This window comes from Furipterus horrens, unplaced genomic scaffold (genome assembly GCF_987537825.1).
Source record: "Furipterus horrens unplaced genomic scaffold, mFurHor1.1.pri manual_scaffold_1, whole genome shotgun sequence".
In the NCBI taxonomy this organism is placed as follows: domain Eukaryota; kingdom Metazoa; phylum Chordata; class Mammalia; order Chiroptera; family Furipteridae; genus Furipterus; species Furipterus horrens.
Genome location: NW_028327171.1, coordinates 110487631 through 110557935, shown reverse-complemented (window position 1 = coordinate 110557935; position 70305 = coordinate 110487631). Strand labels below are relative to the sequence as shown.

General features: G+C 49.1%; 1 protein-coding gene and 1 pseudogene across 3 annotated transcripts; both read left to right on the top strand.

Moving 5' to 3' along the window:
* Positions 1-12890: 12890 nt before the first annotated feature.
* LOC150021708 (ubiquitin-ribosomal protein eS31 fusion protein pseudogene) lies at positions 12891-13661 on the top strand (annotated as a pseudogene).
* Positions 13662-24109: 10448 nt separating this feature from the next.
* TNK2 (tyrosine kinase non receptor 2) lies at positions 24110-47722 on the top strand. Of its 3 annotated transcripts, XM_090278104.1 has the most exons (15): positions 24110-24474; positions 28543-28723; positions 29755-29825; positions 31721-31942; positions 32881-33033; positions 33520-33797; positions 35088-35214; positions 35621-35767; positions 35853-35947; positions 40877-41071; positions 42470-42561; positions 43103-43147; positions 43832-45177; positions 45278-45373; positions 45513-45644. In XM_090278104.1, exons 1-15 carry the CDS (start codon positions 24397-24399, stop codon positions 45642-45644), a joined length of 3258 nt encoding a protein of 1085 aa, XP_090134230.1. In that variant the 5' UTR covers positions 24110-24396. The 3 variants fall into 3 exon arrangements, with proteins under 3 accessions (XP_090134230.1, XP_090134213.1, XP_090134220.1); XM_090278087.1 differs by lacking the exons at positions 24110-24474; positions 28543-28723; positions 29755-29825; positions 31721-31942 and adding an exon at positions 46951-47722 and having other exon boundaries at positions 32876-33033; positions 45513-45640; XM_090278094.1 differs by lacking the exons at positions 24110-24474; positions 28543-28723; positions 29755-29825; positions 31721-31942; positions 43103-43147 and adding an exon at positions 46951-47722 and having other exon boundaries at positions 32876-33033; positions 45513-45640.
* Positions 47723-70305: the final 22583 nt, after the last annotated feature.

Genomic DNA, 70305 nt, shown 5'->3' with positions numbered 1-70305 from the left:
CAGTTGTTTGGACTTCGTCCTGTGCACCAAAGCAAGGTTGCCAGTTTGATCCCTGGTCAGGGCACATACCTAGGTTTCTGTTCAATCCTTAGTCAGGGTGTGTATGGAGGCAACCAATCGATGTTTCTCTTTCTCTTAGCTTCTCTCAAGTCGGTAAAAACATATCTTCAAGTGAGGATTAAGAACAACAAAAACGGACAGGAAGGTTTAAACAAACAAACAAAAAAAGAATAGGAGGGACATACAAAAGTGAAAAAAAATACCTCACTGTTTAATGGTGAGCCCTGACTGCTTCTCATTTCTAAATTTACTACAGGGAGCTCCAGGGAAAGCCCAATATCGTGGACATAAAGGAATAGGTGAATAAAAGGAACCAGTCCTTCATATGTTTAGTCTTGTCTTTCCCACTACAGTTTCTTGATTATGCATACTGGTCCATGTCGTATATGATTGTACCTGACTCTGGACTCAATCCCTGGTTCGTTTATTGGTCACCAGCTTCAATTCTAGGTGTCCATCAGGGGGCGTCAGAACCCAGGACTACAGCGCTCCTTTCGAAATAGCCCATGCTGATCCAGCGTTTGTAATCTCTTGGCTCAGTTGGCCCTTTCTCTAGCTGGGCAGAGGGGTCAGACATGTGGGAGCAGTTGGCAGCGCTCCTCCCAATACCCTAGTAAGGTTTTGAAACTGAATTGCTTGGGGGCATGTGAGCCTGGTTTCCCTAAGCAGCTCGGGGGAGTTATGACTTGCTGGACAGGGTGAAGGCACAGTCTGTTTTTGGTCCTGGGAGGACATGGCCTGGGTTAGCAAATACCCGCAAGCCTAAGAATTCCTTCAGATATCCCTCCCTTCACTTCCACTAAGAGGCAAACAGTCCCTTCCTAAGAAATCTTCTGCCCTTGGTCAAATCAGATTGTCTGCTCGTATACCAGTCCTGCTACACACCTTACTTTTCTCTGGCCTCAACTTGGGCATTTTCTAGGCATTGGGGGACATGAGAGAACCAAGTACCTGGCACTCTGATTGCACGTTGGAATCACCTGGGAAGCTTTTAAAAACTACGGATACTAAACCCCACCCAAGATTCCAATTTAATTGTTCTGGGGTGGGACACAGGGCATCAGTGATTTTAAAAGCTTCCTATATGATTTTTATGTGCAGCACTATTGAGACTCTTTGGGTCCAAGGCCTTGCTACTCCAAGTGCAGATAGAAATGCAGAAATCTCAGCATCCCCTTCTCTACTTGCTGAATCAAGATCTGCATTTTGACAAGATCCCCGGGTCATTCAGTTGCACAATGACATTTGAGAAGCATGGATCTCAGTATATCATTCTGCTTCACCCATGCCAGTGGCCCTGGCTTGAATCACAGCCTTCACAAGTTTCTCAAGCTGGAGCAGCGGCTTTCAGAAACTTTTGACTGTGACCTACAGAAATAGATTTCATATCAAGACGTAGAGTGCACAGTGAAACAAATGTCACAATACCTTTACTCCTTGCGATGCACTCTCATTCATTCAGTAGATATGTTGGCACCTACTGCGTGCTAGGCATTGTTCTAGTGCCTGTGCCAGTCTGTTTGTTCCCAGACAAAAACCCCTGTCTTTGTGGAGTTTAGATTCGGGGGTAGTGGGGGTAGGGAGAGTTTTTAGAAAGTTAAAAATCATTAATATGGCTGTGGGGGTTCAGAACTGGCCACCCCCAAGATGTGCCTCAGTTATTTGCAGATTATTTCGAGCTATTTAGCCTCAGCCTCAGAGAAACTTCAGCAGACCAAACTTCTATTTACTAAACAGTCTGTTCTTGTCATCCTGCAATGACCCTTAGAAGCCACTAAGTGCATTACCTCATTCCTAAGTGCATTACCTCATTCCTAGCTTAGGATGTCTATTTTTTTTTTTTTTTTAAGATTTTATTTATTTTTACAGAATGGAGAAGGGAGCGAATCAGAGGGAGAGCGATTGGTTGTCTCTCGCATGCTCCTACCTAGGGACCTGGCCCCTGACTAGGAATCGAATGCATGACCTTTTGGTTCGCAGACCAGCACTCAACCCATCAAGCCAGACCAGCCAGGGCTCAGGATGTCTTATATATCAATCTCCCTTTCTGTCTCTGAGCTTCTCCTCCATGTGGGATCTCTGAATCTCACATATGTAGGGTTTCCATACATATGTGTGTATTAAATTTGGTTATTTTCTCTTGCTAATCTGTCTCATTTCTATTTGATTATTAGAGCAGCCAAAAGAACCTTGGGGGTAGAAGAAACTTTGTTCCTCCCCAACAAAGGACATAATAAAATCTGGATGGGGTGGTACTTTCAGATGCTGGTTCTGGTTTTTTATTTGGGTGCTGGGTATATTTACTTTGTAAAATTTGCATGCTTTTTGCATGTCTCCGGATCTATGTTATACTTCAATAAAAAGTTCAAAACAATACATTTTGATATTTTCTATTCTTTTGTCCTCTTTCATTAAAAAATAAGCCAGTCAAAACCCACTAAATTCAGTTCACCTCCCACTAATATGTTGCAACAGTAGTACAAAAACATGGTTCTATTTTAGAAAACAAAACAGAACAAAAGTACCTTCAGCCCAAGCACTCGGCAGCATCCACCATTCTTGGCTGAGCACCTGCCTCAGGTGTGAGTCAGGCTGCTGTCACCACCCTAAGTTGCACTCCCTGCCTGTGCAACCATCTCACGGTGGAAATTCTTAAGGGCACCATCACAGGCCTCCACTTAGAACTAGATCTGACAAGCCCTTCTCCCTGCAGAGTCATGCTGCTGTGGGCAGCTCTCCTTAAATTCCAAACCTGGAAGGAGATTGGCACAGGCATGGTAGAGGGTTGGAGTTATTCCTACAGCCACCTCCTGAATCTTCTGAGTCTTATGCTTCTAGACTGTCTCATTTCCTCCCTTATGCTGTCAGCTCCCTGAGAGCTAGTACCGAAGTCACACAACAATGCAGAGAAGGATACAGCCCCAGAGACATCTCGCAGCAAAGCTCCAGTGCTCAGTGTGGTGGTTGGTGGGGACAGTCCAGGAACCGAGACTAGGCAGGATGGGGGAACAAAGCAGGAGGCCTCTTTTCTGTGAGCCTAAAGCTCAAGATAAGCCTACATTAAGGATGTAAGAGGCATGCATCTGGCTCTTGGGAGTAACTGGAGGAGAGGTGGCAGAACAGGAAGCTGGGCTCCTCTAATGAATCACCTCTAGCAGGACCGACCAGGATGCAGGTGCTTTGATCCCTTATTTGATTTGGAGCTTGATTTACCTGCAGAGAGCTTGCTCCAAATCAGTTGTTTGCATCTGTTTACTCCTAAAAATTAGAACTAATGCTTCCCAAAGTGAGGTTCCTGGGTTTGGTGTTGCTTTGTTGTGTCCTAGTAGTTCAGAGCAGACTTTGGAGTCAGAAAACTGGATTTGAATCCTGGCGTCACTACTACCAGCTGAATAACCCTGAGCAAGTTACTTCCCCATGTAGTCTCAGTTCTGCCATCTGTAAAATGGGCATGATAATGTATACCTCGTTGGGTTGTGGTGGAGGTTGGATGTGAATAAACGCCAAGTGCAGGGCCTTACCCATAGGCTCCAAGAGTCTTAGTAACTGTCATTACTGAGGTAGTGTGAGGGAAGCTGAGCAGAGAACTCTCAGATTCCTTCCCCCTGACTTTCCCCTGAGGTCAGGCAACAACGGGGAAGACCTTAGCCTGGCTATGCCCATAGGTGGGGTCAGGAGTCCTGCCTACCCTAGACCCTCTCTTGGCCAAGGTAGGGTACATTCACCTCCTGCTCAGCAGCGGTGACTCCATGGGAAATTGCAGCTGTTGTACACACTGCTATGAAATGATTTAGGAGAACCAAAGAGATAGAGCACGGGGGAGGAGTAAGCGGCACCTGGCCCTTTAAGAAGGCGGGCTGGGCTCCGCCTTCCCGCCCCCCTTCCGGCAGCGCAGGCGCAGGTGGGCTCCAGGAACTCAGGCAGGAGGGCGGGCACTCCTGGCTCGCGGGCCGGCGCGTGGGGCCGCAGCACCTGCGGGGGCTGGCGTAGGGCGCGGCGCCCATTGGGCGGACGGCGGCGGCGGAGGAGAGGGCGGGGAGCCGTGCCGGGGAAGTGGAGTGGGTCAGGGAGTCGGAGGGACGTGAGCCAGCAGCCTCTTCCCCGGGAGGACGGGTCGGTAGGAGCTGGGCTAGGGGTGGTGTGAGCGAACGCTGAGGGCAACACCATCTGGAGAGGCGGGACCGCGCGTCCTCTGGGGGGCAAGCGAGTGCGCTGGGAAGTGCGGGCGGGGGACCCCCAGTGGTGCGCGGAGGAGGAGCGCGGCGGACTGAGCCCTTCGCTGTCTGAGCAGCAGCCGCACCGGGTCGGGGTTCTCAGCTGGGGCCCGCAGCAGCTCCGCGGGCTGAAGCTCGGCGTGGAGGAGCAGGGGGGCGTGGGTCCGGCAGTACAGGAGGAGGGTGGGGTGGGCCCCGGGGTGCAGGAGCGGGGCGGCCGCGGCCACGAGCCCAGCCTGGGGGTAGTGTGGGGGACGCCGGACGGCGTGGACTGGAGGCGCCCGCCTCCTTGGACTGGCTCGGGGAGCTGGCCTGTGGTGCAGGAGGAGGGGTTGGTGGGCCGCAAGCAGCACCAGGAGAAGGGGGGAGGCAGCCCCGCAGTGCAGGAGCGTGGGGAGGTCCTTGCCGGGGTGCAGGAACGGGGGGAAGGGAGCCCACGCCGGCTGCTGCAGCAGTCTGAATTCGAGGATCCCTCCTGGGAGCGCGGGAAGGGGCTCGAAAGTTACGGGGAGCAGGGCTGGCTGTACTGGGAGAGCTGCGGGCACCTCAGACGAGAGGCGGTGGTTCTAGGAGAGGCCCCGGCTCGCCGAGAGAGACTGGAGCTGGTGGGGAGGGCACGGCCTGTCGGGCCCCAGGGGCCTGAGGGGGAGGGGCGCCTGGGGGTGCAGGAAGCAAATTGGCTGCCCGGGGTGCAGGAGGGGCAGGTGGTCCGGGCCGTCCAAGAAACTTTCCTGGACGGGAAGGGGTCCCAGGAGGGAGAGAGGCCCCTTGAGGGGCACAGGGTCCGGAGGCGCCGGCGGCGCAGGAGGTGGTAACCCCACAGGCTGGCAGCTCAGCACCGGGATCGCTCCAGGGCTGAAGTGAGCGCAAGATGTAGGGATTTGGGAAGTGGAGAACAGAAGATCGCTGTGAACCTGGGAGCATTGGAAGCCACGGCCTGAGAGTAGGCTGTGTCCTGCTGGATCCTCCTTTGCCACCTCAGCCTGGACATCCTCGAAACTGTCTGCAGAAAGACAGCAGAAGGTAAGGAAAGCCATTTCTGCTCTCAGCTGGAACTGGTGTGTTTGAAGCAGAGGGGGTGCAGTTATCTGAGGTGAGGCTGCTCCAGACTGCCCTGTTCCCTCCCTTGTGTTTCAGCCTGGCGAGGGAGGAAGCAGTGCAGTTTTCAACTGCGAGGCAGGACTCCTCCCCACTTCCCCCCAGTACTGCATATGCCAACTAGAGTGATGGGGCATTTCCTTAAGAGTCTAGACTGGAGGTGAGACTGGGTGGCTGCCAGGCCTGCGCAGGAGGAGAGGGGTAGCCCCAGGCTGGGGCTGCGGAGGAGGTAGTCATCCCTCTCTACCTGTGGAGATTGGGGTGCCTCCATGCCATAGCTGGGATGGTGCAATCAGCATAGGTTGTTGCCTCAAGTCGTTACAACACGTTCCAGAATGGGAAGGGGGCACCGTTGTGCTAACAGAACCTTACCTTGCAGCGCCATTGCCCCTGTGAGCTGAGGCGTGAGTGTGGCAGCCAGTGACTCCGGCAGGAGCCCGACCTGCTCCCACCACACCTTCTGGCCACAACTGATTAATATTGAGGGCCTAGAGCCAAGGATGAATAGTGGGCAGAAGGGGAGAGAGTGACTGGTTGGGCTTCCTGTCTCTGTTCAGGCTCTCAGGACCCTAGTCTGAAGGGGGTGGGAGAGGACACCGTTGGACTCTGGGCATCCTTTGTGGCCCAGACCTCAGCCCCACCCTGTGGAGGTGGACAGATGGGCAGCAGTGGCTGCGTGGGTCTGTAGCAGCTGGAGCCAGCTCCTAGGCCAGCCTAGAGGTGCGGTATGCAGGGGTGGGGGCTAGATTGGCTTCCTGTTGACTCCTTCATGGCCTGGGTGCCAGACCTACTTATTCCTGGGACAGAGTGGCTTAGTTGGCCAGCTTATGGTCCTCATCCTCCTCGGGCTGCTCACTTCTTATCTGGTACTGTCTGCATTTTGCTTCTCTAGTCCTTGGGGGCTGGGGGAAGGTGTGCAGAATTGTTGCCTGCCTCAGGACCTTAACTGGGACTTATCTCTGCCCCAGCCCAAGGCATGGCTCTGTGTCACATGGCTCCTAGACCCTTGTCTGAAGCAGGCAGGGCAGAGGTTGTTGGGATGGGGAGTGGTGGTGGCTCCCTAAGCAGACAGCTGCTGGGGCTGTGCTGGAGGAGCCTGTTAGCTTGCCCATCAGTCAAACCCAGACCCGTCGGTCAGCTTCATCCCCTGCCTGCCTGTCTCACCGCCACCTGAAACACTCATGCACGTGAAGTTCACATGCTGTGTCCACTGTGCCTAGCTCTTCTGGGATGGCCAGACTGGTTCCTTCTCTCTGGCTTCAATGCAGAAAAAATGGTCTGTTCTAAACACGTATGCACAAGCATAGATCTTTACCCTATTTCAAGGCAACATGTTTGAATGTGTGGTTGATGAAGATGAGGAGAAAGATTTTGCCAAATCTAGGTTTAGAGTACTAACTAGCTGTATAACCTCCTGGGGTGAGAAAACATCTCTTGGCTTCAGTCTCCTTGTCTGTGCAGTGTCCTGAGTGCAGAGAGCTCAGACCCTTTGCCACTCTGGTGCCTACCTCCCCAGGAGCCCTGGCTGGCAGATGTTGGGGAAGAAGAGCCAGTGCTCCCACATGTTTTACTCTGGCCTCTAAGCCCACATTATCCCGCTGCCCTATGCTTTATTCTGTAATACGAAGTGCCTTTTAGTTTGTTTTTAATAATAGTTTTTGAGATATAATGGCATTAGGTAAATGGAACATATTTAAAACATAATTTAATGTTTTCATATATGTGTCTACCTGTGAAACCACCACCACAATCAAGATAATGAACATATCCATATTCCCAAACCCCCAAAAGATTTTTGGGCCCCTTTGTAATCCCTCCATCTTACTCCTCCTTCCCTCCTTCCCGAGGTAACAGCCTGGTTTGCTTTCTGTCACTATATGTTAGTTCACACTACCTAGAATTTTATGTAAGTGGAACCGTACAGCATGTGCTTTCTTTGCTGGGCTTTTTTTCACTCACTGTAATTATTTTGAGATTTATCCATGTTGCAAATATTAACAGCTTGTTCCTTTTTATTGCTGAGTAATATTCCATTGTGTGTATATATCACAGTCTGTTTATTCATTCACCTTTTGATTGGTTGTTTTCAGTTTTGGGTTATTACCGATAAAACTACGAACATTTGTTGAAGTCTTTGTAGGACAAATGCTTTTTATTTCTCTTGGATAAATCCTTAGGACTGGAATGGTTGGATCATATAGTAGGTGTACATTTAACTTTTAAGAAACTGCCATACTGTTTTCCAAAGTGGTTGTACCATTTTATATACTTGCCAGCTGTGTATGAAAGTTCTAGTTTGTCCACTTCTCTTTGTCAACATTTGTTGTGATTGGTCTCTAATTTGAAACATTCATACACACACACACACACACATATATATATGTGTGTGTGTGTGTGTATGCATTGTGCTTTTAGTGTCATGTCAAAGAAATCTTTGCCTAATCCAAAGCACTGTGGTTTTCTCCTATGTTTTCTTGTACAAGTTTGATAGTTACAGGTTTTACATTTAGGTCTCCCATCCTTTTGGGGTTAATTCTTGTATAGAGTGCAAGGTACGAATTGCAGTTCAGTTTTTTTATGTAGAGATCCAGTTGTTTGGGTACCATTTGTTGAAAAGACTTGTCTCTCTATGGAATTGCCTTTGCACTTTTGTCAAAAATAAATTGTATATATGTAGATTTAATTCTGGACTTTGTTTTGTTCCATTGATCTGTTTTCCTGTCATTATCCCATTATCTTGATCACTGTAGATTTATAGTAAGTCTTGAAATCATTGTAAGATCTTGAATTTTTCTTCATTTTCAAAATTGTTTTGGTTATTCTAGGTTCTTTGCATTTCCATATGCATTTGAGAATCAATTTATCAATTTCTACAAAAAACCCTGCTAAGATTTTGATTGGGACTGCATTGAGTCTATAGGTCAGTTAGGAGAGAATTGACATCTCAGTAGCATTGAAACTTCTGACCCATGAACAACAAAGATCTCTGTATTTATTTAGATTTTTAAGAATTTCACCAGTGGGTTTATAGTATATAGATCTTTCACATCTGTTGTCGGATATATCCTTAAGCATTAACATATTTTTTTATGCTATTGTAAAGATATTTTTATTTTTTTAATCTTAATTGTGGTGAAATATACAGTATTGTGAGGTACATTTATATTATTGTACAACAATTATTACCCTCCATCTTTAGAACTTTTTTATCTTGCAAAACTGAAACTCTGTACCTCTTTAAACAGTAACTCTTCATTCCTCCCTCCACCTCAGCTCCTGGCAGCCATCAATCTACTTTCTGGCTCTGAATTTGACTGCTCTAAATATCTCATAGATGTAAAATCATACACTATTTATTCTTTTGTCATCTTTTTTCACTTACTGTGATATACTTAAGCTTCATCCATGTTGTTGCATATGCCAGAATTTACTTCTTTTTAAAGGTTGAATAATGTAAGGATATACTACATTTTGTTGATTTGCTCATGGACAGTTGCTTTTATCTTTTGGCTGTTTTCAATGATGCTGCTGTAAGGTGGTGTTACTTTCTAAAATTTCAGTTTCCAATTGTTTGTTGCTAGTATATATAAATATAGTTTATTTTTCTATGGAGGTGGCTCCCCCCAAAATGGAATTATCTTCTGGAGGGTGGGCCACTTGTAATACAGGCTACTCCCTCAGGTGAGGGTTCTAGGAGCCCATCTGTATCAGTGTACCAGCTGGCTTTGTTGTGAGAGGCTGCGTTTTTGGCTTCAGTGAATTTTTTTTTAAGACTTTCAAGGTCTTTGTCCGTTTCATGATGGGTGATTTACAAGCACACCTGTCCACACTGTGCTGAATGTTCAGCAGTTTTTTACCAAAAAGGGCATGACCCGTGCCCCACCATCCCTATTCACCCGATCTCACCCCAAGTGACCTTTTCCTTTGTTCCCATGATAAAAAAAAATTCCTCAAAGGGAAACGTTTTGCCGATGTGGAAGAGGTGAAACAAAAAACTTGCAGAAGCACTAAGAGGCATCAAAATTTATTAGTTCAAGCCCTGGCTGGTGTGGCTCAGTGGACTGAGTGCCGGCCTGCGAACCAAAGGGTCGCTGGTTTGATTCCTAGTTAGGGCACATGCCTGGGTTGTCAGCTGGGTCTCCAGTTGGGGGCATGGGAGAGACAACCACACATTGATGTTTCTCTCCCTCTCTTTCTCCTTCCCTTTCAACTCCCTCTAAAAATAAATAAATAAATAAATAAATAACCTAAAAAAAAGAAGCAGCAATAGCAGCAGTAGATGTGGGAGAAGGAGTCCAGTGAGTATAGGAGCCTCCTGAGGTCACAGTTTGCATCGTTTATTTAAAAAAAAAAAAAAAAAAAAAGATGAGTTCAGAAACTGTTTTGAGCCATGGAAAAAAGTATTGCATCAAATGGAGAGTACTTTGAGGGTGGCTGAAGTTTAAGCATGTAAGAATAAATATACAATTTTTTATAAATAAATTCGGAGGGTTTTTTTGTTTCCTCCTTGTATATTGACATTGAATTCTGCCACCTTGCTAAACTGACTTATTCTCATAGTTGTTTTGTAGCTTCCATTGAATTTTATACATAGATTGTCATGTCATCTGCTAATAAAGATAGTTTTATTTCTTTCTTTCTAATCTTTATGCCTGTTATTTCTTTTCCTTGCCTGATTGAACTGGCTATATGTGGTATAATGCTGAATAGAACATTAGATTCCTTGTTTCTGACTTTCAGGGGGAAGCATTCAATCTTTAACTGTTATGCATGATGTCAGCTGTCATTTTTTTCATATGTGAGCTTGATTAGGTGAGGAAGCTCTCTTCTATTCCTACTGAGAATTTTAATAGGAATGGATGTTGGTTTCTGTTTATCAAAATGATAAAATTTTATATTTTAGTTTTTTGATGTGTGGAATTACATTGATGGATTTTTAAATGTTAAGGCAATCTCACATTCCTGAAACAAATTCCACTTGGACGTGATGTATTAACTTTATATAGTTGAATTCTATTTGCTGAAGATTTAGTTAAAATTTTTAAAATGTTTAATAGATTAATACTTTTTTAAAAGTGTATTTTATTGATTATGCTATTAGGATTGTCCCATTTTTCCTCTTATGCCCCCGTCTGCCCAGTCCACCCCTTCCTCCTCTTAGTTCATGTCCATGGGTTATGCGTATAAGTTCTTTGGCTTCTTCATTTCCTATTGTATACTTAACATCCTCCTATCAGTTTTGTACCTACCAATTATGCTTCTTAATTCCTGTATCATTTCCCCCGTTCCCTCTCCCAGCTGGTAACCCTCCAAATGATCTTCATTTCTATGATTCTGCTCCTCTTCTGGTTGTTTGCCTAGTTTTTATTTTTTATTTTTTAATTTTTTTAAGAATCAGTTGTTGATAGTTGTGAATTTGTTGCCTTTTTAATGTTCATAGTTTTGATCTTCTCTTTCTTAGATAAGTCCCCTTTCATGTAATAGTGGCTTGGTGATGATGAATTCCTTTAGCTTTACCTTGTCTGGGAACACTTTATCTGCCCTTCTATTCTAAATGATAGCTTTGCTGGATAGAGTAATCTTGGTTTTGGGTCCTTGCTTTTCATCACATTGAATACTTATTGCCAGTCCCTTCTTGCCTGTAAAGTTTCTTTTGAGGAATCCGCTGATAGTCTTATGGGAACTCCTTTGTAGGTAACTCTTCTTTTATTTTGCTGCTTTTAAGATTGTCTCTTTATCTTTAACCTTTGGCATTTTAATTATGATGTGTCTTGGTGTGGTCCTCTTTGGAACTAGCTTGTTTGGGACTCTGTGCTTCCTGGACTCGTATGTCTGTTTTCTTCACCAAATTAGGGAAGTGTTCCTTCATTATATTTTCAACTAAGTTTTCAATTTCTTGCTCTTCCTCTTTTCCTTCTGGCATCCTTATTATTTGGATATTGGCACGTATGAAGATGTCGCAGAGACTTCTTACACTACCCTTGTTTTTTTTTTTAAATTCTTGTTTTTTCTTTCTGTTCTGGTTGAATGTTTATTTCTTCCTTATGTTCCTAATCATTGATTTGAATCCCAAGTTCCTTCCCTTCACTGTTGGTTCCCTGTAGATTTTTTCTTCATTTCATTTAGTGTAACCTTCATTTCTTCCTTTATGTTGTTGCCATGTTCAATGAGTTCTTTGAGCATTGTTGTCAGCCATGTTTTGAACTCTGCATCTGATAGGTTGGCTATATCTATTTCATTTGGTTGTTTTTCTGGGCTTTTGTTCTGTTCTTTAATTTGGGCCATATTTCCTTGTCCCCTCAATTTGGCAGCCTCCCTGTGTTTGTTTCTGTGCATTAGGTGAAGCCTTAGGTAATTGCCAGGGTGAGGCAACCCGCTTCACTGCTTTGTGGCTCTGTGTGGAGTGAGGGCTCAGAGAGGGGACAGTATTGCTTCCTGGCTTCTGGAGGTTTTCTCATCACTTGCCTCCTTTCCAGTCACTTCACTCACTCCCCATATGCTACTGGCTCCCCTTCCAGCTGTTGCCTGGCTCTGAATCCCAGATTGGGTGATTTGCATATGCTCTAACACCATGTGGGCCCTTTAAGAGGAGTTTCCTGAAAACCTGGAAGTTTTTTCTGCTGCCCCAACTCCCACTAGTTTTTAGAGCTGGAGGTTATAGGGATTTATCTTCCTGGCACTGGAACCCTGAGCTGTGTGGTCTGGCCTGTGACTGGGATCGCTGGCCTGTGGCTGGGATTGCTCACTCCCAATGTATCTTTCCCTATTCTTTTTTAAAAAGATTTTATTTATTTTTAGAGAGAAAAAAGGAAAAAGAGAAGGAAACATCGATGTATCACATCAGTTGGTTGCCTCTCACATGCCCCCAACTGGGGAACCTGGCCCCCAACCAAGGCATGTACCCTGACTGGGAATCGGACTAGCAACATTTCAGTTTACTGGTCAGCACTCAATCCACTGAGCTGCACCAGCCAGGGGTTTCCTCCCTATTTTTATCCACCACACGTGAATGTGGAATTGCCTGTGCCCATTCTGCTGCTGCCTCTCTGCACCACACTGCGGCTTCTTGCCTCTCTGCTCATCTGCCCCTCCTACCTGTCTTGATGAATGTGGCTTCTTTAAATCCTTGTTTGTTGGACTTCCATACAGTTTGATTTTCTGACAGTTCTGGGTGTAGTAATTTGTTTTGAGATTTAGTTGTAATTCTTTTTGTGGTTGTGTGAGGAGACAAAGCGTGTCTACCTACACCTCCATCTTGACCAGAAGTCTGTTAAGAATTTTTGCATCTGTTTATGAGGATAGTTTTCCTTTTTTTAATGTCTACAGGGTATGATATATATCTTTACATTATCAAAGTCTGCCTCCAAGTGATATTAGTATAAGAGCCTTAAAATACAAATAGTATATTTTTATTTCTCTCATCCCTTTGTGCTATTATTGTCAAAAATTGTACATGTTGTAAGCACCGTACTACGTTTGTATTATTTTTGTTTAAACAGTTAATTTCTCTTTTAAAGTAATTTAAACAATAAGAAAAATGTCTTAACTATTAGTTATGTAGTTGCTATTTCCAGTGCTCATTTTTTTGCAGAGATCAATATTTCTATATGGTATTATCTTCCTCCCATTTGAAGGACTTTTAACATTTATTATAGCTTAGATCTGTCTGCTGATGATGAATTTTTTCAACTTTTATATGTTTAAAAAGTTTATTTAGCCTTTATTTGAAAAGATATTTTCACTTTCTGATCCGCCATCTATGGTGGAACCAATGCCAAGATGCAGATTTTCATGAAAACACTTACAGAGAAGACCAGCACTGTCGAGGCTGAACCCTTGTATACATAAGAAATTGTCAAGGCCAAGATCCAGGGTAAGGAATTCCTCCTGATCAGCAAAGACTGATCTTTGCTGGCAACCAACTGGAAGATGGATGTACTTTGTCTGACTGCAAATTCCAAAGAAGTCCACTCTTCATCCTGTGTTGAGACTTGGTGGTGGTGCTAAGAAAAGGAAGAGGAAGTCTTTAAACACCACCCCCAGAAGAATAAGCATAAGAGAAAAAAGGTTATTAAGCTGACTGTACTGAAATACTACAAGGTGATGAGAATGGCAAAATCAGTCGCTTTTGTTGGGAGTGGCCTTCGGGTGAATGTGGTGCTGGAGTTTTTATGGCTAGCCACTTTGACAGATATTATTGTGGCAAATATTGTCTGACCTATTGCTTTAACAAACAAGAAGATAAGTAACTGTGTATGAGTTAATAAAAGACATGAACTAACAGCCAAAAAAAAAAAAAAGGACATGAATTAACAATAAAGATACTTCCATTGGAAAAGAATTCTAGTTTTTTCTTTTAGATCATTAATGATGTTGTGCCATTGTCTTCTCATTTCTACTGTTTTTGCAAGAATTTTCTATCATCTTTATCTTTGTTTCTCTATATGTAACATGTATCTCTCTTCCCCTCCCCAGCTACTTTTTTTTTTTTTTTTATAATTTCATGTGATGCTTTTAAACTTCTAATTGGAATATATGCTTTAAGAGTTTGAAATTTCCCTCTTCCTAGGAATTTCACTTCCCCAGCTACTTTTTAATATTTTCTCTTTATCACAGATTTTGGTCAGAATGATTATAATGTATGTTGATGTAGTTTCCTTCATGTGCCTTGTACTTGGAGGTTAGTGAACTTCTTGATCCTGTTCGCTTATAGTTGTTGTTTTCTAATTTAATTTAATTTTTCTATTACAGTTGTCCCATTTTTCCCCCCATTGCCCCCCCCAGCCCATTCCTTCTCCCACAGTCAACCCTTACCCCGTTGTCCATGTCCATGGGTTATTTATACTAGTTCCTTTACTAAACCCTTCTCCTACTTACCCCCCTTCTCTCCCTCTCCCCCTCCCCCCTGATAACTTACTCTGTTCCTTGTTCAGTTTTGTTCATTTATTTGTGTTGTTCATTAGTCGCCTATATTAGGTGATATCATATGGTATTTTTCTTTCGTTGCCTGGCTTATTTCACTAAGCATAATTCTCTCTAGTTCCATCCATGTTGTCGCAAATGGCAGGAGTTCCTTCTTTCTGCTGCATAGTATTCCATTGTGTAAATTAGCTTACAGTTTTAATCGAATTTGGAAAATTTCAGCCGTTATTTCTTCAAATATATATATTTTTTATGTTCCCAACTCTTTCCTTTCTTCAGACACTCTAATTATATATGTGTTAATGTAACAGAACCTCTGGGCCCTCCGATTGAAACAGAACCCACAGGCTGTTTTGTTAAGGGCCCGATTGCCCGCCGCCAGAATTATAACTCTCAATACCAGAGTGTAGTGAAAAGAAAAAGAATTGTTTATTTAATAGTTATATAGATTTAGATTATTTGCGGATTTCTGCCGTTAAGTCTTATGTTCCTTAAAACACCCACAAACACATATTTCTGCCTTCCCTTACCAAACCAGGCTAGTTTTAGAAAAGTTAGAGATACCCTTTCCCTACTTCCTAGACACAGTTCAGCTTTACCGGTAGCTGCCAATCATTCGATTCTGACTGGGGAGGCCTTGTCTGTGTTATGGTGCCCGCCAGCTTTTAATCCAGAACCGCGTGGATTCCCAGCCTTCTCAAATCCGCATGGTGTGTGTTCTTTTCAAAGCCGCATGGTGTACCTTCTCAAAATCACATAGAACACCCAGTTAAAATGTCTGCTGCTTATTTTTAAATCCCTGACTGTATCCTGTGACGCAGTGGGCATGGTACCCAGTTCTGACCATTCACAGAACCTCACACAGGCTCTGTGTGCTCTTTCCATACCATCCCCTGGCCCAAGACGCCTCCCATCTTCCCGGGCCTTGGATGCATCAAAGCCATTTGTGTAACAAAGACACCAGCCACCAGCCACAGGCATGTGAAGGCATCCTGAAAGCTGCTTCCTTTTCCCCATCCCCCAGCCTGCAGGCTCTGAGGACCCCTGGGTACCTCCATTCTGTAACATTAAGCCACTTGAAGTTGTCCCACTGCTCACTGATGATTCCTTCATTTAAAAAAGAATCTGTTTTTTCCCTCTCTTTCATTTTGGAATTCCTATTACTATGTCTTCACATTCGCCCAGTTTTCCTTCTCTGTGTCTAATCTGCCTTAAATTCCATTCAGTTTATTTTTTCATCTTATACAGTTTAGTTTTTATTCTGGAAGTTTAGTTAGAGTTTTAAAAATAGTTACAATTATTTTCATGTCTTTGTCTACAAAATCTAACGTGTCAGTTCTGGGTTGATTTTAATTGATTGCTTTTACTCCTCATGGGTTATAGTGTCTTGCTTTTTTGCATGCCTAGTAATTTTTTATTGGACACCAAACAATGTGAATTTTGTCTTGTTGGTTGCTGTGTATTTTTTCATTTTTGTAAATATTCTTGATTCAGGGATGTAGTTAAGTGACTTGGCAACAGTATGAGCCCCTTGGGTCTTGTTTTTAAGATTTGTTAGATGGGACCAGAGGTATGCTCAGTCTAGGGCTAATAATTCCCCACTGCTGAGGCAAGACTCGTTTGTGTATTCTACCCAGTGCATAGCTTTTCCAGCCTGGCAGTTAGGAACCGGTACTTTTCCCAGCCTGTGAGCACCAGGCATTGTTACTTCTAATTCTTTTGGGTGTTTTTCTTCCAAGCCTTGGGTAGTTTCTGCACATTCATATGATGGTCAGTTCTCAGCTGGATATTTGAGGGAGGCCTTTACAGGCCTTGATGGTGCTCTTTCTTTTCTGATGATCTGTTCTGTGAACTTTGGCCAACTGAGTCTCCCCAGGCTCTCAGCTCCATCTTTCCAACTCAGGGAGTTCTTTAGGGTCCTACTGATCCCCTTTCCCATGCTGTAGCTTGGAAACCCAGCTGTAGGGCTGAGCTCCTTTGTTTCCTGTCTCATAGGTAACACTGTCTTTTGTTTCCTGATGTCTGATGTCTTTAAACAATTTTGTGTATTTTATCCATATTTTTGTTGTTATTTCAGCGAGGAGGTTAAATCTGATCTCTGTTATTCCATCTTGGTCAAAGATGAGGATTTGACTTTTAATTCCCTCATTTCCACCTTTCCACCCGTTAACGCTTCCCATTATTCAGTCCATTCTAGATATATCTTAATTTTTCTTCAATCTTTCCAGTTTTACTTTGGTCAAACTCTCCAGTAATTGTCTAAATTTCTCAAGATGTCATTTTCCATTAGATACTTTTATCAAATTTATCTTTCTAAAGAAGTTACAGAACCTTGCGTCCTGATGCAACATAGGATTGGTTGCTTTCTATCATGATGCTTAGCTGTCATCTTGGGATCTGCCTTCAGTATCCTGACATTTCCTTCCCGGCCCTTCTGTGTCGCCTCTCCTATTTCCTGTATCTTGTGTTTTCTCCTTTGTCGGTCTACTCTAGTGTTGGTAGAGCACATCCTCTCAGTTGTCACTAGCCCAGCTGCTTTCCAGTTTCCAAAGTTTTGTTGTGGTGTCTTTACTGTTCTTCTCATCCATTTTTTTTAAATTGTAGTTTTGGTGGAGTTTTGGGAAGGAGTGAAATATGTGCATTTATGCAATCTACAGCCTTCTCCTGGAACCTCCACCTCTTTAAACATAGAGAATCCATGAATTTATTCAGTGTACAGTATACATTTAATGAATAAAACTCTAGCTCTCCCCTCCATGGGTCTGCATCCTGGAGCCAAGCAGTGTAGTATACAGTTGTGTATGGACTGAATCCTGGCTTCATCTCTTGCTTTCTGGGTGACCACAGTCACCGCTCCAGAACCTCAATCTCCTTATCTGTAAAATGGGAATAAGATAGGGTGGTTAAATCGTTCAATGAAAATGAATCTTTTAATAAAGAAACTACATAGTGTTTTCTTGAGAACCCAGGCCATGACTTCTCTTTCTATTTCCCCAAAACCCTATGTTTTCACTAAGGTACAAACATAGTAGGTACATGGTAAGTGACTGAGGAAAGGTATGGGGTGAGAGGTTTGGCCCAATCTCTCCCTTCAGCAGCTGTACCTCCTGGGAACCCTGAAGCCAAGGGCCTCATCTGGGTGTGAGAGCACTGGGTTCTTGTCCCTGCCTGTCTTGTGTATGCTGTGTCTTCTAATGAGGCAGGGTCTCCTCTCCGGGCCGCTGACCTTGCAGGGCTGCCTCTCCATGTCCACAAGAGAATTACCATCACTGTGAACTGTTGACCTCCCCCAACTCCTGGAGAGCCATTTCCTACGACAGGTTGTTAAGTGCCTTGGACCAGGCAAGTCCCTTTCAATATAGGGTTTTAGTTTCTCCATTGGTAAAATCAGTGGGCAGGATATGGTGGGGTCTAAAGTATCGTTAATACCTTAGAAGTCCCTGACATTTCTCTTACTCCCAGGTTCAGACCCTTCCTCTCTTGGGCCCCACAGCCTGCCCTGCACTGGTTGTTCTTAACTCTCAGGGTTCTGGTGTGGATAGGGTCCCCAGGGGATGAGCAGTCCCCTTTGTCAAATAAATGATTTACAATACACAGCTCTGGCTTCTTTCCCCACCCCACCTCCAGGGCCCAACAATAAGCCGCTTCAGCTCTAGGCTCTCCCCGAGGGGTGGGGGTGGGATGAGGCCTGAGCCAGCAGGCAGGGTGACTAGCTGGGTGGCCTCTGCCCAGTCCTGGAAAAGCTCTGGGAGTGGCTGGCTTCTGGGACTACATCCTTCCTGCTTTCCTGGGAGTCACTGCTGGGCCTTGGTGCTGTGATGATGCCTGGGCCAGAGGACTGGCGAGAGGCAGCAGTCCAGCATGTGTGGTGTGCATACACTGTGGTGTGCATACGCATGAGACCCAGACAGCTGCAGGAATTTATCCTCTGTCACACTCAAGTGATGTTTATGTGCGGGGGAGGGATGTGCTCCAGGAATGTATCTGGGCTCTCAGTGTCCTGTCTCTGGGTGTCATGGTTGGCATGCCAGTGTTTAGCTGGTGGAGCATGAAATAGTTACAAAATACTTTCAAGACCAAGTTAATACATGTGGGGAGGTGTTGAATTCAGTGTTGGTCTGTGTCATGGTGTTTAGTCAGATCCTTTCCTTTCATCTCTGAAAGTTACAGCTCCTTCACTGTTGTCTAAGGAGATGATGCATAGAAGGGTCCCTCTGTCTGACGTGTCTGCTCTGCCTTCCCTCCCTGTCACTCTGCTGTCCCCTTCCAGTCCTCTCCCCTGCTTTCCCTGCCTCCCTACCTCACCCCCTCTTTCCCTCTTCCTCCAACCCCTTTCTCCCATGAGAAGGAAAGGCAGATTCAAGACTCTTCTGCCTTTGGGATGGGCTATGTTGTCCCTGGGGCTGACGCGGCTTTGTGGGAGCAAAGTAGCTTAGTGGGTCTGGGACAGGAGTGGCTGTAAAGAGATTGGCAACCCCTCTTCCCATGAAGGTGCTTGCTTTACTGGATTTTTGAAGGAAATGGTAAGAGATAGAGTTGGACAAATAGGCAAGGAGTGTATCCTGATGGGCCTTGTATCTGGCTCAGTGAGGAGTTACAGCAGGGGAGTGGCTGTGTTCAGATGACGGTAATGACAGTAGGCAGCTATGTGCCAGGTGCTTGCTAGTCACTATCTCATTGAATCTACATTCTATGAAGGAGGTACTATTTATCCCCATTTTACGGATGAGAAAATTGAGGCTTAGGGGTTAAGTAATTTGCCCAAAAGTTGCCCAACTAGCAAGTGACAGCCAGGATTTCAGCCGAGCTCTGTCTGACTTTTGATCTCAATGGTATTGATGGGAGGAGTAATGGGGAGGCAGAAACAAGATTTTGTGGCATCCCAGTGAGGAAGGGTTTGATGGTTGGGGGGGCGGTAAGGGGTAAGGTCTCTAGCCTGTTTGGTGTTGGCTTATGATGTTTTCAGACAGGATATAGGAGCATACGTTAGCCAGGTTTAAGTGGGTGATGATGAGCTCGGTTTGGACATGCAGAATTTGTGATACCTATGCACCCTCCTGGTGGGGCTGTCCCGTAAATGTTTATAAATGTGGGTCTAGAGCTTCTGGAGCTCAGGATGGAGATAGACAGCACAGGGTGGTAATTGTAGTCATAGGAAAGAGGATGACCCCCAGGGAACAGAGCATTCATTGAGAAAGGAAGGGGGACTTCAAGTCTTAAAAAACACCAACACCAGCAGTTGAAGAGAAGGGTGAAGAGGCTTTAGTGCTAGACTCCGGGCCTGTGGGCGCAGCACCGCTGGCAAGTATGCCTCAGCCTTGCCTGTCCTCAGGACCTCAGATGCCAAGTTTCCCTGGGAGGGGGTAGGCCCCTGTGTCCTGGCGATGGAGAGGGTGTGAACAGCCATGGTGTCTGAATCATCCCCTTCTCTCCTTTGGCCCCTGGCCAGCCTCCTCCCCAGACCAGTGTGATGTCAGACCTGGGCTGACCCTAAGGGGTGGGCGTGCCTGCAGTTCCCTCTGGGATGAGGTCCTGAGGGGAGCCAGTCTGGCCTTGGTCCTGGTCACAGAGGGTGAGGTGAGGCTGACTGGGCTTGGTGGGACTGACATGTGGGGGCAAGATAATCCTCTGGCTCCGAGAGGAGCTATAAGCCCACACGCTCCCCCAACCCCGTGTGTTGTTTTCCCTCCAGGGCTTGGAGAAGAGGGAGGACAGAGGTGGGAGAGGGCTGGCTTGGAGGTGGGGTTGGCATATATTCCCGAGAATACGGTAGATTGTTTTGGAAAAATCCGCTTGGCCGGAAATTACATGTCATGTCTGCTCCTCAGTGTGGGTTTGTCACTTCACTGATGCTGTTGGAGAGGCTGGGGAGGGGGTGGACAGCAGGTTCCTGGCTACTCCAGGGTCCCTTTAGAGATAAGGGGGCAAGTTACAGACCAGACAGGTGTGTGTTTGTGGGCTGGATCCCCCAAATCCTAGAGGCAGGTTGGGTCCTGTGGATATCTTATAGCAAGATGGCTGGGGGTTACTAAGGGAGGAGGTAGGGACAAAGCAGCAAGGGGCAATGGTTTGGATCAGACCCTTTACCCAACCAGAAGAAGGAGTGGAACTGGCATCTTCAGCCTCTTTCTCCACAGTGTCTGACTTTGGGTTCTTGCAGCTGCTCTCAAAACTAGTTTCTGCCATAGCTGCAGTAAGATTCAGAGGGGCTTCTGCCTAGAGGAGACCTGCTTCCTGGCAGGGTCGTCCCCTATCCCTGCATGCTTCAGTGTAGAGAAGAAGGAGCTTGTGAGGAGAGTGAGCTTTGTGGAAAACACACCCAGTGCCCTCCTGGGGCCTCTCCTCAGCCTTGAGGTGAAGTGTGTCTGTCAAAGGGAGTGGGGGGGGGGGTGTCTCAGCCTCTTTCTCCTCCTCTGCCCCAGCCCCGGAAGGAGTGAAGGTGCCCTGAGCTCAGCCCTAAATACCTGGTACTATGGAGTCAGATGCCAGCAAAATAAGAGGGTATGTGGTGTGCCTTGAGGCCCTGGAGGCTGGAAGAAGAAAAGGAGCCTCTGCAGTAGGACTTCCTCTGCTAGCAATGGCCCAACCTGAGTGCTGGGTGAGAGTTCTGCGTGGCAGGTGTTGGATAAGCTCCCCTGCAGCGACTGTGAGCACTCAAGGCACTCTTCTGAGGCCAGAAAGGTCAGCCCTGGTACTCTTCCCTGCCCTTCCATGTGCACAGCCTGTTCTGTCTTGGGGGAGTGGGTAGGCAGGGAAATGTCAAGGCGGGCTGAGAAGAGGCACAGGGGTGGGGGCTGGGGCGGGGCTGGAGGCGTGGCTCCCACCACTGCCAGGAGTGGTCTGGGCAGGTCTGAAGCCCAGAGCGGAGTCAGTCCAGCAAGCTGAGTGGGTGGAGCAGCAGGGAGCCTGGCAGACGCCTCATTCTTGGAGCTCAGTGGAAGCTGGAAAGGTGGAGAGTTAAGCTTCAGGCCCTGTGTCTAGAGGGAGCAGTCTCAGGTTGAGTCAGGACAGGGGTGCTTCTCTTCTGTGAGCTTCTTAGATGGACACCCCCCTTATTATGGAATATGGGGACCCTTGAATCCCCAGTACCAAACTGTGGCTGTGGAGCTCTGGGGTGCTGGAGACATCCGAGTGGCTGCGGGGAGCTGTGATCCGTGGTCAGTGAAGGTGGGGCCTGGCACCTGGCTCTCTCTGGGGGTCAGCCTGTGGCACTGCACTGCAAGGGACAGGATTGGGGGAGGGGCTTGCCATGGTCCCAGCAGGAAAGACCGTGACCACCGGGGACCACCTGGGCTCTTGCCAGGATAGAAGGCTGTGGGGTGCATGCGGGGGTGGGAGCAAGGACCGGGACTCTTTTGGCTGAGGTGCATTAGCAGCCCTGCCCTTCTTGTAGACGCTAGAGGATGCTCAAGTCCCGGCCCCTCAGGACACAGGGCAGTGACGCTGCTGCAGCTGCCAGTGAGCTGGAGGGGCGGAGGCTGTTGGAGGACTCCGCTCCCCTCCCTGGCCTTAAGGCAGGGAGTTTGGGTTCCTGGGGGGAGAGATCTGCATTTCAACGCTTGACAGGGGGAGAGGAGGGACAGCAGGTAATGGGGGAAAGCACAGGGGATAGCCAGCTAGATAGCCAGCTACCCAGGCCCTAGCCCCCATCATCTGCTGGTTAGCTGAGGGTCCCTCCCTGCCCTCTGCAGCAGCCTCCCAGAAGTGAAGGAGTGTCTGTGCTCCTGGGCCCCAGCACAGATCCTGGGGGATAGGCTGGGTGAAGAATGGGTATTCCTGTGGGGAGTTAAGGGGGTGGGGTGAATCAGTGGTGAATTACTGATGCTGACATTTGCCTCAGTGTCTCTGGGCCCCCTGGATCTTAAGTAAGCTGCCCTTTGGGCTTTCTTTAACGCCCTATGAGAGCCCTGGAAGCACTAGGGTTTGGGTTTATTGCTTTAGAAAATAATGATCACACATATTTATGGGACCACTTCCCTTCCCCTTGGAGATCAAGCACTTTCTTTCTTGGCCGGCAGAGGGCAGTAGCTGACAGGACAAAGGTGGGCTGAAAGGTGGGGTGCTGTTTTCCAGGGCTGGGGTCCAAGAGCTGGCCTGAGCTCTGACCCCTGACCCCACTTTTCTTTATAGCCTCCTACAGCTAGATTGCTGAGGCTTGTTCTCACCTGTGGTCCAAGGGAGAGTCAGGCATGGAGTTCTGGTGGATTTGGGGCACATCTTTCAGGGGGTGGCCAGAATTTTTAATCTGGCCATGCAGATGCATCAGCCCCCCTTTTGCAGTAGAGGGAGAAATCCTGCTGAAATTGTCCCCCGAGATCAGGCCCCTGGGTTGCCTTCCCACTGGTACCTGGTGGGAGGTAGGCAGTAGGCTTCTCTGAGCTGTGGGCATTTTCTGCTGGGGTTTGGGGGGAAGTCAGCTCTGGTGGCCCTCGGCCTGACCGTACCTTGCCCATTATCTGTGGTCCCATACTCAGACTGGCAATTCACTTGGGACAGAGAAGAGGCTATACCTGGCTGACTCTACAAGCCTTGGATAGTGGTTGACATGGAGTGGGGAAAAGGGACTGATTGCTTGGGTGTGTCCCCTCCTGTCCCCTTCGGGGCCCAGACCAGGAAATGGCCATCCCTTTGGGTACCTCCTTGCTAGGAGGTCAAATACTGAGAGAGGCCCTAGAAAGAGAGCCTGGAATGCTGACTCCCCCCAAATTCTCACCCCAGCTGCCTGCCCCACCAGCCAGCTGGGACTGTCAGCACTGGTTGCCAGCTGGATATGGACAAGAGAGCAGTGTGCAAGAAACAGGGGCTCCCTGGGCATGGCTGGGGGATGCGGTGGGGGGCACTGAGGGAGCCTGAGAGTACTTTCTGCAGCTGTCAGGTGTGTCTGGGGGCAGTAGTGAGGGGGGTGTAAGAGCAGCTGGCGCCCTAGAGGAGGGGCAGAGGGATCATTTATCAGCTCTAGGAACATGGGGGGCCCACCGGGGCTTGATGGAGTGTCTCCAGTTCCCTTTAGTTGGTACTGTTTTCTGTGTGGGGAGGGTGCTACACAAGAGACATCCTATAGCCTGGAATCTTACAATTTGGGGGTGGGGGCAATCCCAGAAGGGTCTAGGGGCATATTTGTTTGTTTTGAGGGGGCTTTGGATCTTGGCCAGATGGTCTGGGAGGAGACACCCTGGGTGTTGTGGGCAGCAGACAAGGCAACCCTAATGAAGGGGGTAGAGATTCCTTAACCCCTCCACCCCTTCTCGGTCTTGGCTGGACCGTCCCACTCTGGCGGGCTGCCGGCCTCCTATTTCCGTCGGGCACCAGGGTAACAAGACCACATTAGGGCCTGAGCCAGGAGACACCCAGCCAAGGCTAGGGCTTGGGAGATGGGGGAGGGTGTCTGAAGGGTCTCCTGCAGAGGCTAGGAATGACTCTGGGGTCCTAGCTTCTAACTCAGACTGTATATAGTTCCCAAGCCCCAGATAAGCCCATGTGGGGGCCTGCAGCCATTCTTTGTACATTGCTGCTTGATTCACATAGCCCCCGCCCTAAAATCCCAGGAGTTGTCTGCAACTATCGGGGCTGGAGTGGAAGCCAGAGAGACAGGGGGCCTTGTGTATGGGGAGGCAGGGGGGCCAGTGCGGGTGGCTGGGAGGAAGAGTCCCCCCATTCCCACCGCCCTCTTGGCAATGATTCAGAAAGGTCCTTTTTCAGCCAGTGTCAGAGCTGCTCAGCTGGGGAGAGAGGGAGGAGGGAGGCAGGGAGGGCGTACGGGTGGGGAGCCAGGGAGTAGGGCTGGAGCTGTGACCACTGGCACTGGAGAGAAGGCAGAGAAACAGGACAGAGGACCCAGGCTGCAGCCAGTCAGAAGAAGAGCGAACCTGCTCTCTGCCAGACTAGCCAGCATTAGGAATAGCTGTGCAGCAGGGGAAAGGGAGTCACCCTCTTGTTCTTCCCCATTTCCACCCCTCGTGTGAGATTTTGGGGGCTCCTGGGGCAGACCTCTGGTGATCTTCCCTGCTGGGCAGAACCTGAAATTCAGGAGCTGAGGTCCCTGTCCCCCCACTTCTCAAGCCAGAGTCCCAGTGACCCAGTCAGGGGGTCCAGCTCCGTGGAGATGCCAGCAGCTCGTCGGTTCCCTGGCCTAGAGCTCTCCTTTCCTCTCCTGGCCAGACTACGGCGAAGACTATACACAGTGAGTGGAGGGGCTGGGCTGGGGCCTGGGTGACACCAGAGACTGGATCTGCTAGCTCCTCAGAGCCAGCGTTTCACTGAGGAGCAGAGAGCAGGACTGGGAATGGCAGAGGGACACCTCCAACGAGGGTTTGACAGGGGGCGGTGCAGGGGGGGGTGGTCTTGGCCGAGTGGCCTCTCCCCTCCGGCTGCTGCATTCTTGTTGGCGAGTATTAGAAAAGTATATTTTGGAAGTATGCATGCAGCCACGAGAAATACACGTGTCCAACACAGGTGTGTGGGCTCTGGGCTCTGCTGGGGCCCAGGCACATGCAGAGCTAGTGATTGAGTAGGGGACAGCTGCAGCAGTGCTTGTGCTTCACAAAGAAACTTGGACTGGAGGTGGCAGTTAGGGGTGGGGAGGGGACTTGTCCACGGCCACCCTGGGCTTGGTGATGGAGGCATGACTGAGACCCTGCCTGCTCTCTTCTCACTGGGATCCCAGTGTCCTTGTGAGTCTTCGCACACGTGCCCCTATGCAAAGCAGCCCTGTTGCCTGGGGTTGGGGAGCAGGGAGGGGAGTGTCCAGCTGAGCCCTGGAGATTTATTAACTGATACTTCAGGGAAAAGGAACAGATTAAGACTGTGCTTTTCAGAGGAGGGCCCTTGGGGGTCTTCCCTAACCTTGACCACCAGAACATGGCTGCCTCTTGCTCCAGAGGAGGATAGGAATGGGGAGCCTGGAGCCCTGGAATTTGGGGACTGGGGAAGGAGAGGAGAGGATTCAGATCACCTGCCATGGTGGCAAGCCCCATCTGAGGGCTGAGCCATGTCAAGGGTGGGATCACTTTGCTCCAGAAACAGGGTAGTGACAGTGGAAAGGCCGGCCGTGTCATACTGGGCCAAACCATGGAGAGACACTGCTAAGGTCAGTGATTGTCACAGGGCACCTTTGGGGTTTCCTTCTGGAAAGCAGTGGTGCCCCACCCTCTTAAGCCCACGCCCCCTTGTTTGCAACAGATGGTTTTGTTGAGAAGAAGTGAACTATTGCAGCTAAATGCTTAGCACTGTGCCCAGCATGTAGTAAGGGCAGTTGAAGAGTTAGTGTTACTTTTATTGTTATTCTTGAAATTAATGGAAATATAAGCCCTGGCTGGTTTGGCTCAGTGGATTGAGCGTCGGCCTGCGAGCTAAGTGTCGCTGGTTCGATCTTCCAGTCAGGGCACATCAGAGAAGGAAAACTCTGACTCCAAAAAACCTCCGCTGCCTTGCGGCATACCTCTTCAGGGGAAAGGCTAAGGGAGTAAACCCCGACAGAAAATCCGGAGCCGGAGTCCCTAAGGCAGTTTGACGTTGTAGTCAACACCGGCAACTCCTGCGGTGCACCTGAAGCCAAGCTGTATTGACTCCGTCTTTCCCTTGGATCCTTCAGCTGCGAAGAGAGGGGGGGTCTGCTGCATGGGCAACAGCAGACCCTCCATATCACCCTGCCCAGGCTCTGTAGCTTCAGCTTCACTGGAGAGGACACTCCAGCGTCATCGCAAGATGTCGATTCAACACGGGAGGAGACAGATACCGTGTCACTCCCGAGTTGGACTGCACAGCCATTCTCGGCGGTGCAGATAGACTCTTAAGAAGCTACACCATCGTCTCTCGAGATGGACGGCTGCCGACGAATGGAAATATAAGCTGTTTACCACGTACATGTGTGTGCAATCAGTCAACAAACATGTCACCCATAATATAAAGGAAATAAAAGGAAGGTAATTATACCACCTCATATTTTCTAATGTCAGTGCACTCTGACATAATGAAGTAGCCGAAACCTCGATTTTAAAACCTCATGTAGAGCCACCATGAAGGCAGCTGTGAGGAGAGGGTTTTGAAATAATGATAGGTTGCCTTTAGTGACATTCTTTTGAATAGTGAACAGCTTTTGCTAAATTCTGAACAAAACAAAGGCCAGTTTTCCCTCAGTTTATACAGTAGTTCCATTCCAGAAAAATTCAGTGTGTATTAAAACTGCAAAAATACTTTCTTGTTCAAATGTAAAATGGGCCCTGGCCGGGTGGCTCGGCTGGAATGCCGTCCCATGCACCAAATGGTTGCAGGTTCCATTTGTGGTCAGGGAGCATACCTAGGTTGCAGGTTCAATCCCTGGTCAGGGCATGTATGGGAGGCAGTTGATTGATGTCTCTCACATTGATGTTTCTCTCTCTCCCCCACTCCCCTTCCTCCCTTTCTCTCTAAAACCAATAAACGTATCCCTGGGTAAGGATTTTTAAAAATGTAAAATGGAATTCAATTCTAGATTCAGATGGCATAAACAAATTGTTCACCTCCATAAATTAAGTTGTATAGGGTTTGGGTCAGTGTGTGAGACTGTCCTGCACATTATAGGATAACTCACGTTCTTGTCCCCCAACCACCCACTGAAGGCCACTGGTGGCCCCCCAACATTGTGACAACCCAAAACATCCCCTAGGGGGCTGTACAGCCTTTGTGAGAACCATCTGGGTAAAGGGTTACAGATTAAAAGTTTGGAAACCCCCTCTGGTCCAGCCACCTTGGTGAGAGAGCCAGGGTTTGAACTGAGATCCTCTCGCTTCCATTTGTCGCTCTTTGTACTGCCCTGAGCTGCCTGGGAAAGTCTGAACTGCTGGCACTGGGTTGGCAGAACCTCTGGGAACTGTGGGGGCAGGAGGCTCATGCTGGGCTCAGACTGTGAGCCCTGCTTCTCAGTATGACCTGTAATGAGAGCTGGGGGACAAAGCCACCTCTGAGTTGGGGAGGAGGGGTTCTCGGGCTGCTGGCCTTTTCCCTCTTGCCTGCTTCCTCCATGAGGCTTGAACTTGGGTCAGAGGCTGGCCTGGCCAAGCCCTCAGCTCTGAGGTGTCTTACTTGGACAGGGATGAGTTTGGTGTCTGGTGGGGCAGGTAGCTTAACTTTGAGGGTTCCACTGGCCTCTTTCTCTGGGCCCAAGAAAGTATAAGTCAGAGGTCACTCACTGGTGGTCCTTTGGCTGATTGTGGCCTGCAATATACATACATTTGTTGTCTGGCCAACACTGAATATGGTATATGTGTGTGTTTCAAACTTCAATTTGTTGGCATAGTTAAAAAGTCAGGAGAAAGATAATGTTAAATGAAAACAAGGATCAGAACTGTACGGGTAGCGAGTGAATATTTTTGTGGGGAAAAACAAAGCCTGGAAGGATACGTAAGTCATAATGGCATCTGTCTTTGGGAATGGGAAGCTAGGTGGCTGTAAAATAGGGGAGGGGGTGAGACTTTTTGGCTCCTGTGTGCCTTTTGAATATTTTACTACGCGCATATATTTTCAAAAAAACTTTAATGGCAAGATTTCATATATAGATCAGATTGCCAGTATTGAAAAAATTGAAAGCTTTGACAACACTGGACGGCAGTCTGTTGTGATAACCAATAACAGAAGCCAAATAGTGCTGCCTCCTTGAGCTGGGTCTGAAAGCCCACCCCAGCCCCTGCCCTTCCCTCTTCCACTCACTGCGGTCCTGGAGGTACTTTGGAGAGGTCTTTGGATTGTGGGGAGAGGCTCTGGCTACATCAGGCATTGGGAGGACTCATCAGGCCTGAGTTCTTTTTGTGGGGTCCATCTGGTCTGAGGAGCCCATGGATGGATCTCAAGGAACACTGTAACCCCTAATATTTTTTATTGAAACTTTATGATTAAGAATGTATATTTCTCCTGAAGACATAAATTAATAGTTTTCGTCAGATTTTCAAAGGGCTTGTGACCCCAAGAGAGTCTGAGCCAACAGGGAACCTGAGAACTCTAGAGGTTGATCTCAGGTCACTGGGCCATAGATTTTGGGAATAAGACCCTGACTCCAGCACCTGGGCTGTATCCCAACTGTCCTAATTCTACCCTTGTTGCTGGCAGGAAAGGGCACAGGTGAGTACAGGCTATTCTGTACAGCTGTTTTGAAGAGCAAGAAGGTGATTTGAATCCTTCCCAGAAAAGGATGTGGGTGAGCCCAGGGCACTTGGGCAGGGTCCCCTGTTACCTCCCTGCATACCTTGGTCCCTGATTCATTCTTCCCTCCGTACAGAGGCTGGGGAGCAGCAGCATGCAGCCAGAGGAAGGCACAGGCTGGCTGCTGGAGCTGCTGTCTGAGGTGCAACTGCAACAGTACTTCCTGCGGCTCCGCGATGACCTCAATGTTACCCGCCTGTCCCACTTTGAGTATGTCAAGAATGAGGACCTGGAGAAGATAGGCATGGGCCGGCCTGGTAGGTGGGGACATTGGCCTTGCGTGTTGTTTCCCCACTGACCATTTACCTCCTCTGTTCCCAGGATCTCCAACCTCAGAATCTAAAGGGGTGAAGAGCCCTCACCCCTTTATTCCATGGGTTGGCATAGCTGAGAACTCCCCCTGCCTGTCCTAGAGCCCCTGAGGTGGGGTGGGGTTGGGGGCCTCAGTAGGTGCCGCACACAGTGAGTGCATGAGAACAGTTTGCACTTGTAAAGGTGGACTGGACTTTGAGGAGTCTTACCTAAAGCTCTGGCTACTCAGGACTAACTACCCTAACTACTACCCCTTTTGTTTGTTCAGACTTTTATTGGTTGTATATCCTTCATTGCCTCCTCCTCTGTGCATGTAGAATTAAGTCTGGTCTAGTCACCAAGGGTTCAGTGTCCAGAGATTTGTATGAAGAAGGGAAGATAAAAATCCTCCGATGGTCTGCTGATTTAATCTGTGTCTTTCTTTTTCTCTCACAAAGATCTGCTCTATCGATTGAACTCATTTCTTATCTATGTATTGATCCTAAAAGTAGTGGTTGCAGCACCTAGAGCTCATGGTGCTGCAACATAGAAACTTACTTGAGCATTCAACTTAAAGCAGCTAAATAAGTAATAATGTACTAAATTAGACATTGACTTATGCTACTTTTGGCCTGGATAGTTGGTATCTGATGCCAGTAACATAATAAAATTTTATGGGAGAAAAACTCAAAATTAGGAAAATTTTATTACCTTAATTTTCTTTGTTCCTGACAGTTGGGAACAGAGAACTACTGTTCAGTTTTGGTGGTTAAACAGCTCCATCAAGTTCAAGAACCACTGCCTAGAAGTGGAACGCAGTGACCATCTGCTTCATTACAGCGCCTGACTGGTTGGGGTGGTTTGTTTCTTTGATGTCATTGTGCTGGGCAGTATCTAGCGGTGGATCCACCCCAGGAGACCTAGGAAGCCTGCACATGGGCAGCAGCCTCTCTGAGGGGCATGAGCTTTAATAGCACTGGGTTCCCTGTCCCTGCAGGCCAGCGGCGGCTGTGGGAGGCTGTGAAGAGGAGAAAGGCCATGTGCAAGCGAAAGTCCTGGATGAGCAAGGTGGGTAGACAAGGAGTGAGATGGGCTGCACAGCCTCGTGGGGCCCCATTCAGATGTCAGTCCTAGGAAACTTCCCCCATTCCTGATCAGTATGATCTCGCACTTTGTACAGACCTTCCTCCAGGGTCTTGTCGGTCAGCGTACTTGTAGAACTGCCTGGCTGAGTGTCTGTGTCTGCTAGAGATGGCATGCGAGTACCCTGAGTGCAGCCATGGCTTCGCATCCCCTCTCAGTACGCAGTGGTGCTGGGCGTGGAACAAGCTCTGGTTGACAAGTATGCTGTAACTTGAGCCCTTGTTCTGTCTGATCTGAGTGTTGAGGCCTGTGACCAGCATGGGGTGGGACCGTCTGGACCCAGGACATCTTTGCTTTGCTTCCCTCCTCCACCACCCGCCTTGGTCTGTGTAGGGTTTCTCTGGTCATCTGGCCCTGCTGACATCTTCCTTCCCCACAGTCTCCCCACCTCCCTTTGTCCTAATTTGGGTCTGTGGAGTGGTGAGTCCCTGGTTGACTCAGTGGAACTTTGCCCATTGTCTGGAATACAACTGGAGAGGAAATGAACCAGCCAGGGTCTTCCCGCCCCACTTCTGGCCTCAGGGATGGGGAGGTGGGCAGGCAGGGCAGAACAACTGGACTGGGATTGGGCAGCAGAGATTTCCTGGCTGCGTTCTGGCAAAGGGGCTGTCTCTTAGGATCCTGTGGCCTTTTCTGGGGACGCTGTCCTGGTCCCTTGCCCAGGTTTTAGAGAAGGATGAGCGTGTTGGGGCTAGTGAAAGCAGAGGGGAAGATCTGTGCAGTGTGCCAGGTTTCAGGGGTCTTGGATCCACCACGGATTTGCAGGAGGTTCTCAGGCCAGTCAGTTAACCTCTCCAGACTTGAGACATGTCTTCAGTAAGACAGTGCTGGCCACACTTGCCCAGCTCACCTCACCTCACCGGGCTGTGTGGAGGATCCTTGTCAGCTGAACATTGTTTGCAAACGTAAAGGATTCCATTTATTGGGAGGAAGGACAGAGCAGCGGCCAGAAGAGGCCCTCAGATTGGAGACTGTAGAGATAAGGTGCTGCCAGCCTTGGGGGCAGGGGCCCAGCTGGACAGGCTCTGCAGTGTGAAGCCAAGGCTTTGGATGCCCTAGTAGGGGTGGCTAAGTCAAAGTGACAGGCCAGCTCTGACCTTCAGGGCTTCCTTCCTCCTTTCCCCTAGCCTTTGTCCCCATCTCTCTCCAGCCCAGGCTGCAGAGTTCTTTCCAGTGTCCCTTCTTTCTCAGCCCTCAGCTCTAGGCGCCCCTCCAGAAACCCAGCTGTCTTCCCAGGCCTTTCCCCAGCAAGACCTTGCTTCATCTGCACCCCACACACAGTCTAACCTCAGGCTCAAATTATCCTCTCCCCTGGCAGGATGAAGGGCAGCCGGCTCCCCGGGGAGGGTGGAGACAGACAGTGCCAAATGGGCAGCCCAGAGAAGGGGCCAAGGCTAAAAATGGGACAGAGAAGTGTTTGTGGCAGGCCCCTTAGGCCTACCCATCTGCCTGGTTTGGGCTGCTGTCTGTCCTGGGTAGGGGAGGGTGTGCAGGAATGGATAGGATAGGTGAGGTAGGAGATGATGCCTAGAATGGCTCTGGGCTGTCCCAGACCCCCCAGCTAGGTGCAGGGCCACAGTAGCCACACTCCATGCCTATCAGTTCATTTCTGGCGCACACCCTGAGGCCACACTAAGGCCCTGGGTTCCTGTTTGGGGGGGGTGTCAGGAGAGGCAGGGGCCTCCAGCCAGGCTGCCCCTTGGCAGTTTGGCAAAGCCAGGACCTATCTGGAGACCTACATGAGGACCCACTGGGACATGACAGAGTGGTTGACTCTGGGGCCTCAGGGTTCCATCTGGCTCCTGGCTGCCTTCAAACAGGTGTTCAGTGGAAAGCGGCTGGAGGTTGAGTTTCCCCCCCATCACTCTCAGAGCACCTTCCGGAAGACCTCGCCCACCCCTGGTGGCCCAGCAGGGGAAGGACCCCTGCAGAGCCTCACCTGCCTCATTGGGGAAAAGGACTTACATCTCTTCGAGAAGCTTGGAGATGGCTCCTTTGGCGTGGTGCGCAGGGGCGAATGGGATGCCCCCTCAGGGAAGACGGTGAGCTTTCTGGGCCCTGTGGGGTGTGGCAAAGGAGCAGGCCCCTGAGAAGCTGGCAGAGGCCCCTCTCTGCCCTCTAAGGTGGATCTCTCCCCTCGGATAGGATGGGAAAGGGGCTGGGGACAGGTCTCAGGGTGGCTTGCCCTGGATTCTACACGCAGGTTTAACGAGACACATGTTTCTTTTTTAAATTATACAAACATAAAAGTTTGGAAACTATTTTAAAAACAAGGGAAAAGTGCCTGTAATGTCACCACTCAGAGGAAGAAGAGTTAGCATTTCTGCCTTTTACCCCTTCCAGGTAGGTGTTTTGTTGAATTTAGTTAAGATACAAATTTTAGATACAGCTTTTAAAATCTTGCCCTTTCTCCTGGTATTGTATTTAAAATTTTCTCCCAGAGGGATCAGTAGCATGTATACGATAAAACATGCAGTTCTTGAGTGTTTAGCTTAGTGAGTTTTTACATATGCATAGATCCAGGTAACCACACCCAGATTATGATGTGGAGCATTTCCAGCCTGTCAGAGCCTCCCCGCTGCCTCTTCGCTGAGCAGCCCCTCCCTCCAGGGAAGCCCACTACTCTGTCACCACAGATTAGTGATTTGACATTATATTTAAAGCATTTTTCTTCTATACCAAAACTTTTTAATATTCATTTTATAACATTTTAATATCCTATCATCATACTGGTCGGTCATCTTTTACCTAATGGTTGTTATATAGGCTGGGCATTCTCCCAGGTAGGGGAGGCCCAGCTCATGGCTCCTGGGGGTCACCAGCTTCCCTTCCCCAGTCAGGCTGAGGAACCTGTGACATGCTCACCCACCCAGATAAGCAGTTCTGAAACTGGGAGCTGAGTTGGAGGGAGGAGCAGGTTGGCTCAGAGTGTTGGGGGCAGGGGCCTTTCCTGACTCCCTGGAGTCTCCATTCTGGACAGGTGAGTGTGGCTGTGAAGTGCCTGAAGCCAGATGTGCTGAGCCAGCCAGAGGCAATGGACGACTTCATCCGGGAGGTCAATGCCATGCACTCACTTGACCACCGGAACCTCATTCGCCTCTATGGTGTGGTGCTCACGCCACCCATGAAGATGGTGAGTACCGTGTGTGGGAGGGGCCTGTCATCTCTGGGACCCAGGTCCTCTTCCTCTCTTGCCTGTACTGTGGTAACTCCCTTCATCTTGACAAAGGTCAGAGGTCCCCCAGATCCTGCTTTGGTCTCCCACCTGATGTGACAAAGGAGCTCACAGGGGCCTAACCCAGTATGTTCATTGGAGCCCACGTCCATCTCTGCACTTTGCTTATATCCTGTGGAAGGAGCTGGTCCAAGAGTTTAATATTTGGAATTTCTAACATGAGCCTCTTGGAGTTGCTTCTCTGGGCCTCAGTTTTTTACATTGCCTAGAGGAAGAGGCTTAGGAAGCTGTGGGACTCCTGGAGGTCCCCAGAGGAAAGGCCAGGATGGAGCATTGAGCTTGACTCTGGCAGGCCTTCAGGAGAGGACTGGGAGCCCAGCGTGGGTGCTGAGGGAGGGCAGGGTTCAGGCATGCTCATTCCTCCCACCTCTTCCATGACCTCAGGTGACAGAGCTGGCGCCTTTGGGATCGTTGTTGGACCGGCTTCGCAAGCACCAGGGCCACTTCCTTCTGGGTACTCTGAGCCGCTATGCTGTGCAGGTGGCTGAGGGCATGGGCTATCTGGAGTCCAAGCGCTTTATTCATCGTGACCTAGCTGCACGCAATCTGCTGTTGGCAACCCGGGACCTGGTCAAGATTGGCGACTTTGGGCTAATGCGAGCACTACCCCAAAACGACGACCACTATGTCATGCAGGAGCATCGCAAGGTGCCCTTTGCCTGGTGAGGGGCAGGTGCTACCAGCTCACAGGGCTTGGACCCCACCCTGGCCCCCTGCACACCTCTGCTCGGAGTGTCTGAGGCCTTTATACCCACAGCAGTCCTGGTCTCTTCTGGGCCTGGGGTGCCCTTTTTGTGTACTCATTCATTCACTCGCTCGTCTAGGGATTCCCATATGCCAGGCACTAGAATAGAATACACAGGGGTAAGTGCCGTGGGGACTCATGAAGGCTTCTGGATGGCTTGGTATTAAGCTCTTGAAATATCAGAAGTTAGCCGGGCAAAGACTGTTTGGTAAGCACATTTCAGGCAGATCTGGTGGCAGGCAGGGCCAGACCAGACTGGGCTTTGTTGACTGAGCAGGAATGCTCACCAGCACATGAAGTGGTACTCTGGTGTCAAAGCCACCCAAAGGAGCATTGTCAGGGAGTTCGGAGTCGGTCCAGTTCAGCTTACCAGAAAGCCTTTCTAATCCAGGATGTATGGTCACCGTACTTGGTAAGAGACTTTATACCTAGAGAACCAGACATCCTGGATTACATCCGTCGTCCTGGAGTAAGTAATAGCACCCCCTTTCATACTCAAGCGTCGTGGTTTGGATGGGAAATTATAAGGTCACCTGAGCAGATTATTATTATTATTCCCATCTCCCACCCTCCTTTCAGAGGCAGGGCTTGCTCTCCATTCCCATGAGAGATCCTTTGATTCTTCATCCAGAGTGGCTCACTCTGCGCCTCGGCCCCATGGATTATGCCTTCGCCAGCTTCACTGCAGTGGCATTGGTCCTCCTCACCCAAGACAGAGTGCACAGATATTTAGACAAAGCCAGTGTGGCTATTTCCATCCATTTTGGTTCTTTCCCAGGCCCTATCCAAGTTTCCCACCCACACCTTCCTGCCGAAATGACCCAAATGCTAGGAACCTTCCCGAAATCTGGAAATTGTTGTCCTCCCACCTCAATCAGAAAAGAGCCTGAGCCTTGTCCCTCTTTCCTCACACCTCCTAGAGCCTCTGTCCTTCCTTTCCCTGCTTCCCTAACCTGGCAGCTTTACCCTCTTCCTACCCCAGGCTGCATATGGGTAAAAGACCTGAGCATTGATGGTTTTCTCCAAGTGTATATAGCCCCCTTGTCAGGACAGCTGCCCTTCCCTTCACACCATGTCCCTAGTACCTGCTGTCGAGCCTGGCACATGGGGCAGCAGCATGCTTGTTGAATGAGCACTTTGTGTCCATTGGGCTGGTGTGGGTGGGCGTGCTCTGAGAGACCTTCTGTTGGACCCCTGCCTCTGCCAGGTGTGCCCCTGAGAGCCTGAAGACACGCACCTTCTCCCATGCCAGCGACACCTGGATGTTTGGGGTGACATTGTGGGAGATGTTCACCTATGGCCAGGAGCCCTGGATTGGCCTTAATGGCAGTCAGGTGAGGGGGCTATGGATGTGCTCCTTATGGGGCAGGTAGGAGTTGATTTGATCCCTGGCTCCCAACCTGGCCCTGTCAGAACTGGCTTTTGTTTGCTAGTCTTGTCCCCCAGGCTCCATGGCTGTGATCGCTCAGATAGCTAAGCAAAGAGAAGGGCCTCTAGCGGTCAGGAGCGGGGTGGGTGGGGCTTGCTCCCATTCTTAGCTCTTGCCACAGTTATCTGTCTGGGGGCCCCAGACCCGTGGATAGAGGTGTGAGGCCTGGGGAGAGGCCCTGCCCTCGGAGGAATAAGACCTCTGGGGTGCAGGCATGGCAACCGAAGCTCCAGTTGTTCCATGGGCTGGAGGGAGGGTGGGAAGTGAAGAGCTGGGTGCTCTGCTTGTCTTCAAACTGTACTCCATTCCAGATCCTTCACAAGATTGACAAGGAAGGGGAGCGTCTTCCCCGGCCCGAGGACTGCCCTCAAGACATCTACAATGTCATGGTTCAGTGCTGGGCTCACAAACCAGAGGACAGACCCACCTTTGTGGCCCTGCGGGACTTCCTGCTGGAGGTAGGGGCAGGTCTGCCCATGGGGGCTGGGGTACCAAGCACGGGTCAGCCCCAGAGTGGGGAGTGACCTGTCTCTCTGTCCTCAGGCTCAGCCCACTGACATGCGGGCCCTTCAGGACTTTGAGGAACCAGACAAGCTGCACATCCAGATGAATGATGTCATCACTGTCATTGAGGGGAGGTAGGGAGCATGGGGACGGCACCTGCACTGCCTGGGAGGGTGCAGGGTGGAGGGGTGTGCTGGCCCAGAGCTCTTCTGCTTCCATGGACCCTATGGCAACGCACAGGCTGTGAGAGTCCCGAGCCGTGCAGCGACAGGAGGACAGGCCTGGGGCTGCTGCACTGAGCGTCCGGGTTAAGTACATAGGTGCGCTGCTCAGAGGGGTCCTCCCTGCCCGGCGCCACCTCCACACCCTTTGCACATTCGGCTCTAGGCTTGGCTGTGTGGGTCAGGGCCAAACTGCCTTAATGGTGAGGCAGCCAAGCTTTGGGACCCAACTGGAGAGTCTGGAACTCCTAAACATTCCTCCTCTAATCCTCCCTGTCCCCCCTGCCCTGCCCACCTCCTACCAGGATGCAGACTCTAGCACTACACGCCTGGGTGCATCTCAGTACCCTAAAGCAGCCCCCCTCTTCCTGGCAGCCTCTGCCCTCCCACTGAGCCCCACTGCTTCCTCCCAGGGCTCCCCTCCATCCTCTGCCAGGTCTCTCACCCTGACCTCTGTCCTCAGGCTCCCTTTTCTTCCTGATCCTTCCCTCCCCTTCACACCTGGCAATGTATGTCTGCCTATGGGCAGCATCTCCTGAGTCACAGCTCCTACTTCCAACCCTGCATGGCTCTTGCCTTGGAGCCCCACCAGCCATTCACCTCACTCACTGTTATCTGAGCCTCAGGGAGTCTGAGGAACTGATTGGGGCAGGGCGGGCTTGAGGTGCCTTTGAGGTCATGGTGAGCATGGAGTGCCAGGAAGGAAGGGAGGCAGAGGAAGTTCCCTGTGGTCCAAGCTGCTCTGATTCAGAGCGGGGCAGGGGTGAGGGCAGGGGCAGCTCCCCAGCAGCGTCCTTTCAACCTGGACTTCAATGTTGGGCGTCTGGGCCTTTGGTTAAGCCTTGTACTGTGTGGGGCGTTGGTGACGGGAGAGTCAGTGATGGAGTCGGGGCCGGAAGCCAGGCTGGTTGTGGAGGAACGTGGCCTGCACCTGCTGTGGCCCAGCACCTCTTCCCTAGGCCGGGGCTCCCCTCGCTTTGGGGTACAATATCTGGGAATAAGAATTACAAACCAACAAGTCAGTGGCAGTGGATGAAAGCAGAACGCTTCTAGAATAGAGGCCTGTGGACAGGAAGGAATATAGTCTGTGGTTTGGAGCTGAGGGGCCAGGGAAGGTACTGCAGGCCTGGCACTTTGGAGAACATTCTGGAAATAAGATTAGGATGAGGGCCCCTCTGGAGATACATGGCAGGGCTATAAGCCAGAAGTCTGGGCCTGCAACCATTCCCACCTCCAGGAGCCTAGGATCCTGATCCCTTTGTGCCCAAAGTCCCTGGTGGGGCCTTACTTCCCCCATCCCTTGCTCTCAGTGGGGGTTCCAGGGCCCAGTGTTCCCCAGGGGGTGATTCAGGAGCTCCTTGTGTTTCTAGGGTGTGTGTCTCAAGCTGACGCCCTGGATCACCTCTGGAGCAAGGTGGGGGAAGGGGAAAGGGAGGGGTCGGGGATCTCTCCTCCCAGGAGGCTGCTGTGGGCATGCCCTGCCCTGCCCTGCCCATCTGTCACAGGCTTCCTGCTGCCTGCCAGTGTAGGCTGGCTGGGCTCCTCCTCCAGGGCCAGCAGCCGACTGGGACCACAGTCCCTGGAGCTTCTCAGGAGGTGAGCGGCAGGAGGCCGAGACAACTGGTGGGCTTTGGGAGCAGTCCTGTGTGTCACTGGTACCAGAGCTTTAACGCTGCCCCCTTGTTTTCTGGGTGCCCGAGACTCTCTGTTTGGTGGTTCTGTCTCCACGTGTCTGGGTGGATGGGCTCTATTCATGTGTGTCCCTTTGGGTCTGCGATTGTATGTGTGGGTTGCTGGCTGCTTTTCCATCGTCTCTTAGCCTGGCTCTCAGCTCTCTCCATATCTGCCCTCTTCTGTGAGTCTTGGATTACTTCTGACGGAAGCAGTCTCCAGTATTTGTTTCCTAGTCCAGAGTCTGGGAACCCCCTTGCCTCACCTCTGACTGATTCTGTAGGTTCAGAGCTTCCCAGAGTAGAGGACAGCAGACGGAGAGACGCCTTGATGTTCTGTGAGCCACGCTCGTGAGCCTCGGTCTAGACCGGGACAGACGATGGCTGTTCTTTTCCCAGGGGTCTGATTTGGGGCTGGGATGGCTGGCAGCACTTATGTTCTGTGTTTACAGAATTGGAGAAGGGGGACAAAGGTTTTGAAACCCTTGTGCAGGTTCTTGGCCAGACCTGGTCCCTGGATTCGTGTAGCAAGTGGGGCAGGGGGAAGCAAGGGTCTGTTGTTCCTCGAGGCCAGGGGCTCCTTGGACACCCAGAGGAAGTGGGTGAGTTGGTGTTTTGAGCAAAATGTGTAAACATTTGTCAGCCATTTCTGGACTATCTTAGGCCAGAACAGGTACAAGGGGCTGAGATTTCAGAGGCTGTTTCCCAATAGAGCTGGGGCCACCTTAGGCAGTTCTCAGCTCAGACCTTGGTGTCCTAGCTGCTGCCTCACATTTTGCTTGTCCCAGGATGCTGGCAGGAAACAGGAAGTAGAAAATTCTTGCAGGAGGTACTGGGCCCTTTCTCACTCCTCTAGAGTCTCCCCCATGTTTCTGTCTATCTTGGCCACAATGACTGCCAGATGGTATGGTGGGCCTGGCCCTCATGTTGTTGCCATGGAGACTCTGGCCTGTTGGTGGAGGGGGAAAGGGAGCGTGAGGCCAGAGTGTGCTGTTGGGAAGGTCCAGACTTGGTCCACTCGGGGCTGCTGGTACCTCTGCTCTGTTGAGCCTCGAGGGAGACAGGTGGACAGTGTGATGCAGCATTGGCCAACTCATCGGCTCTCAAGAGCCACATTTGAGCCTTGTAGGGCTGATGTGCTTGGGGTGCAATTCCCAAGGGGCCTCTTTCTCACACACACTCTACACTCTTGACTCCCCCTCCCAGGAGCAAGGTGTTTCTTGACAAGTCATGTCAGGACCCCCGGTGGTCATGGGGGAATCTCACCTCAGCCATACCTATAATAAAGGGAGGGGGGCTTGGTGTCCACTCTTGCTCTCAGAAATGAGTCCAAATTAGGCTCTTATGCAAGAAGCTTGGCTATGTTGGCAAAAGGAAAGGGATGGAGAGAGTGACCGCCTTCTAGTCTGGCTTTGCTCAGGGCCCACCCAGGGAGGGCATGGCTGTGGCCCTGGATGTGAGTCCATTCTGCTCCGCTCTGTACCTCCACCGCAGCTGTGTCTCACCCAGGTCAATGAGCATCTCTAAGGAGTGTAGGGAGCAGAGTCCAGTGTCACCCTGGGGTTGGTGTCTGAGACAGGCTGTGGTGGGGCACGCAGACCCAGGAAGCCAGCGAGTGCTGGGGGAGAGCAGCAGCGGGTCCCCAGTGCCAGACGTGCCCCCCCACCCTCCTCACAGCAGCCCTCAAACTCAGCCAGCCCTGGGGTGGGGCTTGGGGGGCACTTTTCTTCTTGGAACAGCCCTGCTATTTTCAGATGAGCTTTGTCCCTTCCCAGGTGTTGTCCCCGCTTCTTCCTTCCTTTCCTGCCCTTCCCACTCAGAGAGCAGTAATCACAGTGCTGCTGTGTCTGTGGTGGGCTGGTCAGCAGGCTTGTTTATGAGGAGGCTGGGTCCCTATCCCTCCCTCGACTCACCTCTCGGATTCCCAGGACTGCTGTGCTCATGGGGTTCGACTTTCAGGCTCTAGAAAAGGTTGTTTGGGGCTCATGCTGCCCAAGTGGGTCACATCACTTCACACCAGAGTCCAGGTGCTCAGCCTCATGCCTCCTCTCAGCCTCCAGTCCCTCCAGTGTGGCTGCAGTTTGGAGGAGACCTTTCTTTCCACTCCCAGCTGTGGACAGGAGACATGTGGGTCAAGGGCTGACAGTGAGAGCATGCAGCTTGGTGCCACGCATGTCCGCCACTGCAGCATGTGGCTGTCACCACCTCTGCCGCAGCCCAGGTCCTGCCCACATCGTCGGGGTGAGAGATCCCAGCAGAAGGTGCAGGAGCCTCACGGCCTGTTGGTGTTGGAAGGGCCCAGGAGGGCGCGCTGTTCCTTTTGCCCTCCTGCCCTTCCGTCACCCCAGGGGGCTTAGGCTGCCTAACGGGTTTTGTGTCTGAGGTCAGATCAAGGTGCAGGTGGCCCAGCCACAGCGGGAGGCAGTCTTCCCTCCTGGATGCCTTGTTTAACACAGGAGTCAAGCTCCTCCCAAGGAGGAAGGTGGCGCAAGGGCGAGGGTCCCACAGCCCTGCCAGGAGCTGGTGGAAGGCACTGGCGATACAGACACTGGTGATGTAAAGCCGTGAGCTGTCCCAGGTGCTTCCAGACGTGTGAAGAGCTGCATGTAGGAGACAGGTTGTAGTTGGGGGGCTTGGCCCCAAACCCAGTGCTAAGGCCGTGGTGCTCCCTTGGGCCCTGAAGCTCAGAACTGTTGGAACTGGGCTGAAGAGGACACTGTGATGGCCAGAGAAGGGCTGGGGCCCAGGCTTTGCCAGTGGAGGGGGAGGCAAGGTGAAACTGTGAGAAGGGCACCGGCTCTGCAGACTAGCGACTAGATATGAATCCTGGGTCTTCTGCGACCTTTCTGGTAACTGTAGGCCAGTCATGTCCCTTGTTTGAACCTGTTTCATTAGTGTAAACTTTAGGCAAAGCTGTCTGACCCACCTAGGTAGCTTAGAGTAAGGCTGTGTGCAGATAGCCAGGCCCTGCACTGGGGGTGCAGTCATGGGGAGCTGCTGAGAGGAGGCACGCTAATGGCAGACCAACCTGATCCTGGGGCCATAGCCCTCCTATTTCCTTCTGCCAAGGTAGTTAGACATCATAGCTAAAGATCTTGGTATGGAAAGGGTCCTGCTCCTTGGGGCCGTCCCACGACATCCTGGTTTTTACCATGTCATCTCTGTTGGGCAGGGCTGAGAATTACTGGTGGCGCGGGCAAAACACACGGACGCTGTGTGTGGGGCCTTTTCCTCGAAATGTGGTGACCTCTGTGGCTGGCCTATCGGCACACGACATCAGCCAGCCTCTGCAGAATAGCTTCATTCACACCGGGCATGGCGACAGTGACCCCCGCCACTGCTGGGGCTTCCCCGACAAGATCGATGAGTGAGTACTGGGCAAGATCCCACCTGGGGCTGCCAGGCCAGCAGCCCCTCCCTGGGCATGCAGGTTCTTTCAGCCTTCCAAGGTCCCTGTTACAACCATGGGGCAGAGTCTCTCATTGCCCAGCAGCTTTTCCCTATAGGCAGAACCAGGGTTAGGAGCTTCAGAGGAGGGACCCACACTTCCATGTGGTGGAAAGGCCTGCAGAGGCTATATAGCCTTAAGAAAAGGGGCTTGAGAACAGCCTTTGGAAGCAGTTCAGTAGGAAAGCTTTTCTCATGACCACCAGCATCTGAGTAGCAGTTTCCCTTCTCCCGCTGGTTGTAGCAGAGTCCAGGAGATGGGAACCTACTGGGTCAGGCTCCAAGAGAAGCTGCAGAGCTAACGTTAAGCAGCAGCTCAGCACTTTGCCTGCCTCTTGCTGTACCTGGTGGGGCGGGGGAGGGGGGCGTTCAGTCTCCTTTAGGTGAAAGGAGGTCAGTTGGAGGCATCTGGGGAGGACAGAGCAGATTTGGTTGCTTTCTCGGTGCACTGCCCCGGGTTCTCTCCGGAAGCCCCTCAGGCCAGGCCTCCATGCATCTCTGCTGGCCCCAGGGGCTTCCAGGCCTCTGCTCTCAGCAGCCTTTGCTCCTCTGACTTATGACACATGTTTCTGCCTTGAGGGACGTGGTAAAGCAGGTCCTTCAGCTCCCTGCTCCTGTGCTCCCACACACCAGAACACTCAGCTCTGGGAGGGCAGCCCATGTGTGGCACTTGCTCACAGAGCCAGGTGAGGACCTGACAGAGTTGGGGCAGGAGAGCATAGACATCTTCCAGAAGGAGGCCGGGTGCCCTCTGCCCTGCTCCTGGCATGCCGTGGCCAGCCCAGCCCCATTCCTCCAGGCTTTAATCAGCCCCAGTGACTTAAGTCCCAGATCCTGACAGTTCGCACAGGGATTGAGGGTGAACTGGGAGCAGGGCGGGTGGCCCCACCCCTGGCAGCGGGGCAGAAGGATGTCTCCTGCCCACCCTGACCGGGAAGTATAGCTGGATGCCTCTGGCCTGTGGGAGAGAAGAGAGTGTGCCAGCAGGCGGCTGCTGGACGTCGGTTGGGGTGCGGTGGGGGTTGCAGAGGGCCAGCTCAGTCCTTGTAGGGTGTTCTTGGAGCCCCTACAGTCCCAGGCTTTTGACTCGCAGCCAGGAGTCCTTTCTCCACCCTCTCTCCACTGTACCCCTCCGCTAGTTACAGCTTAGCTCTACAGAAGGGAGCTGCTGGGAGCCAGAAGTCCTGTGCTCCAGACCCATGTCTACAAGGGGCTTAGGCGATGTGATCCCCTGAACTCCTGGCCCCAAGGGACAGGCCCAGTGTCTCCTCCAGAGGCTTCCTCACTGCCAACACTCACACTGGTTCTCTCCCCACAGACTGTATCTGGGAAATCCCATGGACCCTCCCGACCTGCTGAGTGTGGAACTGAGCACCTCCCGTCCCATGCAGCACCTCGGAAGGGTGAAAAGTAAGAGCCCCCAATTCCTTCATTGGCTGCCCAGGGGTTCTGTCTTCTCAGGCCATCCCTGGGCCAGCTGCATTGGCTCTGACTGCTCGGTCAGGGCAGCAGGGGCACGGTTGCGTCAGGCCCCGTCTGGGTACCGGGTGGGAGAGCAGGGGCAGCTGTGTCCGCCGAGGCGGGCACCGTTGGTCAGGCCTGCACTGGCCTGCCTGAGCCTTCCCCACCCTCCTCCTTCCCTCTGTGCTCGGAGCCTGGCCTCCTTCCCCCGCTCTCATCCCGCTCTCATCCCCCAAGCCAAAGCCACCCCACCGGCTTCATCTTGGCCAGGAGCCTCATCCACCCCCTGGATCCTGGGCCTGTCATTCCAGAACAGTTTTCCCTATCCTCCCGCCCCATTGCTTCCCTTTGCCCTTGGGTTTTATGTTCACTCACCCTTATTCACTGTGCTCTCTCTCTCTCTCTTTATCCACGCTCTGCTCTCTGCCTGCCCTGTCCTCTCTCTCTTTTGCTTTGCCCTCCTCTACTCTCTGCATGGCCCTTCCTGCAGGGGAGCCTCCACCTCGCCCACCTCAACCTGCCATCTTCACTAAGAGTAAGTGGGGCGGCTCTCGGTGCCTTGGCCCCCGCCCCCTCTACCTCTCTCCTCTCACTCCTGTCCTGGAAGGTACAGAGCCCTGGTGGCTGCCTGGGTGGGAGGGGAAGCGGATGTGTGCTGTGAGCTTTTGCTGCTGATCTGGCCCAGCATGCCTGCCTCTCCTTTCAACACCCCCCAAACCCCCTGAAAAGCCACCTGGGCATCTGCCTCTCTCCACCATTGCCAGGCCTGCCTCACACTCTCTGGGACCTGCAGAGGCAAGGCTTTCATGATGCTGGGTCAGGAGCTCGTGTTGCTCTTGATGGTGGGGTATTGCCCATACATAGCCCCCTGCCTGTACTAATGGTGTGCTGTAATGGGGTGGGGATGGGGGTTACTAAACAGGGGCAGGGCATTTGGGGTGTTGTGTTGATGGAGGGGTATCAGAGGCAGGTGGATGTGGGGTGTCGCTTGCTCGAGCTGAGATGGAGGCAAGGGCTCTCCCTCCCACGTAGAAGACTGACAGGGTCCAGAGCAGGCCTTGCCTTCCTGTTTGAATGGGGTTGTTGTGCACTGAGAATTTAGTAGCTGAGGCTGGTCTCTGGGGGTGTTGGTGGGAGACACTTGGCTTTCTTCCCAACCCCACCTTTCTGTCCCCCTGCCTGACACTACCTCCCTGTCCGGGTCTCCCTTCCATTGCAGAACCAACCTATGACCCTGTGAGCGAGGACCAAGACCCCCTATCCAGTGACTTCAAGAGGCTGGGCCTGAGGAAGCCAAGCCTGCCCCGTGGGCTGTGGCTGGTCAAGCCTTCGGCCAGGGTGTCAGGCACCAAGACAGGCCGTGGTGCTAGTGGCGGTGAGGTCACACTCATCGACTTCAGTGAGGAGCCTGTGGTCCCCTCCCCACGGCCCTGCGCACCCTCGCTGGCGCAGTTGGCCATGGACGCATGTTCCTTGTTGGACAAGACCCCGCCACAGAGCCCCACGCGGGCACTGCCCCGGCCCCTGCACCCCACGCCTGTGGTGGACTGGGATGCATGCCCACTGCCGCCACCTCCTGCCTATGACGATGTGGCCCAAGATGAGGATGACTTTGAGGTCTGCTCCATCAACAGCACCCTAGTGGCAGGAGTCTCTCCTGGGCCCAGCCGGGGTGAGACCAATTACGCCTTTGTGCCTGAGCAGGCACGGCTCCTCCCCGCCCTGGAGGACAACTTGTTCCTCCTGCCCCAGGGTGGGAATAAGCCACCCAGCTCAGCCCAGACTGCAGAGATCTTCCGGGCACTGCAGCAGGAGTGCATGCGGCAGCTGCAGGTCCCAGCTGGCTCACTGGTCTCCTCAGCCAGCCCAGTGGGCGATGACAAGCCCCAGGTGCCCCCCCGGGTGCCCATCCCCCCAAGGCCCACACGCCTTCATGGTGAGCTGTCTCCAGCCCCTTCAGGCGAGGAGGAGATGGGATGGTGGCCTGGACCTGCCTCTCCTCCCCTGGTGCCTCCCCGGGAGCCCCTGTCCTCTCAAGGATCAAGGACCCCCAGTCCCCTGGTGCCATGTGGCACCTCCCCCCTGCCACCCCGGCTCTCAAGTTCCCCTGGGAAGACCATGCCTACCACCCAAAGCTTTGCCTCAGACCCCAAGTACGCCTCACCCCAGGTGATCCAGGCACCTGGCCCGCGGGCTGGTCCCTGCATCCTGCCCATCGTCCGAGATGGCAAGAAGGTCAGCAGCACCCACTACTACCTGCTACCTGAGCGCCCACCCTATCTGGAGCGCTACCAGCGCTTCCTGCGTGAGGCACAGAGCCCTGAAGAGCCGACCCCCTTGCCTGGACCCCTGCTGCCCCCACCCAGCACCCCAGCCCTTGCTGCCCCCACTGCCACTGTTCGACCCATGCCCCAGGCTGCCCCAGACCCCAAGGCCAACTTCTCCACCAACAACAGCAACCCAGGGGTCCGGCCACCAGCCTTGAGGGCCACTGCTCGGCTGCCACAGAGGGGCTGCCCTGGGGATGGGCCAGAGGCTGGACAGCCAACAGATAAGATCCAGATGGTAAGCACCAGTCCTGGCTTCGGGTGAGGAGGGGCAGGAAACTGAGGGTCCCAGAGGAATGGACCCAGGTGGTGCTGACCAGGTGGGTGGGTATGCTCAGCTGCAGGCCATGGTGCATGGGGTGACCACAGATGAGTGCCAGGCGGCCCTGCAGAGCCACAGCTGGAATGTGCAGAGGGCTGCCCAATATCTGAAGGTACCACCACCTCCTGCCCACTCTGGTTTGAAAGGACCCTGAAGACTGGTTCTGCTCCCTCCCACTGCTTCCCTCCCTCTGGTTCTCCTTCGCCCCCACTCTTGGCTGGTGCCCCATGGCCCCACCCTCTGCTCCTCAGGTGGAACAGCTCTTTGGATTGGGTCTGCAGCCACGAGGAGAGTGCCACAAAGTGCTGCAGATGTTTGACTGGAATCTGGAGCAGGCTGGCTGCCACCTGCTGGGCTCCTGTGGCCCTGTCCACCACAAGTGAGTGAGCCCCACCCTGTCTCCTGCCTGGAGCACATCATTCTAGGAAGAAGCCCAGCAGCCTCCACAGTTCACACACAACCAGGAGATACAGGCTCCCCAGCTAGGAGAAGGGAAGTTGGACCCCAATCCTGGGTGCAGATAGTGCGGGGTAAAAACAGTTTCTCCTAAGCGTAGTTATTTAGACCTTTAGCCATGTGGTTCAAATGCACTAATGAGTGAAAGAGGCAGTTGGGGCCTCTGTGGTCACAGGGGGCCTTGTTTCCCTGCCCCACCCCCACCCCCCCCCTCCCCCAGCAGGCTGAGCAGCTTCCAAGGAGCAGCAGTTTAGGACTCAGTGATTTAGATCAGTATTTCTTCCCTGGCCAGGTAGCTCAGTTGGTTAGAGTGTGGTCCTGATACACTAAGGTTGGTGGGTTTGATCCCCAGTCGGGGCACATAACAAGAGTTAACCAATGAATGCATCGATAAGTGGAACAACAGATCAGTGTGTCTTTCTCTCTCTCTCTCTCTCTCTCTCTCTCTCTCTCTCTCTCTCTCTCCCCCCCCCTTCCGTCCCTCCCCTTTCCTTTCTCTAAAATCAATAAAAATACACAGCCCTAAATAAATATTTCTCACCTCTGCATTTCAGTTCAGTTTAAAGTAACACAGTTTTAATGCCTTTTTAAAGGAATGTCTAACCAAAAAAATCTATTACCTATAAAAAATGTAAATGTATGATATATATATAACACAATAATATGTAAATAAGATAGTGATATGTAGTATAAATATGTTTATGAAAGTTTCATCAAGTGAAAAAGTGGTGAAATGGGTAAATTCTAGCATCTTTCTGGGAGAGGCACTGGTGGGCTGTGGTGGCAGACAGCCGCGGCTGGAGTCTAGCACCCACTCAGGCATGTGGCTCGCTCTCTCAGGGTCCTCTGTAAACTGTGTGTAAATGACAGTGCCTGCCTCATAAACGTAATTAGAAGAATGAATGAGGCATGCATCTGTCGCACTTCATAGCAAGTATCTGGCACACACAACACCATTAGTAAATTCTTACTAATTTGCATCCAGATAAAACTTAGGCTTTACTATGCCTGTCACCTCTGGGTCCTCTAATATACAATCCTGCTGGTCTCTAACTTTTAGTTCTTTAAAGAGAAAAGGCATCCCAGCATGACAAGTTCCAAAATTATTGCCAAGAACTGTTCATTTTCCACCAATTTGCCTGGCACAGAGAGGCCCTCCCACACTAGACATTCCATACTCTTGCCTTAGCCCCTGTTGATGGAAAGATTTTCTGGTTGTTTCTTCTCCTGTAGGCGCTGAGATGTCCCGAGAACCAGAGGGTCTGCCCTGAAGGAATCATGTGAGCCTGTCCATCTGACAGGGTGGGAAGATGCCCATCCCAGGCCTGGAGGATCTACTGCTCCTCCTCGCAGAGCCAGGCCAAGGCAGCAGGAAGCTGGGAACCCCACCTTGCCTGTCCCTTCCGTGCCCAGCACCGTCCCTGCAACTTCAGTTCAGCCCACGGTGCCCCAAGCCTGGGTGTAGGAAGTTGCCCCATAAAGGCAGGCCTGAGGTGGCCTCAGCAGGCACTGTGGCTGACTTGCGTCTGGCTTCATCCACCCTGGTAGGACTTGTGGCTGGAATGTGCCCCCAAGTCCTGCCGACATGAAAGCCAGGTTTGACCCTGGGCCAGGAGGATGAGTTGGCCACACTGAAAGGGGGACCAGCACAGGGCTGGCCCTTCTCCAGGGATCCCCTGGCAGGCAGTTGGATGTCGGACAGAATGTGACTTGTGGCCTTGTCATGGACAGTGGTTTGGGACGTGGCTGGTCTTAGGATCTTGTGCCTGGAAATAGCCTGAGGTGGCTCAGGAAGCAGAGCATTGGTACCAGATAGTTCTCTGGCTGGGACCAGGGCCCGAGGCCCCAGGGCTGGAAGGAGACCAAGGAGAGGGTAGCTGCCCTAGAGACATAGTAGTGCTTCCTCTGACCCAGCTCTTCCCTGTGCTGTTCCTTGTTTTCTCACCAGCCTCTGTTGCCAAAGTTGCTGCCCCAGCTATGGATATTTGCTTCTTTCAGAGAAATAAAATTAAGTTTCTATTTTATGTTACTCGTTTGTGCCTGCCTCTTGTCTTTGCCTCTTGGTCAGCAGCCTGAGTGCTCCCCCAGGCCATCACCGTCTGTACAGAGCAGCAGGCCTCATAGCACCACCTGTGGACAGAGGGAGGAAGTGCAGACTGGCTGACCTCAGGGTTTCCCCTCTTCCTGGACTGGCTGGCGGAGGGGCAGAGGCCCTGCCAGATGTCGCGGGCTCACAGTCCCCACGTTTTTGCTCTAGCATGCTATGTATGGCAGGGTGTCCTGCAAGAGAAGCGTACAGTAAGTAACTCAATCAGCTGGAACTAAGCCAGAAACTTAGTAACAAAGAATGCTTCAGTATGTGTGTTTCAGTTTTCTTTTTCTGAATAACTGATATTTCACGTGGTTCAAAATTCAGAAGGTACTAAAGAGTATATAGTAAAATTTCCCACCCAGCTTCCCACCTCCCCTCCCCAGAGGCTGACTTTATCATCAGTTTCTAATATGCTCCTTGTTTTTTTTTTTTTGTTTGTTTGTTTTTTCACGTATTTGAAGAGTTCTCTAGCCACTGAAAGAGCTTCCCAGTTTTTGTTTAGGGTTGCATGGATGTGTGGATGTATCATAATCTATTTAACCAGGCCCCTTTTGATGAAAGGATATTTTGGTTTCTAAGCCTTTGCAGTTCCAACCACTGCTGGAATAAATGGCTTATGTGGGTTATTTTTCACTTGTGATTGAAGGACGAGTTCCCAGAAGTGTGACTCCTGAGTCTGTGCAGTGACGACGGGTCTTGCTGAATTGCTCTCCCGAGTGGAGGTTGCAGTTTTCAGCTGCCAGTGTGTGTGCTTTCTACGTTTTATAGAGCTTTCTGGTTTTAGCCAGTCTGAGAGGTGGAAAATGGTGTCTCTCTAGCTTTAATCTGCATTTCTCAAATGAATTAATGAATGAAGGCAGGGTAGTAAGAAGCCAGGACTAGTGGAATAGGGAAACAGACAGCTGAACAAAATGGCCAACCATTTTATAGCCAGATACAGAAGGCCACCTTCCTAGAGATAACATCTCTAGCTTTAGGCCCAGAAAAGCAGCAAAACCAGCTCCAGGAGGCCAGGATCAGCTGCAATGACTGATGACCTCCTGCCTGGCACTGACCAGTGGAGACCTTGACCCTGAAAGGACACACTGATGAATATTCTGCTGAGACCTTTCCTAAAATTCCTGCCTGTAAGACAGAGATAAAAGCCTCTAGACAAAGGACTTAGTGTGGCTCTCCCTCTGGGGAGCAGCTGGAACCATTGCCTTCTCCCTCTCCTCTGCCCCAACAGGCATGTATCTCCTAAACTCAGTGGATAGCCTTAGCTTATCCCAGGCTAATCCCCTCAACCTGTCCCCAAGGCCCCCTCTTCTCTGACTTCCCAGAGAGTTAAGAGCCCAGCCTAGGCTCTCTCCTGTTGCTGCTTCTGCCCTAGGCTCTTTCTTGTTCCACTATTTCCAACTTTAATAAACATACCCTCATAGTCACCTGAACTCATCAGATCTTTACTACACAATGTCAATAACCTACACACTACCAGCTGGCCCTAGCATACCCACCCAGGGCCAGGTCCCCTGTTCAGTAACAGAATGAACATATAAAAAATTTTAGGCCATTTATACTCACTTTTCTATGAGGTACCTGTTCATATCCTTGGCTCATTAAAAATTAGATTATCTCACTGGTTTTTAGGAAATTACTAGATCACTGAATCAGAGAAATAAGTCCTTTGAGCTTTACCATATTATTTGAATTTTAAGAAAAGAGATAAATCATAAGAAAGATAATGGCTTAGGTTCCTTAAAAACAAAACAAAGGCTATTCAGGATGGCTTTCCTTTGTGTGTCTGCTGCCCCAGGCTGGGCTGTGGTGGGCCTGGAGGCCTGGGAGATCTGGAGCCTTCAGATTGAAACATGTTCTGCCTGCCCTGTTCACTAAAATAGGAATTAAATTATATTTAACTGCAATTTAAGAAATTTAGTTAAACATGGTATAAAAGAAAAATTAAGTAAACTTTAGGCATTCCTACTAGACCTGGGTTCCATTCTCAGCATTTTGATTTTGGAAGAGTTACCTAACGTTTCTGAACCTTAAACTGGGGGAGTGATTCCTGCTCTAAAGAACGGTTGTGTGGATTAAATGAGGTCAGATAGGTAAAACATTGTGCTTAGTGCATGAGCCATGGTAAGTACTCAATAAACGGTAATTGAACATCTTATTTCTTCATGTTCTTGCATGTCTCTCTAAGGCAGGAGACAGAATAGGAATGAGATGCCAGCATCCTGGTTATCAAGAAACACCTTGTAGGACCTAGCAAGGGGCCCCGCATGGACACTGTAGCTGTAGTTGACTGCTGTTTCATTTCTGCTTCATTATCATAATACTATAATAAGTTAGCACTGCAGTTTGACATCTGAGTGGACAATCAAGGAGGACTGTGGGAGGGACTTCCAGCCAAGATGGAGGCCCAAACAGACACGCCGCATCTCCCTCTACAACTAAGAAGGAATATAACTATCTCAAACCTAGAGACAAAAGTTCCAGAAAATTAAGCTGCATGGAAGATCAACAAAGATATAAAGAAGAAATATCCAGGCAGGTAGGAGGGGCAGAGAGGACGACGCAGTGTGGAGTGACAGCAGCTGTGGCCAGCAGGAAGAAAGCACAGTCACACATTTTAAAAAGTAGAGAGGGACACCTGGGGAGCACTCCCAGCACCAGACCAGATCACGCAACTCATGGTTTCTGCACTAGGGAAAATAAAGCCTCATTGCTTCTGTCTGTGAAAACCAGTGGGGGTTGGGGTGGAGGAAGCAACTGCCAGTCTCCCAACAGGGTCCGTTTGTTTAGAGGGCCCCCACAATCCTAGATCATCTGCAGACCCACCCACTCTGGGAATGATAGCCAGGGCAATACTAGAGAAGCACCATTCCCATACAGGAAGCAAGAGAAGTGCCTGGAAATGGGGCGAGTGCTGAGCAAGTGGCGTTGTTCCTTCTCAGACCCCTCCCCCACATATAGCACCACAACGTGGTGAAATGGGTTGCCCAGTACTGAGGAATACCTAAGGCTCAACCCATTACAACATTACAGGTGCGACAGCTCTACCTAAGACACAGAGGCCAACACAGGAGCCTGTCAAATTGAGGGGACAGAGGAGTATGGTCCAAAAGAGGGAACAGATCAAGGTTCTAGTGGGAGAACTAGGTGATAAGGAGATAGCCAATCTTAACAGACACAGAGTTCAAAACACTAGTGATTAAGATGCTCTCAGACTTGCTTGAGTATGCTTGAGTATGGCAAGCACAAAAGGGAAGAAATGAAGGCTATGCTGAGTGAAATGAAGGAAAATCCACACAAAACCAGTGGTGAAGGGAAGGAAGCCAGAGTTCAGGTCAGCAATTTGGAACATAAGGGAGAAATAAAAAGTCAACCAGTGCAGAATGAAGAAACAAGAATTGGAAGAAACGAGGAGAGGCTTAGGAACTTCTGGGGCAACTTTAAACGTGCCAACATCCGAAGCATAGGGGTGCCAGAAGGAGAAGAGGAAGAGCAAGAAATCGAAAACTTATGTGAAAACATAATGAAGGAAAACTTCCCAAATTTGCTAAAGGAAATAGACATACAAGTCCAGGAAGCACAGAGTGCCGATCCAGCTATACCCAAAGAGAACCACACCAAGACACATCATAATTAAAATGCCAAAGTTTAAAAAGAGGGAATCTCAAAAGCATCAAGAGAAAAGAAGAGAGTTATTTACAAAGGGGTTCCTATAAGACTGTCAGCTGAGACTTCCAGCCAAAATGGAGGCAAAGACAGACACGCTGCGTCTCCTTCCACACTAAGAAGGAATACAACTACCTCAAAACTAGAGACAACTAGAAGATCCAGGAACTCAAACTACATGAAAGTCCAGCAAACAAAGATAAAGAAGAAATACTCATCCAGACAGGTAGGACGGGCAGAGCCAGGGCAGAGAGGACGCGGTGTGGTGGCGGCAGCAGCAGCAGCAGCGGCAGCGGGCCGGTGGAAAGCGCAGTCACATGTTTTAAAAAGTCAGGAAGGACACCTGGGAAGCGTTCCCATCTCCTCACCGGACCTCGCAGGTCACCATCCCAGCACCAGGGAAAATCAAGCCTCATTGCTTCTGGTTGTAGAGCAGTGGGGTTTGGGATGGAGGAAGCAACTGCCAGTCTCCCAACAGGGCCCGTTTGTTTAGAGGGCCTCCACGGTCCTAGAACGTCCGCAGACCCATCCATTCTGGGAACAACAGCCAGGGCAGCAGCTAGAGGGGCGCCAGTTGGTGTGGAAGTGGAAAGAGGTGCCTGTAAAAGGGGCGAGTGCTGGGGAGACGGCATTGTTCCCTCTCAGACCCCTCCCCCACATACAGCGCCACAACGTGGTGAAACAGGTCGCCTTGTACTGATGAATCTCTAAGGCTCTGTCTCTTACAATGTAACAGGAGCCGCAGCTCTACCTGGGATGCGAAGGAAAACAAAAACAGAAACCTGTCAGAATGAGGAGACAGAAGTATGGCCCAAAGGGAAACAGATCAAGGTCCAGTGGGAGAACTAAGCAACAAGGAGATAGCCAACTAACAGAGGAAGAGATAGATAACCTAACAGATGAAGAATTCAAAACACTAGTGATAAAGATGCTCACAGGCTTGACAGCTATGCTTGAGTACAACCAATGCATAAGAGAAGAAGTGAAGGCTATGCTAAATGAAACGAAGGAAAATCTACACAAAACCAATGGTGAAGGGAAGGAAACCTGGGTTCAAATCAATGATTTGGAACATAAGGAAGAAAAAAACAGTCAACCTGTGCAGAATGAGGAAGCAAGAAGTGAAAAAAATGAGGAAAGCTTCCCAAATTTTGCAAAGGAGATGGACATACAGGTCCAGGAAACACGGCGGGTCCCGGGTGAGCTGGAGCAGAGGGGACCACACCAGGTTGCATCATGACTGAGATGCTAAAGGTGAAAGATAGACAGAGTCTTGGGGGCAGCAAGAGAGAAGCGGAGAGTTGCCTTCAGGGTGGTGCCTACAGGACTATCAGCTGATTTCTCAGAGGACACTTTGCAGGCAGGAAGGGACTGGCAAGCAGTATTCAATGTGATGGAAAGCAACCTACAATCAGGATTACTCTATCCAGCAAAGCTATCACATGGAATGGAAGGGCAGATGAAGTGCTTCCCAGACAAGGTGAAGCTAAGGGAGTTCATCATCACCAAGCCCTTATTATATGAAATGTCAAAGGGACTTAAGAAAAAGAAGATCAAAACTATGAACACTAAAATGACAACAAACTCACAACAATCAACAACTGAATCTAAAAAACTAAAACAAATTCCAACTAAGCAAACCAGAATAGGAACAGAATCACAGGTATGGAGATCATTAGGAGGGTTATGAGCTGGAAGTGGGGAGGGGGAGAAATGGGAAGATGGTGTAGGGACTAAGAAGCATAATTGGTTGGTACAAAATCGACAGGGCAAAGTTAAGAATAATATAGGGAAGGAAGAAGGCAAAGAACTTGGATGAACAACTCACGTATATGAACTAAAGGAGGGGGAATTGCTGGAGGGAAGTCAGGTACTGGGTGGAAGGGAGCAAAGATAAGAAATCGGGACAACTGTAATAGCATAATAAAATATGCTTTAAAAGAAGGATTGTGGAAATTGCATGTGCAGAAGCTTAAAAGTTATAAAGCCACTTGTGCAAGGACTGAAAAAAGCCTGCCAAATTAAACAAAGGATTTAAAAAAAAAACAAAAAACCCAACCCTCTATAAAACCTGCACCCTTTCAGCAGAAGGGGGCCATTCTCTGGTCAGAGGTGGCCCACTCCGGTATCTTGGAAAGTGTACTTTTCTTAACTCTTGCTTGCTTTGCTTAACCCTTTTTGTGTATTGTGTTCACTCCTTTGTGACCACTCAGAACCTGTACCCCACCTCCATCTGCAGCATCTCTACCAATCTATAGCTTATATCATACACTGACCACAACTCTGTGTATACAATTATCTTCTTTTCATATTTTCCTTATTTTTTTAAAGAATTTGTTCTTTTGCTACAAAGTCAGTCCTAATTTATAGAACATGAACGCTTTCCACAACATTAAAAAGGAGTGTTTTGTTTTTTAAAAAACAATGGCAGAGCTAATACATTCCAGAAAGATTTTTTTGTAGGGGGGGCAACTAAATGATCTATGGGTCAGCCCTTCAGGGAATCAGGAAACACAATGTACATTTCTTACCAGACATACAGTTCCCCAAACCCCAGGATTTCCTGCCGGTTTTTTTTTTTTTTTTTTTTCTTTCCCCCACTTTTAATCAGCCTGCCAGCATTTACTGGGTTTATTGAAAAGATCCTAAGAGAGGATGCTGAAAAAGCTGAGTCAGGTTGGATTGCCAATATGGAGAATCAATAAATCAGCAAGAATTCATTGGGCACTTTCTCTGTGTTAAGCCCTGAACAGGGGATACAATTGAACAGACACTGTGCCCCAGCAGATTGATACATTACAGCAAGATGATGTGTCTCTCATATCATATGCCAGGTGTCTTGAGAGCAGAGGAGGCGGCTCCCTGGAGGAGGTGACATTGTGCTGACATGATGGGAAAGAATCAGCATATGCCAGGAAGGTGAGAGGGCGTGAAAATATTGCAGGTGAAGGGAACTGCATGTGCAAAGCTATGAGGTGCAAAGCGGCTGAGTGCTGATGTTTGACAAGGCTAACACCCATCCATTTATGTTTTGGAGTTGAATTAGAGGTTTTTATGTGATCCTGGCGAGTGAGGCAGGCCTGGACCACTGGTGCGAATTGCTGAATTCTCTGACTTTGTACACAAAGGGCTACAGTAGAATAGAATAACCAGAGAAATGATCTAGTCAGATCTGTTTTTCAAAGAGATGACTGTCTAAAAGTGGCTTGGGCTTCACTGCAGCCACGACTGGAGGGACGATAGCGTATGTCTCACTGCACACTGGGAACAAACGCATTCATAATTTGAACAAAATTAATTTTTAAAGAAATCTGACCTTGGGGAATGGAGGAACCACCAATTCCTGGAGTCCCTGGTCGTTCCTGAAGTCAAGTCTGGGGCCATTGCTGGTCTAGGGTCAGGTTTTCACTGGTGTGAGGCAAAATAATAATGACCACACAACTGGGTTTTTCTTAAAATGAAACCTATTCAATTTCCTTTTTTAAATTTAAATTTATGTATAGAGAGAGAGGGCAAGGGAGGGAGAAAGAGAGGGAGAGAAGTATTGATGAAAGAGAGAGACATTGACCGAACCTGGAACCTAGGTTATTTACCCTGACCGGGAATCAAACCATCGACTTTTTTTTTTTTTTTTTTTTTTTTTGCAGGACAGCGCTCAATCAACTGAGCCACGCTGGTGAGGGCAAACCTATTCAATTTCTAGGATTGTCCTTATTCTGAGATTTTTGTCCACCAACATTTTTGGTATTGAATGGCAATGGTAGGTGGTAAACTTGTCCCCATGTCCTCATGTAGTAATGCCATGACCAGTAGCTATGCTGTGTTCAGCAATTACTATTTTATTTATTTATTTTTTGAGAGAGAGAGAGAAACATCAGGGACTGGACCAGCAACCCAGGTATGTGCCCTGACCTGGAATCAAACCCACTACATTTCATTTTACAGGATGATGTTCCAACCAACTGAGCCACGCAGCCGGGGCGGGGCAAGAGCCAGCAATTGAAATCTATCTTCAGAAACCTTAGGCCACGGTGTTTTTGAGTTAGGCAGCACCACCTATTGGCAACATGTGACACTGCAGTCTCACTGTCAGGGGAGGGATAAGATTGTCAAGTCATTGGCAAATATATCAATTTTAAGTCCAAAAGCTGCTGGCCCAGGCCCATGAGTACTTAAAGGGACCCATCCCAGGGAAACTGGGAGGGGAGGGAACACTATGCAAAGCCAAGCAGAGGCCAACTAGGATCTAATGCCAGGAAAGACTAGCCACCCCTAAACCTAAGGAAGAAACCCACGGGTTACCTCGAGGATGCTACAAGCTAAGGGAGAGCATGCAATCACTTGCCAGTGAAAAGGTCTGGGATGACAAAAGAGCCCTTTGGGAAGTCCTGCCCCACCACTGTTTTTTTCTTTCAATGTTGTTTTTATGATTGTCATTCACACTCATTGTTGAATTGGAACATTTAGAAAAGAACAATGAGAAGATTAAAATTACCCAGAAAGCCACTTGCAATTTTGAAATATTTTCTTCCTGTGCAGATACATATGTTGTGTGTATTACGCTTTCATAAAACTAAAGCCATCTGACTTGTACTGTTTTGTTACCTGCCTTTTTTACTTAATATTTTGTAACACAACTTACAGCCAAGATGGAGCCGTAGACAGACATGCTGCATCTCCCTCCATAACTAAGAAGGAATACAACTACCTCAAAACTAGATACAACCAGAAGTTCCAGAAAATCAAAGTGCATGGAAGTCCAGCACATAAAGATATAAAGAAGAAGTACTCATCCAGACAAGTAGGAGGGGCGGAGCTGGGGCAGAGAGGATGCGGTGTGGTGGTGGCAGCAGCGGCAACAGCAGCAGGCTGGTGAAAGTGTAGTTACACGTTTTAAAAAGTCAGGAGGGACACCGGGGGAGCGTTCCCAGCTCCTCCTCAGACTACGAAGCTCATTGTCCCAATTGTCCCAGCATGGGGAAAATCAAGCCTCATTGCTTTTGACTGTGCAAACCAGTGGGGGCTGGGGTGCAGGCAGAAACTGCTGGTCTCTTAGCAGAGTCTGCTTGTTTAAAGGGCCCCCACGGACCTAGAACGTCTGCAGACCCACCCACTCTGGGAACGACAGCCAGGGCAGCAGCTAGAGGGGTGCCAGTCCGGTGCAGAAGTGGGAGAAATGCCTGGAAAAGGGGCGAGTGCTGGGCAAACGGCATTGTTCCTTCTCAGACCCCTCCCCCACATACAGCGCCACAACGTGGTAAAACAGGTCGCCCATTACTGATGAATACATAAGACTCGCCCCTTACAATGTAGTAGGAGTGACAACTCTCCCTGGGACATGGAAGCAAATAAACACAGGAGACTTTCTGCCAAGATGGAGGCCTAGACTGACACACTCTGTCTCCCTCCACAACTAAGAAGGAATACAACTACTGCAAAACCAGAAATAACCAGAAGTACTAGAAAATAAATGGAAGTCCAGCATATGAAATTATAAATAAATGGAACTCGTCTGGACAGGTAGGAGGGGCGAGGCTGAAGAGGAGAGTTCATACTGTGCTCTCCATGGCAGCAGCAGTGATGGAGGCAGGACAGCAGTAAGCACAGACACCCATATTTGAGGGGAGGCGAGAAGCGCCTGGGGAGTACCCTCAGCTGCAGACCAGACCTGTCAGCTTGCGGTTCCAAAGCCAGGGAAGGCAGACCCCCATTGCCTTGGACTGTGAGGCCCGGAGGGCGTGGGGACAGAGGAGGAGGCTCCCAGTCTCTCAGCAGAGAGTGGCAGGAATCCATCTTGGACCCCCACCCCCTCAGAAAATGCCACAACGTGGTGAGACGGGTTTCCCGATTGTGACGAGTGCATGGGGCTCTGCCCGCTATAGCATAGGAGGTGTGACAGCCCTGCCCAGGAAGCAAAGGTAAACACAAAACTCTCAAGATGACACAGATCATGTTAGAGATCCCAGTGACACATCTGACCAGACAGCAAATATCTAATCTAATGAAGCAGCAGGTAGGATATCTTTCTGAGGCTCAGTTCAGAGCTTTGGTTATAAAAATGCTTACAGACCTAACAGCAGATCTTAAACAAGACAGGGAAGGAATGAAAGCTAGTCCTGCTGAAATGAACAAAAATACATATGAAACTAGTGGTAAGGGAAAGAAAACCAGGGATCAAATCACCAAATAGGAACATAGGAAAGGAACAAACAGTCAACCAGTGCAGAAAGAGGAAACAAAAAGAGGAAAATGAGGAGAGGTTCAGAAACCTATGGGACAGCTATTAGTGGGCCAACATTCGAATCATAGGGCTGCCAGAAGGTGAAGAAGAAGAAAAAGAAATTGAAAAATTATGTGAAAAAATAATGAAGCAGAACTTCCCTAACTTGGGGAAGGAAAGACAGGTCCAGAAGCACAGAGAGTTCCAAAAATCTAGATCCATGGAGAACCACACCAAGACACATTATAATCAAAAGGTCAAAAATTAAGGATAAAGAGAGAATCTTAAAACCAGCAAGAGAGAAGAAGAGAATTACGTACAAAGGGGTCCCAATAAGACTATCAGCTGATTTCTCAAAAGAAACTCTGCAGGCAAGAAGGGACTGGCAAGAAATATTCAAAGTAATGAAAAGCAAAAACCTACAACCAAGATTACTCTATCCAACGAAGCTGTCATTCAGAATAGAAGGGCAGAGAAAGTGCTTCCAGGACAAAGGAAAACTGAAGGAGTTCATCAGATCCAAACCACTGTTATATGAGATGTTGAAGAGACTTATTTAGGAGAAAGGATCAAAACTATGAACATTAAAATGAAAGCTGTATCACAACAACCAACAACAGAAGCTAGGGAACCGAAACAAAGGCAAACTAAGTAGGCAATGAGAGTGGAAAAAGAATGATAGGTATGGGAAATATTATGGGGGGAGATAAGTGGGGTGGGGGAGGGGGGGAAGGGAGGGAGATGGTACAGGAATTAAGAAGCATAGTAGGAGGGAGTGGAGTAGACAGGAAGATGTTGAGAAGAACTATATGCACAACCAATGGGCATGGACTAAGCGGGGGACAACTGGAGGGAGGGGTTGTCACTGGGTGGAGGGGAACAAAGGGAAAAGAAATTGGGACTATTGTAATAGCATAAACAATAAAGCATGTTAAAAAATAAAAATAATACAAAAAGTATTTTATAGCACAGTTTTCTGTATCTTTAAATTCATATTCTTAGGGGATATTTAGACACTGCATATTTTTCATTTTATAGCAATGATATAAAATTCTGTTGCTTAAAACATTATTTTGTTAATTTTATTTTGTGACAAATTATTTTCATAAATGTTGCTAATGGCTATCCCTAAAGATGTCTCCTTTATTAAAACAAAACATATATATTTTTAAAGAGCAGACTTATATTTTAGGGATATGTTGTGAAATATTTCTGAATGATCTACTTAGAATAGTCCAGATAGTTGGAGGAAATGGCCATGAGTTGATAATTGTTGCAGTTGGTCATTGTACTACTCAAGAGTATGAATGCACCTTTCAACAATAAAATGTTAAACAAGAATACAGGTCTTCTTCAGGTGGGGAAATTCCCACTGGCCCACTTGTCTTCTCTGAAGCTGTCCCCTTGGAGGTTTCTCACTTTGCTCCCACCAGGATGGCCCCCAGGGGTGCATGGCTTCTCCCTTGCATCAACCTTCTTGGCTCCTGCTCCAAGTGGACAGAATCCCCTTCCCTTGCTGGCCTTTCTGAGGTAGAAACAAGGTAGAACTTTACAAGCCACTGGACCATGTTCTGAGGGAAACATCTGCAGTACTGTCATCACAGCCTTCTGTGTGCTCTACCTTTATTCTGGAGCATTGCTGCTGCTGCTTTTTATTTAAATCCTCACCTGAGGAAATATTTATTGATTTTTAGAGAGAGAGAAACATCAATGTGAGTGAGAAACATCAACTGGTTGCTTCCTGTACATGTCCCGACTGGACCAGGGATTAAACCTGGGACTGTTTTGCTGTGGTGGTGGTTGTTTTTATTTTGGCGTACAGGATGATGCTCCAGCCACAGAGCAGCCGGGCAGGGCAGGTCACTTTCTTTTATTTTTTATTTTTTTATTTTATTGATTATGCTGTTACAGCTGTCCCAATTTCTTTTCCCTTTGCTCCCCACCGCCCAGTAATCCCACCCCCCTTAGTTCATGTCCTTGAGTCGTGCATGTAAGTTCTTAGGCTTCACTTTTTGGTGTATTATTCTTAACTTCCCCCTGTCTACTTTGTACCTACCAATTATGCTTCTTAAACCCTGTACCATTTCCCCATTCCTCCCCCTTTCTGATAACCCTCCAAATGATCCCCATACTTATGGTTCTGTTCTATTCTGGTTGTTCCCTTAGTTATTTTATTTTGTCTGTTTGTTTTTTATGTTCTGTCGATAGTTGTTTGTTGTCATTTTAACATTCATAGTTTTGATCCTCTTTTTCTTAAATAAGTCCCTTTAACATTTCATATAATAAGGGCTTTGTGATGATGAACTCCTTTAGCTTCACTTTTCTTGCCTGCAAAATTTCTTTTGAGAAGTCAGCTGATAGTCTTATAGGAACCCCTTTGTGGATAACTATCTACTTTTGTTTTTCTACTTTTGAGATTCTGTCTTTCTCTTTAAAGTTTGGCATTTTAATTATGATGTGTCTTGGTGTGGACCTCTTTGGGTATAGCTGGATTGGCACTCTCTATGCTTCCTGGACTTCTATGTTTATTTCCTTTGGAAAATTTGGTAAGTTTTCCTTCATTATTTTTTCACATAAGTTTTTGATTTCTTGTTCTTCCTCTTCTCCTTCTGGCACCCCTATGCTTTGGATGTTGGCACGTTTAAAGTTGTCCCAGAAGTTCCTAAGCCTCTCCTCATTTCTTTCAATTCTTGTTTCTTTATTCTGCACTGGTTGACTTTTTATTTCTCCCTTATGTCCCAAATTGTTGATTTGAACAATTTCCTTCCCTTCACCATTGGTTTCATGTGGGTTTTCCTTCATTTCACTCAGCATAGCCTTCACTTCTTCCCTTCTGTGTTTGCCGTACTCAAGCATATATGTCAAGTCTGTGAGCATCTTTATCATCAATGTTTTGGACTTTTCATCTGTTAGGTTGGCTCTCTCCTCGTCTGTCCCCTCTTTTGGGCCATATTTCTCTGTCTCCTCAACTTGACAGGCTCCTGTGTTTGCCTCTGTGTCTTAGGTAGAGCTGTCGCACGTGTTGTGTTTTAAGGAGCAGAGCCTTAAGTAGTCCTCAGTATGGGGTGACCCATTTCACCACGTTGTGGTTCTGTTTGTGGGGGAAGGGTCTGAGAGGGAACAATGCCTCTTGCTCAGTACTTGCTCCTTTTCCATGCACTTCTCCCACTTCCTATATGGGACTGGCACCTCTCTAGCTATTGCCCTGGCCGTCGTTCCCAGAGTGGGTGGGTCTGCAGATGTTCTGGGTACATGGGGGCCCTCTAAATAAGCGGACCTTGCTGGGAGACCAGCAGTTTCCTCCTCCACCCCAATCCACATTGGTTTTTGCAGTCAAAAGCAATGAGGCTTTATTTTCCCTGTCGCTGGAACCATGAGCTGCATGGTCTGGTGTGGTGCTGGGAGAAAGTGTCTCTCCCTACTTTTGTGTGTGTGTGGGGGGGGCAAGCAATGGAGTTATTGAGAATTGGAGTGGAAGGGCTACCCCCAGACCAACTCAAGGGCCTGTGGGAGCAAGGGAAAGGGGAGCAAGGGAACAGGGACTCCCAGTCCTTCATGCAGGCCTGTAGGAGTCCCCCTCCCTACTTTTTTAAATGTGTGACTGTACGTTCCTCTGTCCAGCCACAGTCACTGTTGCTGCTGCCACCACCACACCAGGTTCTCTCTGCTCTGGCTCCACCCCTCCTACCTGTCTCAATTAGCATTTCTTCTTTATATCTTTGTTGGACTTCCATGCAGCTTGATTTTTCTGGAACTTCTGGTTATCTCCAGTTTTTTTTTTTAATATGCTTTATTGATTATACTGTTACAGTTGTCCCAATTTCTTTTCCCTTTGTTCCCCTCCACCCAGTGACACCCCTCCCTCCAGTTGTCCGCACCCCCTTAGTCCATGCCCATTGGTTGTGCATATAGTTCTTCTCAACATCTTCCTGTCTACTCCACTCCCTCCTACTATGCTTCTTAATTCCTGTACCATCTCCCTCCCTTCCCCCCCTCCCCCACCCCACTTATCTCCCCCCACAATATTTCCCATACCTATCATTCTTTTTCCACTCTCATTGCCTACTTAGTCTGCCTTTGTTTCAATTCCCTAGCTTCTGTTGTTGGTTGTTGTGATACAGCTTTCATTTTAATGTTCATAGTTTTGATCCTTTCTCCTAAATAAGTCTCTTCAACATCTCATATAACAGTGGTTTGGATCTGATGAACTCCTTCAGTTTTCCTTTGTCCTGGAAGCACTTTCTCTGCCCTTCTATTCTGAATGACAGCTTCGTTGGATAGAGTAATCTTGGTTGTAGGTTTTTGCTTTTCATTACTTTGAATATTTCTTGCCAGTCCCTTCTTGCCTGCAGAGTTTCTTTTGAGAAATCAGCTGATAGTCTTATTGGGACCCCTTTGTACGTAATTCTCTTCTTCTCTCTTGCTGGTTTTAAGATTCTCTCTTTATCCTTAATTTTTGACCTTTTGATTATAATGTGTCTTGGTGTGGTTCTCCATGGATCTAGATTTTTGGAACTCTCTGTGCTTCTGGACCTGTCTTTCCTTCCCCAAGTTAGGGAAGTTCTGCTTCATTATTTTTTCACATAATTTTTCAATTTCTTTTTCTTCTTCTTCACCTTCTGGCAGCCCTATGATTCGAATGTTGGCCCACTAATAGCTGTCCCATAGGTTTCTGAACCTCTCCTCATTTTCCTCTTTTTGTTTCCTCTTTCTGCACTGGTTGACTGTTTGTTCCTTTCCTATGTTTCTATTTGGTGATTTGATCCCTGGTTTTCTTTCCCTTACCACTAGTTTCATATGTATTTTTGTTCATTTCAGCAGGACTAGCTTTCATTCCTTCCCTGTCTTGTTTAAGATCTGCTGTTAGGTCTGTAAGCATTTTTATAACCAAAGCTCTGAACTGAGCCTCAGAAAGATATCCTACCTGCTGCTTCATTAGATTAGATATTTGCTGTCTGGTCAGATGTGTCACTGGGATCTCTAACATGATCTGTGTCATCTTGAGAGTTTTGTGTTTACCTTTGCTTCCTGGGCAGGGCTGTCACACCTCCTACGCTACAGGGGGTGGAACCCAAAGCACTTGTCACAACCAGGCAACCCGTCTCACCATGCTGTGTCATTTTCTGTGGGGACCGGGGTCCAAGATGGATTTCTGTCATTCACTCTTTGCTGAGAGACTGGGAGCCTCCTCCTCTGTCCCCATCCCTTCATGGCCTCACAGTCCAAGGCAATGGGGGTCTGCCTTCCCTGGCATTAGAATCACAAGCTGACAGGTCTGGTCTGCAGCCAGAAGTGCTCCCTGGGCGCTTCTCGCCTCCCCTTAAATATGGGTGTCTGTGCTTACCACTGTTCTTCCTCCATTGCTGCTGCTGCTGCCACAAGCACAGCTTGACCTCTCCACTCTGGCTTCACCCCTTCTACCCACCTGGATGAGCACCACTTCTTTATAACTTCATACGCTGGACTTTTCTTTATTTTCTGGAACTTTTGATTATTTCTGGTTTTGCAGTAGTTTTATTCCTTCTTAGTTGTGGAGGGAGACGGAGTGTGTTAGTCTAGGCCTCCATCTTGGCCAGAAGTCACCAGCCGTTGCTTCTTAAAGGGTGGTATGAAGTCAAGACAGCATCAGCATCACTTCTAAATCTGTTAGAAATGCAGAACCCAGGCCCCATCCTGGACCTACTGACTAGAATCTTCATTCTACCAAGATTCCCCCAGGATTTGCAGATGCACTGAAGTGTATAAAACGTTGAGCTAAGGCAGCTCCACTCATCCCAAAGAGCTGGTGGGCCTTGGCTCCTAGGAGCCACTGAACCTCTCCAAGCAGGGGTTTTGTTCTCTGCTACCTTCCTCAATGACTCATCACCCATCCTAACTCCCCCCTTTTGTAGTTAAAAAAAATTTTAAATATGTGGAATTTAATCACAACAGTGTTCACAATGGTAAACAATCAGAAACCATCAAAATGTCTGATAATAGGGGATTGGTTAAATATACTTTATTTCATCCACAGATTGGGAAATAACACAACAATCCAATCATCCTTAAAAGAGTTCATTAATATTAAGTTATTTCTGAGTGATGAGATTGTGGCTATTTTTTTTTAAACTTCTATACTCTGTACTATTGCAAAATGGGTTCCTGTCTTTTCACTTTCAGCTTTTTTTAAGTAGCAGCGGTCTTAAGGAGCATGAGATGGTATCTTTTGGTTTTGATTTGCATCTCCCTAATCATTAGTGATATTGAGCATCTTGTTGCTTGTTGGTCATTTGTCTGTCTTCCTTTTTTTTTTTTCTTAAGATTTTATTGATTTACTTTTAGAGAGAGGGAAAGGGGGAGAGAAAGAGAGAGAAACATCAATGTTTGGTTGCCTCTCATGCAACCCCAACTGGGAACCTGGCCTGCAACCCAGGCATGTGCCCTGACTGGGAATCCAATCGGCAACCCTTTGGTTCACAGGCCGGTGCTCAATCTACTGAGCCACAGGAGCCAGGGCTGTCTTTCATTTTTTAATTGGATTTTTTGTCTTTCTGACTGCCATCATGCTGGACTGCATGACCCAGAGCCTCATCTCTCATCGTCGGGTTTGCTGGCTTTAGGAATCCTGCTTTCTCTCTTTCTCTTCTCTCCAAGCAAGGGTTGTGGGCCTGGCTGTCTCTCCATGCACACCTGCACTTCTATCCTGGCTGTACCGTTTTTCAGGGTATTAGCAGCCTATTCTTGGAGGAGAAGCACCTTGCATGTAATTCTTATCCCCACTAACCTGGCTCTACACCAGGAGACTGCTGGCAGTCCCACTGCTAGCCACCACCCTTGTGACATGCTGCCCCGCCCCCACGGTCTTCCCGGCCACTCTAGCCCGACCTGCCTCTTCTGCATGCCCACAGCCAGCAGCCCACGGGTCCTTTCTCAGTGGTCCCACCTAGCTGTGCACAGTTATTGACTCTCATGGGCTCACAGTGTTATGGGGAGATGGCCACACACACAGACCCTTACATGACACCCAGCCAAGAGCTCTGACAGGGCAGACAGGGACAAGGAGCCCTGTCTGCACAATCAAAGAAATGTACGGACCTCGAAGGATGAGGAGTTTTGAGGCAAAGAAGGGGAATTAGAAGGAGTGAAGGTGCACGTAGGGGTAGGGCGGAGTGAGGGGAGAGGCCCAGAGAAAGGGCCGGGACGGTGGCCTCAGAGGTTGGCATTGTCTCAGTGACTAGGTTTTAAGTTCTAGAGAACAGGCCTAAACTTTTTAAGTGCTCCAGGAAAGTGGAGGTTTATTTCCTGTTTGCTTTTGTCATTTTCCAGGTCAGCATTTTGGTTCCTTCCTTCCTTCCTTCTGTTGTCCCTCTGTCCCTCCCACCATGAGTGGCCTGTTGGGTACTTAGAATACATAAATTGTATTCATGTAAGACACACTGCCTATGATGGTAAATCACTGCCTCCCTGTCCCTCCCTCCCCTGCTGGAACCAGAGAGGACCTCAGGGCAGTGAGCTTCCCTGTGTCAGGGGCTGGCCTCTGGAAGGACACAGCCTGGAGTCAAGGTCCCCAGGTATCTTCCTGGCCTGTCACCTGCCCACTTCTCTCATTTACTTGCTTCCCCTCAGAGCCTTGGGGTTCATCACAGCATGGAGGTAAGAGAGAGCTGGTTGGAGAAGGATGGCAGAGATGCAGAAAATCAACATCAGGCCTATGTCTTGGACAAGTGGTTTGGCTGTTGATAGCCCTGGGGTTATGAGCATTGTGTCATGTTTGATTGTTACACACTATTTAACTACAGCCTGATCCACAGGTGAGACGGCTAACAGCTTCCTCTAGCATGCAATTATTTTTCATTGTCTCATTTACATAGTTCCCATTTGAAATAACTCTTAAAAAAAAATCCTCACCCAATGCTATGTTTTTTTAAATTTGAGAGAGAGAGGAAGAGAGAGAGAGAGAAAAAAAAAACAAAACAATGATCTGTTGCCTCCTGCACATATCACGACTAAGGATCAAACCCACAACCTAGATGATGCCCTGACCGGAAACTGAATCAGCAGACTTTTGGTGTATGGTACAACGCTCCAACCAACTGAGCAACCTGGCCAATGCTGCAATACTTCTGATTTTTAACTACTTATTTCTCTACTAGATGTTTTTAAATTTCAAGTATTAAATATTTCTAAATACGTCATCCATCCATGCATCCAGTCATCCATCCATTCATTTATTCATCAATAAATATTTCTGGCATTCTGACTGTGTCTGGCAGTGAACTAGGAGGAGAGATACAGTCACGAGCAAAATAGGAATGGGTTACTGGCCATGGAGGTTGCTTAGTCAGAGGAGCTATTGTTCCAACTATCGTCCTCTCACCAAAATAAAAGAGAGGATTTTTTTTTTTCACCGTGGCCTGTGTGGCTCAGTGGACTGAGCTCCGGCCTACAAACCTAAAGGTCACTGGTTCAATTCCTAGTCAGGGCACACGCCTGGGTTTCAGGCCAGGTCCCCCGTTGGGGGCATGTGAGAGGCAGTCAATTAAGGTTTGTCTCGCACATCAATATTTCTCTCCCTCTTTCTCTCTTCCTTCCCCTTTCTCTAAAAATAAATAAAATCTTAAAAAAATAAAAAAGTGGCTTTCCCCCGCAAATAAAACAGTTTTCTTTTTGGCCAAAAGAACATTCTCATTATAGAATTTCTGAAACACAGCAAAATAGAATCTTCAGCTCATTTGTAGCCTGCTACTTGAATACAAACACTGTTTAACATCTTGGTGTGTTTGTTTGCTTATTTAATTTAATTAATTAATTAATTTGCACTATGTTCTCTTCATCATAGATTCATAAACACAGTCCATTAAGTACACATGCCAACATATTCTTAGTCATTCCCCTTTGGGTGAGTATAGAAGTAGTTCCCAATTTTCTTCTCTAATTCTTATTGTCAAAGCTAATTGTGCTAAATCTATTACTATTTAATCAGCTCCTCTCAGTGCTTAGCATTTAATCTGGAACATTCCTTTAAAAAAATACAAGTACTCATGCTATTTTAGCAAAATCTTTATTAAGGCCATCTAGACCTGAGAAACTTTTTTTCTTGAACTGTGCACATTTTGGTAAAAAATAAAATAAAATCCTTAGTAAAACTTCTAAAAATATTATAGTACTTAATTCTCCATAAGTAAAGAACAATCAAGAAAGCAGATATTTCTGTCACTGGCTGCATGGCTTTAGCAAGTTCCTGTCCTTCCCTGGGCTCGAGTTTTACAGGCCATGAAGGAGCATATTGGAAGAAGGTCCTTACCACCTGCCTCTTGACACTGTTTTCTGTCCTTAGGAGCAGAGGGCTGGTGCTTTAATTCCTCCCACAGCTGCCACCTGCACTCCTCTCTTCACCTTGTCTCTCTTGTCTTCCCCGTCAGAAGGCCCCAGGGTTACAGGCAGAGCCCTGGTTTCAATCCCAGATCTGCTACCATGTGCAGCCTCATTCTTGTCTTGTAATCTCTCAACTGTGAGGGCTCAGTGTGTCAGGGCCTCCGGCTCTAAGATCTGATTACCTGTTATATTTTGCCTCTCCCTTACAGGGCCAGTTTGAGGTGAGTCCTCAGTTTGCTGGACCTTCTGTGCCTTCTGCTGTGTGCAGAGCATTCCCAGGAGAGAGAAAACCACCAGTTTCTTCCTGAGGGAGCTTAGTTGCCCTGCTTCCCACATGCGTCCCATGACTACAATGGCCTGTGACCAAGCAGAGAGAGAATGGAGGGAAGGGGAAACAAGCAATGGGATTTTACACATACCACAGACTCTCTGACCAGAGAGAAGATCCAGTCCCTTGGAGCTTTAGGTGCCTGTTCAGCTGTTGCTGCCACTGCTGCTGTAGATTTGCCTGGGAAACAAGGGTGGAAGAGAGTGAACAAAACTACAACAAAAAACCATAGATTTCTTCCACTCACATTAACCCTTAGGAACCCCCTTTGCTCTTTTTTTGGAGCTCTTTCTATCTGCACTCAGACCACAATTCTAGGTTTCAGCTGTCTTCGAGTTCAGGCCAGGAGATGCCAGAGAGGGAAAAAAGGAAGACTCACTGCTGGCTTGATGTTACTTCAGGCTCTGGTTTTCTTCCCCACACACCTGCCACTATTTACTTCCCAGAGTCTCAAATAACAGGTCTCAGACTGGAACAGGTATCTGCCTCCCAGGTTAGTGCTCCCGAGATGTTTGTGTAGATGGCCGTAGGCCAATGAAGAATTTTCCCCTGTCTAGAAAACTTGGCCCTGTCACTTAATTAACATCACCCTGATGACCTCACTCCACCCACTTGAAAAGCCCACCTCAGAAGCTAACGTTATTTTTACTGAGCACCTACTAAGCAGTTGGCACCTTCATAAGCTTATCGCATATAATAACCCACAAATTAGATTTTATTGGTCCCATTTTATAGACAAGGAAATTGAGGGTCAGAGAGGTTAAGTGACTTTCCCAAAGTCATGGAATGAGATAGCTCTGGAATGCAAAGTCAGATCTGGCTGTCTCCGGCTCCAACATAGCTGCCTGCTGCCTAAGGACCCAGTGTGACTACCAAACTGGATCCTGGGAGCCCAGCCATGAAGAGAGTCAGAGCACAATGAAGAACTGAAGAAACTACGGGACTTTTTGGAAGCTCACCCTGGGGGATGAGCCTGTGTATTCTGGCCACTCTGGGCAACCCCTAAGGGAGTCTTCCACCACCTGCTGCCTCCACTGAGCGAGGCAACTATCACTCCCCTCCCATTTCTCACGCACATTCCTGTTCATGCCCACTGCTCCTGGCTATTGCTGACAGCACCCCTTTGCACTCTCAGAAGTGTCCCAGTACTACAGACCCTACAAAATAACTGAGCTGCCCAACCACAGGTGATGCTCAGCTACACCTCTGGCCTTAAGCTCAGCCTTGTTCTCAGGACAGGATAGGCACTAGCCCAATTAAACCTCCACACGGACCAGGAGCTATTTCCTGAATCTTCCCCTCAGCCTCTTCTCCAGCTTGGAAAATCCCTAAGGGCTCTGGCAGGCTGCCCGCCACTCTGGAAAGGGCATGAGCTTTAAAACCCAGGGGCCTGGGTTCTCTATTTGCCACCTCTAGCAAACTATTTAGACTGTTTGAGCCAGAGTTTCCTCATCCACAAAACTGGCATAGCAAAACATACATTTTAAGGTGTTTGTAAAGATTTGATGAGGTAAAAAATGTAAAGCACTTGGCTCAAATGGCAGTTTCTCTTTTTGAAGCTGGGAGAAGCTAGAGGCTAGGGATGTAGAAGAAGGTGCCAGGAGGGACCACTCACAGGCGCGGTGGAGCCCTAAGTGGTGGACAGCAATGTTACTGAAACATGTGTTCCTTGAACACAAGCTAAGGCCTTAATAAAAATGCAGCCATGATGGTGTCAGAACATGGAGGCAGCTAGAATGCACGCCTGGACTTTTGGTATATGCTAATCAACCTGGCCCTGGACTTAGCCATTCCCAAAGATATGCTGATGGACTGAAACCATTCCCCAGGGAAATGGTAATAGACCTAGCCTGATGTGTTAACTAACCTGGTGTGTGTGTGTTGGGGGGGGGGGGCAATCAGATGTAAATGATCTACTGAATATGTTGATAAGCAAACTCACTCTCATCAAAATGTGTGGTTGACAAGTATAAAAAAAGTCCCTGCAGAAGTGCAGGTCCCAGTCCCATGTCCCCTGCCCCCCATTCCCCTTGCTCCAACGGGGATCTTGAGTTGGTCTGGGAGCTGCCTCTCCTTTTCCCCCTCTTCTCCCCCTTTTCCCTCAATAAATCCATTGCCTAATCCCACAGTGGTCTCCGGGTGATTTCTCAGAGCAAGGCTGCCCTGACAGATGGTAGTGGCTGCTAATGGCACTTCAGCTGTAACTCTGCAGAGAAAAGAACCCAGAATGTTATTTACCCTGAAGTTAGCAGTGCCTGACCATGGGTGGGGAAATTGTGGGTGATTTTCAGTTCTTTTTATTTTTATAAGTTTTTCAATTTTCTAAATCATCTATGTGGGTGTGGGTGTTTTGTAGTCAGAGGAAATCAAACATTGTAGAAATAGATCATGGCAATAACTGTAGTTTTTAGTGTGTTAGAAAGTTATTTTGGATTAATGGACCCTGATTCCCCAAGTGGTCAATGGAGGAGCCAGGATGGAAACTCAGAAGAACTCAGAAAAGTGTGTGCGTTTTCATTTGCACAGAAAACAACTACTCTGTTCCCCCACCTGGGCCCTTGCCTCTCTTTCCTTGGGACCCTGGGGCTGCTCTGAGCCTTGAGGACCCAGACTCTGGGCAGAGGTGAAATTGCCCCAGGAGGGGGCCAGGCACAACCAGAGGAGGACAAAGTTGCTGTGGAAGTGTTACAGAAACAGGGGAGTCCAAAAATCCCCAGAGTTTGCGGCTGGGGGATGGGGAGAAGGAAGCAGCTTTTAGAATGCCTCATGTGCCTGAGGCTGGTGGCTAGTGTCTTTTTTATGCAAAATGGCTTTAATGCATCCAAAGCCTCAGGTAGATGGGAGGAGTCTTGAGCCAGGGGACGGTATGGAAAAAGCACACAGAGCCTACATAAGGTTCTGTGAATGGTCAGAACTGTTTGCAACGCCCAC

Coding starts and splice junctions, on each gene's coding strand:
- TNK2 (XM_090278104.1), top strand. CDS start 24,397: ATGCCAGCAGCTCGTCGGTTCCCTGGCCTAGAGCTCTCCTTTCCTCTC. Junction 28,724..29,754: donor GATAGGCATGGGCCGGCCTG/GTAGGTGGGGAC, acceptor CTGTCCCTGCAG/GCCAGCGGCGGCTGTGGGAG. Junction 35,215..35,620: donor TTGGCCTTAATGGCAGTCAG/GTGAGGGGGCTA, acceptor ACTCCATTCCAG/ATCCTTCACAAGATTGACAA.